The sequence below is a fragment of the Neltuma alba genome, unplaced genomic scaffold, assembly GCF_004799145.2.
Source record: "Neltuma alba isolate B1F8T4 unplaced genomic scaffold, ASM479914v2 tig00003988_pilon, whole genome shotgun sequence".
Lineage (NCBI taxonomy): Eukaryota > Viridiplantae > Streptophyta > Magnoliopsida > Fabales > Fabaceae > Neltuma > Neltuma alba.
The window spans coordinates 198,912-271,000 of record NW_021633509.1 but is presented as its reverse complement, the minus strand read 5'-3'; the positions used below and the strand labels follow the sequence as shown (position 1 = coordinate 271,000).

Here is a 72,089-nt window from a genome sequence, read left to right as displayed (position 1 = left end):
CCTAATAGAAAGATAGAATAAGGATAAGTAACATAGGTAGTATATGAAAGAGAAATCAGAAAATGCTAGTGTGTTTTGTACCATAGGAGATATGACGTCAATGAGTCTTTTAGGCCATAAAATGAAAAATCCTTTTGTCTGGCCTAGCTTGCCAACCTCAGCACTGGGGAATGGTACGTCTGTATCTACCTCCTCATCTCGAACAGCCATAACCATTACCTTGACTGAGTCCACTAGAATTTTTTGATGATGAATTTTAGGCCCTTGTGTGTATTTAATGGCATTGGCAATAGCATGCATATCTGGGTCATCTAAATAGAGAACACAAGGTTCTCCATCATTTGGTGTGGGACTAGGGTCAAACGGAGCTGACAGCACTTGTGGATTAAAGCTCCTTTTTGTGCTTCCATAGGTTGGAGAATTCTGAGTACAAATGAAAGAATGGAATTAAATGGAAAAAATGTTGGCAAAATTCAAAACAAATTAATTAAGTTGTGATTAATTTTATACCTGAGGTGTACGTTCTTGTTGTCGAAATTGCCCAATTTGCATGCTTGACACCAAAGATCGCATCTCCTCCCGAATCTCAAACATAAACTCATTTTTGAAGAATTGACGAACCTCATCATTTGTCATAATCTCTTGGCAAACTTGTTCTCAAACTTTGTCTATCAAGTCAGCACTTGGAACACTTCTTCTTGTAGAGCTGTATGAACTGGAACTAAAAAATTAAGTTAAACCAACTATCTTTAACAGCCTTCTCACTCAACCAGGATTATCTAACTTCCTAGTTACAGCTGCCAGGATGTCCATCTTTCCATATAGAGTAAAAGAACCTTGACTACGCTGCTCCTCAAGTGCATCCTATAACATAGAAGTAGTAAGTGATAAGTAATTATAATTTCAACAGAACACTATTTTAATTTAATAGTTTTAATTTAACTACTTACAATTTTTCCAGCAATGTCAATAATAGTTTGATTGATATATTCACCTTTCTTCATCCTTACGTACTTCCACGTTCTATGTCGAGAAGGAGGGGGCCTTGAACAACAATGTCGGGGTCTAACTTTGCAGCTTCTTATGTCCCTTTCAAATCAGCTTCCATGATCTCTTGTTGTGCCTTTCTGTAACCTCCACAAGACATGTAATACTGGTATAAATTTTTGGATTGTTTGTCTTTATTTTGAGCACTTAATTTCTACAATAAAAAAACAAAAATGAAGTTAGTTCAATGAAATGAAACTAGTTTATATGGACATATTCATTGAGTAGAAGTTTACCTGAAATTCAGGATCTAGTTGTGACGCTATAAATTTTCTCCAAGTGTCTCTGTCAAGAAATGAGTAAATATCACATGGTTTTTCATCCTTTTTTGCCCCTCTAATGTAAGTATGAGTGAGAATTGTCTTAAAATCTTTTCATCGCTCGCGTACTTGGTCTAACCAATACTTTTTCATCTTAGCAGTGGGAAGGATATCACAGGTTTGCTGCAAAGTTCATATATGATAAATGAAATTAGAATATTAATAGTAAGAACTATTATTCAAAAGTATAAAGGTCAAAAAGTTACATACCAATATATCTTGCCAAATTGCATCCTTTGTTTTTTGTGGTACTTCTTTCCAGCTAAAATACAGAATGTTCACTTTGGTTCGACCCAAAAGGCCTACGTAGCTTATGAACCTATCTGCCTCTGGACCAACTAGATTCACATCATCATTGAAGTCAACATGCTTCCTTTGAATTTACCCGTGACATACTGCTAGCTTTGGCATTCTTGTGGTGCCTCCACCTTTTTTTTTTATGGGTTCATTGTTCACTTGATCTTCACCAAAATCATCCATGTTTCTATCATCATCCTCCATGCCCTGTTAGTAAACCAGAGTGAAACAGGTGAGTAACTGTAATGAAAACAATATAAAAATAAATAAAGGTAAACACAAAATTCTATTATAGTGCATAACTTTTTCGTTAGGGTCTTACATTATGCATTTTCCCATATTCTTTCATAGTTATCATCTCTAACAGCATATTTTTAATCATCTACTAATTCTACTTCATTCATTGAAGGTAGATTTGCAGTGAAAGGTGGTGTCTCATCAATGTTCAAAGTCGAATAACCGTCCTTTTGTTTTTTTACCTTGAAGTACAATTGATAATTTGGTATTTGCAGGATCAGTGACATAAAATACTTGTTTTACTTGGCTTGCCAAAATAAATAGTTCATCTATATAACCAACCTTTTGAAAATCAATTAAGGTAAATCCAAATTTTTGATCTCTTTGAACACTATTATTGTTGACCTACTTACACTTAAAGATAGGAACCTTGAAGTTAGTGTAACTTACGTCCCATATCTCTTCAATAACACTATAATAGGCCATGGATGCCAATTTTGGATTTTTATCTTTGGCGCTAGAGAAATAGATCGCTTCAGCTACTACCATTATCCCATTGTTTTGCACTGTACTTTTCTCATCTTGAGCTTTTGTGTAGAAAGAATATCCATTTATATCATATCCACTCCAAGTGGAGACATCAAATCGAGGCCCCCAAGCTAACTATTTTATTGTGTCCAGAACATTTGTCTCCCTCGAAACCTATTACTTGAACTACACAATAAATGTCTTGTTATGCTTATTAGCTACATGTCTATCATTTTGCTTTGGATATTTGTCCTTTAAAATCTACTTATGGTTATCAAAGTATGGTTGAACTTCTTTCATATTATTTAAAATGAATAAGTGCGCTTGGAACAGTTCTTCACAGCCAATGCTCTTTACTTTGAGCCCTCGAGTTCCCTTACCTATCCCATCGTCATGTCGAGCTTGAGCCTCCACCCCAGATAGATATCCTTTGTAAAAGTCCATGGTCTCTTCAACTACATATCTTTCAACAATTGATGGCTTAGGTCTATAAGGATTCTTAGAATGACCTTTTAAGACTTTCATATATCTCTCAAATGGGTACATCTATCTTAGATATACGGGGCCACAGAGCTTACCTCTCTTACTAAATGCACTATCAAATGTATCATGATATCAAAAAATACTGGAGGAAAATACATTTCTAGTTGACACAGAATAACATACCCTTCGTTTTCCAATTCATCTAACTTTTTTGTGTCAATGACTTTGCTGCAGATAGCATTGAAAAAATATACAATCTAGTTATCGTTTTTCTCATATCATCTTTCATAATACCTCAAATAGCTACCGGTAATGGTTGCTGCATCAATACTTAGTAATCATAAGATTTCATTCCAACTAACTTTAAATCATCCATTGAGACAACTTTTCATATTAGAAGAATAACCCTGTGGCACCTTAATGTCATGCAGACATCGGCACAAGCTAGTTTTCTCTGGTTTCAACAATGTGTCTACCTCTGGCTCTAAATAAGCCCTCTTACCACCCTCTTTTAGTTGTGGATGTAACTCTTCTCTTATTCTCATTTCAGCCAAGTCTAGTCTCGCATCGATTCCATCCTTAGTTTTTCCAAGTATGTGCAAAAGAGTACTAATAAGGCCATCACGAACGTTTTTCTCCACATGCATCATATCAAGACTGTGTCTAACATCAAGATTATACCAATATGGAAGATCAAAGAATATAGACCTCTTTTTCCAAATGTTTTTCTCACCTACAATCCGCTTATTTTTACCAAACACGACATCAATTCTTTCTACCTTGCAATAAACTTCCTCTCCAGTTAACGGTTTTAGAGCCAATCCATGTTTTGGGGAACCATTCAAAATCTTTTTCAATCTATGGTATGGGTGGAACTAATCAAGAAACCTCCTATGACCAAGATAAACTATTTTCCTTCCATGCTTAAGTTGGTGGTAGTGTGTGTTCGCTACACATATAGGACACACTTTATATCCCTTTATACTGTATCCTGATAAGTTCTCATAGATAGGAAAGTCATTTATCATCATGAAGATAATTGCATGCAGCTTAAAGGACTCTTGCTCATGTGCATTGATAAATGCTGATTTTAATATATTGTTTGATATCTTTTTAGAGATATTTATCAATTAAAGTGGGATAAATTGCATTGATTGTAGATATTTTGAATCAAATATTGATTGCATGAAATTAGAGATTTAATAGAAGATCTTATCATATTTTTATCTCTTTTTAAATAATTGATTTTGGATTTTATGATAGCATCTCATTTTATCTTTTGCAGGCCTTAAAAATTAGGAAATAAAGATCATAGAAAGCTGAAAGGAAGGAAATAAAAAATGCAAAAAGAAGGAAATTGGAGACACAGCTTGGATGGCATCAGATTATGATATTATCTATATTTTTATGGATTCAAAAAGAGGACACAGAAATTATCCACACGCCTATCTTTGAGATTTGATTTGGATATATATTATATCTCCTCCTTCACGCAGGTATCACAGCCGTCCCCCCCTATTCCATTCCTATATATACCACCGTACACACCTCTTCATATCCATACCTTCACACGCCTCACACCACATTTAGACCCCACTCACACACCGTATTCATATACCCCCCGACCCCACCTTCAATTCCCATATCTTCCCTTCGGCCAAAAACACACCTCACCGATAGCAGCGCGTCATCCATCTCTTCCGCGTCATCCATCTCGTCCATTCCCATCATCATCACCTTCGGCCTCCATTATCTCTTGTTTCTTTCAGCAGAAATTTTCACACCCACTCTTTCACCGTAGCCTCATGGATTCTTACCCCTTCAAATATGTTGTGGATTCTACTAGAGTCATGAGAGGCTAATTTCCTTGTGCTTCTTGAAGATGGAGGAGTAGCTTGAGCTTGGAGCTTCAACTAGGGGAGTATTTAGTTTTCCAATTAATTTTCTCTTGGACTTCATTAGATTTTTCCTGTGTTAGGAATATTTCATTTGATTTGGAGACTGAGATTATATGTTATAATTTCTGTTAATTGGATTTTTGCAGTTTAATTTGAGTTGTATTACTTGGGATTTGAATTTATATATATTTTCTTTGCAATTATTAAAATTATTTTATCTGGCACGTTGTTAGATTTTATGATTGAGATGTATTGCAATTGAGTGTCTCCGTGAGCATTCTTTGAGAGGGAAACAAGTTTTATTAACTCAATTTAAATTGCACGTCAAGTGGTTTTTAAAAGTGGCTAATAACTTGATTACTATCTAGCGTTTAGGGTAGTTAAGTGTTGAGTTTACTTGACCCAAACCGTGTTTGGGGTTGTTTTTCTTAACTTGGTGCATTATTTTACTCCCATATCTTATTAAGCAAGGATAGCTACATTCCGTTTTCAAGAAGCATTCTCATTACTGATTTTCTAAAATTCAAATTTGCATTTTTCATTCTTTCTTTATTAAAAATACCCAAAAAAAAATAGTTTAGATTTATTTCTTATTTTCATAATTAGTTTTATTAATTGAAAAATCCTTTTTCCAAACCTCTTTTTAATTCTGTCACTTAGTTAACTTAGGAATTAATAAAAGGCTCCTCAAGAGACACGACCCGAGTTGTGCTTTATTGCATAATTTGGTTTTATTTTTGATTTAACCCAAGGCGACTAAAAAGGTTCAAATCAAGTGGCGCCGTTGCCGGGGAGCCAAGTAATTGGTTCCTTAGTAAACTAAGTGTCAGTTTTTTTTCTTTTCTTTATATTTTCTTTGAATTTTTTTTTCTAGTTTAGGTTGCATTTGCATATCATTCAAAAAAAAAATCAAAAAAAAAATTCTCATTTTATTTTAATTATTTCATTTTTTTGTCTTATTTGCATATCTTGCATTGCATTTTGCATTTTTGCATTAATCTTCATTCATTTTCGCACATTGCTGTTCTGAATTTCTTTGTGTATGACCAGAGATAAAGAAACCCTACTTGACGATCCTGAGTTTGACATACCTTTGAAACAACTTAAAAGGAAAAATAAGAAAAAGGGTCAAAAGAGTAATAGGGAACTTCTTTTAGAACAACACATTCCTAGTACAGCTAACCAAGTTTTAGACATGGCTGATCGTACTGAGAATAGGGGTGATGGTGAAAATAGTGGAAATGGAAATAGGGGCAATAGGGACAATAATGGTCATGGGGAAAATAATGGGCCTAGGAATAATGAAGATCAGAGGAGTCTTAGAGAAATAAACAACTCTACTGTGAATTTTGATCCTCATGGTTTTTACAATTTTAATGCCAATTTTGAAATTAAAGGAAATTTGATTAATGCTTTGCCTAAATTTTTTGGCCTTTCAGGAGATGACCCCTACGGACACATTGAGACCATGATGATGGTGTGTTCCACCATGAAGCCCCAAGGTGCTGATGTCGAGGAAGTTTTGAGGAGAACCTTTCATTTCACCATGGAAGGAAAAGCTAAAGAATGGTTAAGAACACTTCCTCAGCACTACACTACACTTACGTGGGAGCAACTCAAGACAGCATTTCTTGAAAAGTTCTTTCCTGCATCCCGGTCTTCTAAGCTTAAGAAAGCTATTTTTGGTGCACAACAAGATGAAGGAGAATCGTTTTATGAATATTGGACCAGGTTTCTCACCATGATGGCTCGTTGCCCTAATCATCAGATTTCCAAATCTAATTTGGTTCAGTATTTCTATGAGGGTCTTTTGCCACTTCATCAGAGAACTATTAATGCTGCTGCTAATGGTTCGATACTCGATCTCACTCCACAAGGTGCCTGGGACTTATTTGAGAAAACTGCTACAAATGATCAACAGTATGGCACTAGAGACAGACAATTTGTGAGGGAGGTAGCTTCATCTTCTTCTACTGATGAATTGAAATTATTTATGGAAAAAATTGATAGAAGACTAGAGAGGCTAGAAAATGACAGGGGCCCAAAACAATGTAATGCCATGGGCACTTCTCAAGCCTTGGTAGCCCCAAGTTGTGAATTCTGTGCTTCCCCTATGCATCTTAGCAGTGTTTGCCCATCCAGAATTGAGGAAGTTTCTGCAATGTATCAAGGCCGCACTAACAATCAGAAATGGGACCCATATTCCAACACATACAATGAGGGGTGGAGAGACAACCCTAGATTTAGTTGGAGGAATAATGAGGCTAGAGGACAGAATCAATTTTCACAAGGCAATGTTGGATCTGGTATTCCTTCTAACCAGTTTCAAGACACCTCAAGAATGGTTATTCCACTCCAGGATAATTCACTCTCTCAACCAAAGAGTGATGAGACCAGCCAACTTCTGAAGAGTATGTCTGCTCAGCTTAATAATATGGATAACCGATTAAGGGAAGATAAGGCCCTGAATGACAGCCAATTCTCCTCTATTGCTTCGATTCTCCAAAAGATGCAGGGTGATAAGGTGAATGATAGTGCTCAATTGACAAACCTTTGTAAAAGGTTTGAGGCATTGGAAATGAAGAATAACACTTTGACATCTCACCTGACTCAAGTTTCCAACACTGTGAGCGATTTGCAAGCCAAGAATGGGGGTGGACTACCCTCAAATACTGTGATCAACCCAAATCCCTTAATGCCATCAATCTGAGAAGTGGGAGGGTGGTCAAATTCTCTAATGAGGATGACGAAGAAGTTGATGAGGAAATTGAATGTGATAGCTCTCCGTTAACTCCTATGAAGCTGAAGCACTCCGAAAGCACTAAGAAGAAAGAACTGATCGACAAGAATGCTGAAATTACTCAAGATGGAGCAAGGTCTACTGATGGGCCAGGATCTCAAGTGGCAAGTCAACCACTTCTGGAAGAGATCAATGAAAAAGCTCCAACCACACATGAGAAAAGCGAATCAACTATGCAAGGAGCCTTAACGCCAAAAGGTAAAGAGGTAAAGATTTCTGACATTCCCTTTCCTAATGCTTACTTTAGAGGTAAGAAACTGCATGATGATCAAACCCAAAAGGAAATGATTGAATTCTTTAGTAAGCTAGAAGTAAATATGCCTTTTCTGAACATGATTAAAAGCATGCCTGCATATTGTAAGTTTCTAAAGGATTTGTGCACTCACAAGAGAAAGTTTAGGCCTAATGAAAGAGTTCAACTGAGCTCTAATGTGTCAGCTATCTTTAAGCCTCAACTTCCCATAAAGTGCCAAGATCCAGGTGCCTATACCATTCCCTGTACCATTGGACCAGTGAACATAGCCGCTGCACTGCTAGATTTAGGGGCCGCAATTAATGTAATGCCTAAATCTGTTTACATCGCCCTAGGAATCAAAGCAGTCAAACCCACCAGTGTTGTGTTACAGTTAGCTGATAGGTCCATTAGGCACCCTGATGGTATCTTAGAGGACATATTGGTTAAAGTGAAAGACCTCGTTTTCCCAGCTGATTTCTATGTCCTAGATGTGTCTAATGAGTTAGCTAGTGAATCCACTCTCATCCTAGGCAGGCCCTTCCTTAGAACAGCAAATACCATTATTGATATGAAAGAAGGTGCCATAACCATGGAGGTTGGGAATCATAAGATATGTTTTAACATGTATGAAGCCATGAAACACCCCTATGAGGATTACTCTTTGTTAGGTGTTAATGCTATTGATTTAGCCATTGAAGAGGCAAGGGATGATTTTGAATTGAATTTGCATGATGATAACTACTTGCCTATGCCTGTTGAACATGATTCTTCTGAGCTTGATGATGCCATGTCTGCTTATGATGAGTATTTTTCCTCTCTTCCTTCTATATACTCTCTTTTTGATACTTGTGATAGTGACATGATATATTCTGATTTTGAGATTAGCAGTACCCTCTCCACTTCACAGGTTTATACCTTTTCTCTCTGTGATACTGACTCTGCTTTTGCAAGTGACCTTAGTTTGGGAAAGGATTTGCTTCTTGAATGTGCAGATACTTTTATGGAATCTGAGATTGTAGCTGAAAGTGATAATGTTGGCTCAACAGAGAGGCCAATTCCATCTAGTCCCCCTACTCATGTCTTTGATCAGCAACCAAGGCAATCTTTACCTGAGGATAAAGGGCATTATGAGAACAATTCACTTGCACTTTCTAATCACTCTATTATTTCTCCTCATACTTTGAAATACTTGCAAGATCTTGTTTCTAGTTGTGATGCAGGTGTGAAGGATGAAAACCCCAAGTTTGTTGCTGCTATAGGTCAACCTGAAGTTGACTCAACACTTGGGAAGGCCAATGAGCAAAAGGTAGATTCAAAGAGCTGAATCTGAGCTACCTAGTTGAGGCTACAAAAGGGAGTTCTCTTTGTTCTCTTAAACTCCCTAAGTTAATCCCTTCTATTGTTCAACCCCCGACCCTTGAACTGAAGTCTCTACCTTCTAATCTTAAATATGCATTTCTTGAGCATGATGAACACTTGCCTGTGATTATTTCAAATGCTTTATCCGCTGATGAAGAGGCTAAGTTGCTTTGTGTGCTTAGGAAAAACAAGAGGCGATTGGGTGGACATTAGCTGATATTCCTGGGATCAGTCCAACTGTTTGTACCCATAGGATACTACTTACTGAGGACTCCAAACCTGTTAGACAGCCCCAGAGGCGTCTTAACCCATTGATCCTAGATGTTGTGAGAAAAGAAGTCACCAAACTTTTGAGTGCAGGGATCATATATCCTATTTCTGATAGTGAGTGGGTTAGTCCGGTTCAGGTAGTACCTAAGAAGAGTGGGTTGACTGTAGTTAAAAATGACAATGATGAGTTAATCCCCACTAGGGTTCAGAATTCGTGGCGGGTATGCATTGATTATAGGAGGCTTAATGAAGCCACTAGGAAGGACCATTTCCCATTGCCTTTTATTGATCAGATGTTAGAGAGATTAGCGGGAAAGAGTCATTACTGCTTCTTAGATGGGTTCTCTGGATACTTTCAAATCCCTATAGCTCCTGAGGATCAAGAGAAGACCACTTTCACCTGCCCGTTTGGTACTTTTGCTTATAGGAGGATGCCTTTTGGTCTTTGTAATGCTCCTGGTACTTTTCAAGCGCTGCATGATGTCTATATTTTATGATTTTCTTGAGCATTGCATGGATGTTTTTATGGATGATTTTACAGTCTATGGTGAGTCATTTGATGCTTGCTTATCTAGTCTTGATCAGATCTTAGCTCGATGCATTGAGAAGAAGCTGTTTTGAACTATGAGAAATGTCATTTCATGGTAACTCAAGGCATCGTGCTAGGACATGTGATTTCTAAGAATGGTATTCAGGTTGACAAGGCAAAAGTTGAGGTTATTTCTTCCTTGCCCTACCCTTCTTCACTTAAGGACTTAAGATCCTTTTTGGGGCATGTTGGTTTTTATCGCAGATTCATAAAAGATTTTAGCAAAATATCTTTGCCTTTGTCAAAGCTTCTTCAAAAAGATGTTGACTTTGTTTTTGATGATAACTGTAAGCATGCATTTGATGAACTGAGACATAGACTGATTACCCCTCCTATTCTGACTGCCCCTAACTGGGAACTTGCCTTTGAACTGTCTTGTGATGCTTCTAATGGTGCTGTTGGAGCAATGCTTGGCCAAAGAGATGGTAAGGTCTCTAAGGTCATTGCTTATGCATCAAAAACTTTGGATGCTGCTTAGTGTAATTATACAACCACTGAGAAAGAGTTGTTTGCCATTGTGTTTGCTTTGGATAAATTTAGGCCATATTTGATCAACTCTAAGGTTGTAGTGTTCACAGATCATGCAGCTGTTCGGTATTTGTTTAAAAAGCCACAGTCTAAGCCTCGACTGCTCCGTTGGGCTCTACTTATGCAAGAATTCAATATTGAGATCAAGGATCGAGCTGGAGCAGAGAATCATGTTGCAGATCATCTCAGTCGACTTCCTAGTGATACAAGGGGAGTAGATGATTCTAATTTAGTTTGTGATGATTTTCCTGATGTTGCTCTATGTGCTGTGGGTTTGAAAGAACCCTGGTTTGCTGACTTGGTTAATTATTTGGTATTAGGATTGATTCCTGATTATTTGTCTCCATTTCAGGTGAAGAAGCTCAAGAGAGAAGCCCAGTACTATGTATGGGATGAACCACACCTGTGGAGAATTTGCAATGACCAGATCATTAGAAAATGTGTACCAGAGACAGAATTCCAATCCATCCTTTCTGCCTGCCATTCATTGAGTTGTGGGGGACACTTTAGTGCTAAAAAGACCTCTAGGAAAGTATTAGATGCTGGATTTTACTGGCCAACTTTGTTTAAGGATGCTTACTTGTATTGTAAGGCATGTGATAAATGCCAGAGGTTTGGGGGGCTAAGTAAAAGGCATGAAATGCCGCAGCACCATATGTTATTCTGTGAGGTATTTGATGTTTGGGGAATTGATTTTATGGGTCCCTTTCCACCGTCTGCAGGTTTTAATTACATCTTGTTAGCAGTAGATTACTTATCTAGGTGGGTAGAGGCCATCCCTACTAGGAAAGATGACGGCCAAACGGTCTCCAAGTTTCTTAAGTCTATCTTTTGTAGATTTGGGGTACCAAGGGCTATAATAAGTGACAGAGGTACCCATTTTTGCAACCGGATTATCAACGGTTTGCTTGCAAAGTTTGGGGTTACCCACAAAACATCCACTGCTTATCATCCACAGACAAATGGGCAAGCAGAAGTTTCTAACAGAGAAATCAAGCAGATCTTAGAAAAGATAGTGAAGCCTTCGAGAAAGGATTGGAGCTTGAGGTTGGAAGAAGCACTCTGGGCATATAGAACTGCCTTCAAAACACCGATAGGAATGTCCCCATACCGGCTTGTTTATGGGAAAGCATGTCATATTCCGGTTGAACTGGAGCATAAGACCTACTGGGCAGTGAAGATGTGCAATATGGACCTAGAGGAATCTGGTCTGGAAAGGAAGTTGCAGTTACAGGAACTAGAAGAGATGCGGTTGGACGCTTATGAGAGTTCCCGCATATATAAAGAGAAAACCAAGCAGATTCATGACCAAAAGATACTGCGAAAGCACTTTCAAGCTGGTGACCAAGTACTACTTTTCAAGGCCCGATTTGCACTCAAACCAGGAAAGTTTAAAACCCGTTGGGATGGGCCATACAAAGTCACCAAAGTGCATGACTTCGGGACGGTAGAGCTACTTGATGAGGCTAGTGGATCAGAATTCAAAGTCAATGGACACCTTCTCAAGCTCTACCACGATAGTACAAAACCTCCATGAGGCCAGGTTGTCCCTTTCCTCTCTCTATCTCTCATATCATGCATATGTCTACCTGTGAAATGTTTTGAACATGAATGTTTGAGATAAGTGTGGGGGGAGGGCCATTCCAGTAGTAGTAGTTAGGATTAGTTTTTTTTCTTTTCCCTTCTTGTTAGTTAATAAATGCTCCAATCTCTCTACTTTACCCACTCAACACTTAGTCTTTACATGGGAGTCTGGTAAGGATAGTGTGTTTTGAAATACATTGAGGACAATGTATTGACTAAGTGTGGGGGAGGACCTCCATTTTCTACATTTGTGAGCCTTTCTATTTCACATTGAAATTCTTTGATTGATTGAGCCCTACTAATTCTGCCATTAGTATTGGTGATTCTGTTGCTCACTATGCCTCGTACTTTGACTATTGCTACTCTGTTTTGAAAAAAAAAACAGAGAGACTTTCACTAGTTTAATTTTGAGTTATGCTTGTTCATGATTGAATATAATGCTTTGATTTATGATACTCCTACAGCTAAAAATTTGAGTAGTTTGATTAATGCTTTGTGATTAGTTTAGTGTCTAATTAGCCAATGTGAGTGAACATGAGAGAATAAACCTTGTTGGAAGATTTTTGGGCCTAATTTCCTTTCTTTGTGTGTGATTATCAACTTAATTTTTTATTCTGCAGAACTTGTTTCAACTCTTAGTCTAATTACACAGTGATTATATGATAAAAGTGATTGAGGCATTCATATTTATAACCCTATTATCCCAAACACAAACCTCTATCATTTTTATCCATTGCATACCCCTTTTGAGCCTTCACTTTCTTTTTATTCTCGTTTTCGACAAGCGACAATGCATGTACATCTCAATTGCATTCTCAAAGCATCTTAACATACTCATGACTTGTCATATCATAGAATGTTGCTACTATCTTTCATAATGTGTTTGAATGCCAATTTCAAAAAAATAGAGAAAGAAAAAAAAGAGAGGAGTGAAAAAAAAAAGGTTGAATATGAAAAAAAAACAAAAAAATAGAAAAAGAATAGAAAAGTAAAAAGAAAAAAAAAGAAGTATGGGAAATAAGGCATTCCTTTGGATTCTGTGAAGTAGCAAAAGTAGCTTTGTGAGACATGATTTTATGAAATATCTAGTGGTATTTAAGATGCTTATCATTCATATGTGCATGCATAGTTCTTGTCATTTTTCTCATTCATTCCATGTGGCCTAATTCCATCATTACAACCCTTTAAAGTCCTCATGATTTATTGTATAATTGTGGTAGTAATTGAGACAGTAGAGTTGTTACAAGCCTATGATAGAGTGTGAATTAAGTAGATCTGAGTGAAAATTACCCCAATGAGGTGACATGAGTGAAACACTATTATCCTTGAGAGCTTTCTCTCATTTATTCACTTTCAAGGTTGATTACATACTTGACTAATCCTTTGCATTAGTTTAACTATGAACTTTGCTAGTTTGTTGGATGTCATTGATTGGGCTATTATACTCTTTCCATGAATTTGTATAACTCTTTAATTGCTCTTGGTGTTAGTCTTGATTTTTCATGTGATTGATCATTTTGCTCAGGAGTGCAAAAGTTCAAGTGTGGGGGAGTTGATAAATGCTGATTTTAATATATTGTTTGATATCTTTTTAGAGATATTTATCAATTAAAGTGGGATAAATTGCATTGATTGTAGATATTTTGAATCAAATATTGATTGCATGAAATTAGAGATTTAATAGAAGATCTTATCATATTTTTATCTCTTTTTAAATAATTGATTTTGGATTTTATGATAGCATCTCATTTTATCTTTTGCAGGCCTTAAAAATAGGAAATAAAGATCATAGAAAGCTGAAAGGAAGGAAATAAAAAATGCAAAAAGAAGGAAATTGGAGACACAGCTTGGATGGCATCAGATTATGATATTATCTATATTTTTATGGATTCAAAAAGAGGACACAGAAATTATCCACACGCCTATCTTTGAGATTTGATTTGGATATATATTATATCTCCTCCTTCACGCAGGTATCACAGCCGTCCCCCCCTATTCCATTCCTATATATACCACCGTACACACCTCTTCATATCCATACCTTCACACGCCTCACACCACATTTAGACCCCACTCACACACCGTATTCATATACCCCCCGACCCCACCTTCAATTCCCATATCTTCCCTTCGGCCAAAAACACACCTCACCGATAGCAGCGCGTCATCCATCTCTTCCGCGTCATCCATCTCGTCCATTCCCATCATCATCACCTTCGGCCTCCATTATCTCTTGTTTCTTTCAGCAGAAATTTTCTACACCCACTCTTTCACCGTAGCCTTCATGGATTCTTACCCCTTCAAATATGTTGTGGATGCTACTAGAGTCATGAGAGGCTAATTTCCTTGTGCTTCTTGAAGATGGAGGAGTAGCTTGAGTTTGGAGCTTTAACTAGGGGAGTATTTAGTTTTCCAATTAATTTTCTCTTGGACTTCATTAGATTTTTCCTGTGTTAGGAATATTTCATTTGATTTGGAGACTGAGATTATATGTTATAATTTCTGTTAATTGGATTTTTGCAGTTTAATTTGAGTTGTATTACTTGGGATTTGAATTTATATATATTTTCTTTGCAATTATTAAAATTATTTTATCTGGCACGTTGTTAGATTTTATGATTGAGATGTATTGCAATTGAGTGTCTCCGTGAGCATTCTTTGAGAGGGAAACAAGTTTTATTAACTCAATTTAAATTGCACGTCAAGTGGTTTTTAAAAGTGGCTAAATAACTTGATTACTATCTAGCGTTTAGGGTAGTTAAGTATTGAGTTTACTTGACCCAAACCGTGTTTGGGGTTGTTTTTCTTAACTTGGTGCATTATTTTACTCCCATATCTTATTAAGCAAGGATAGCTATGTTCCGTTTTCAAGAAGCATTCTCATTACTGATTTTCTAAAATTCAAATTTGCATTTTTCATTCTTTCTTTATTAAAAATACCCAAAAAAAAATAGTTTAGATTTAATTCTTATTTTCATAATTAGTTTTATTAATTGAAAAATCATTTTCCAAACCTCTCCTTTTAATTCTGTCACTTAGTTAACTTAGGAATTAATAAAAGGCTCCTCAAGAGACACGACCCGAGTTGTGCTTTATTGCATAATTTGGTTTTATTTTTTATTTAACCCAAGGCGACTAAAAAGGTTCAAATCATGCATTAAACACCTCCACGCCTTTCTCCTACAATTTCTTCAAGTATTTAATCAAAGGTGCCAAGTAGACGTCAATATTGTTCCCCGGTTGTTTTGGTCTCAAAATCATCATAGATAACATCATATACTTGCCTTCATGCATAACCAGGGAGGTAAGTAGTAAATCACAAGCAAAACTAGCCATGCATTGTGTTTGCTATTAAGAGTACCATAAGGATTAATTCTATCTGTACAAAGCCCAAGACGAAGGTTTCTTGGCTCACTACCAAATTTTGGATATATTTCATCTATTTTCTTCCATTGAGGAGAATCAGCAGGGTGCCTAAAATATTTTTCATCTGATATTTTCTCATCAACATGCCATGTCAACTTTTTTGCCTCTCTTGCATTAGCAAACAAACCTTTGGATCGTGGTATTATCGGAAGGTACCATAGTACCTTTAAAGGTTGCCCTTTACTTGTCTCATTAGCATCAGATCACTATCTTCATTCTTCTTCACTTCATATCTTGAAAATCTGTATTTTGGACACTCACTAAGATCAGCATACTCTTCCCTGCATAATATGCAATCATCAAGACAGGCGTGTATCTTTTCATAGCCCATTCCCATCTGAGACAAGATTTTCTTTGCCTCATAGACACTATTTGAAAGAACATTATAAGCTGGAAGCATATCACCCAACAATTGAAGTAACTCCATAAAATGTTTATCTGTCCATCCATTAGTTGCCTTCAAATTGAATAATTTCAATAAAACTGTCAACTGTGTATACATGAAACACCCAGGGTATAAAGCTATTTCTGCATCACTTTGTAAACTGTCATTTATATGCGATCGTGCAGAAAACCCAGTCCAACATCATGAATCATATCACACATTCTATCATTAAAGCCACCCACAACTTCCTCTTCTTCAACCAATGGTACTGTTTCTCTTTTGCCATGCCATATCCATCTTGTATATCGAAGATTTATCCCCTCACAAGATAAGTAATCCCTTATACCATCAATAGTCAATCGTCTCCCATTTAAACAATTAACATAAGGGCAAAAATACTTTCCACTTTTGTCATAAGCATTCTTTTTAGTAAATTCAATAAATTCTTATATCCCATTCTCATACTCCTTAGATGTTCTCAAAGCACTCATCAACGACAATCCATTCTGTTAATAAAGTAATCCTAAAAAATTTAATTTAATTCAAGACCAAAATCAATAATACTTTAATTTCATTCAACTCAATTCCAAGAAAATTAAAGCAACTCAAATAATTACAACAATTAAATCTCGCAAACTAAGCAATTCAAAAAATTTACAAGTAAACATAAATCAAAACCTTTTACAAGAAATAAAATATTATCCAATATTAAACATTTTATAAACAACAAAAAAAATTTTATTAATTACATTTTATAAAATATTTTGACATAAACATTTATTTTATGTATTAATAATATTAATAATGTTAACATGATGATAATTTATCTACAGATGAACAATTTGATGCTTATAAAATTTTGTATGCCACCATAAGCAAGTTTTATTCATTTTCACAAATAAAATTTATCATCCAAAAATTTTTTTTGCAATAAATAAAAGATGTATTTTTCTCTTTAAACTCACCAATTTATTTAATATAATCATTGTTAATTGTTTCTAGTGCAAATTCATATAATTCATACAGCCTTCTTCATAATTAATAGATATAATGAAAACAAAAAAACTAAATAATATAAAATCAAAAACTCAATTCCATTCCATTCCATTGGTTATACATGTGCATTTCATCAAAAATCTCAATTACAATACAATCACAAGTCTCTCAATTCCAATAGGTTCATCAAACAGCAACATATATATGATCAATTAATCCTTAAAAAGATATCTAACTTACCTATGAAGTGAAAAATGAAAAATAAGGGAGAGCTACAGACTACCCACAATAAGCTGGAAACACAAAAGTAAACAAAATGTGAGTTAAAAAAAAAGAATGAGAGGAAAAAAATATGAAACGAGAAGAGGAAACAACCTTCAATTGGAAAAGAGGGAGCTGAGCTACCGTGTTAAGGGAGGGGGGACACAGGGGTGTTGGGATTGGGGATGGGGGTAGCTATTAAGGGGGGACACAAGGGGCCGGGGGTGGGGTTACTTACGGGTGGTAGTAGGGGGGACACCGTAGGGGTGGGGTTATGGGGATTTAGGGGGGGACACGGTGGGGTTAGCGGGGTAGAGGGGACACAGGGGGACTAGGGGTGGGGTTACAAGGGGTAGTGGAGGTAGTATGGTGGGGGGGACCAGGGGCGTTGGGGGGAGGGGACGTGCCGACAAGGTAAGGGAGATGAAAATAGGGGCTCGCTAATTTTGGGGTGGGGGCCAAGTTGGGGGAGGGTTTAGAAAAGTTGGGAGTTGAAGTTTGGAGAGGATTCAGAGAAGGAAGGAGGTGGCGAAGGGGAGAAGAGTTTTAGGGAGGATGAAGGCGGGTTAAGTGGGGGAAAAAAAGGTAAGGGGGCCTAGAATAGAGCCCATATTGTCTGGTGCTGTGGACCACCAGACGAATATGGGAGGCCCATATTCGTTTGGTCCAAAGCACTAGATGAATATGGAGGCCCAAACACGTCTGTTTTGGCTGAACAGACGAGTATGAGCCTCTATATTCCTCTGTTTTCAATTTCAGATGAAAAGAGGAGACAAAAATAGACCTTTTTGTCTTAATGTTAATGTGGATGCATCATTCTTGGTTTAAGCTAATTCTCATGTTATGTAATATGAAAGTCTACATTCTAAACAAATTGTCTCTGAAATCCATTCTCAAATGAATCAATCAAATTAAATATATATATATGTCATGATCAGTAAAATTACAAAACCCAACATGTAAAACTATCATTCATGCAAGTTTAATTAAATCTAAATAACCTAAAACTACCTAAAACAATACCATTTTCCATCATTTCTTATTCCCTTTCCCTATTCTTCTACATTCTTACCATTTAATGTTTCAACACATTGAAATAATCAAAACCTATATTAAAATTAAAATAATTATAACCCATATTCAAACAATCAAAACCCACATTGAACTTTAAACAATCAAAATCAAAACCCACTTTCAACCTCGAGCAAACAGAACCCACTTAAACCAAAACAACCACACATATACTTCAAGCAGCAAGAAACAATGCCATTCAATAGGGAAGGAGAAGGAGAAGAAGAAATCATGACCAACCTTCAGCAATAAAAGCAAAAACAAACATGAACAATAGAGATTGGAGCCAACTGCGATGCAATGTTACGAAGAGTGAAGGAGAGGAAGCCGCGGGTTGCAAAACGTGATGAAGATGTGCAGGAGAAATCACAAAATCAATAGGAAAGTTTCAAAAATCAGGTAGGAAAGGAAGATTAAAGTGATGGGAGGCTTAGGAAGAGCGTGCGAAAGAGGAAGGGCACCTAAAATTTGAAACTAAGTTCAACCAAAATGTATTTGATTAGGGATTTTAAAACACAATACTTGACGGTTATTAACTAACACCATCAAGTGTTTTAAAAATATACTTGATGGTTTTAGTGAACAAAAATCAAATATTCCTATACGAAACAATACTTGATGGTTTTTCAATAAAACCATCAAGTATTTGAGACAAAAACTTGATGGTTGTTGGCAATAACCGTCAAGTATTGTTTCACTATTTAGCGCCTCCTGTAATATCCTGAATTTCAAGGTGTTAAAGGAATTAGAAAGAATGATAAAGATATAATTATTAAAATTATTTAATGCCTAAGAAAAATTGAGAAAAAGTTATGGAATATTAATTTTGAGAGTTTAGGATATTATGAAAGGGTTAATTTCCTCAAAAATTGGCTTAAACAATTTGAAGGATAATTTTGAGAGTTAAAAGGACCTGTTTTCTGGGAAAATTCAAGAAAAATAGCTAGGAGATTATTTTTAACCCTAAATTTTTGTGGAAATTATTTTAAGTGTCACAAAAACTATTGGATAAGGAAAATCCAATCCATATAAAATGCTATGGATTAATTTTTGGATTCACTCTTTAATTTCAAGAAATTAAGTGGAGGAGGGAATAAGAAATAAGGAATAATTAAAGGCAAAACGGTCCATTGCCTCATGTGCATAGCCCACACATGTTGTTCCATCCTTATAACAAATCCAGTTTCGGTACTCATCACAATGATAAGCATCCTAAACTCATCAAATATAATTTGGACCCTTCATATCTTATTTAGATGGTCCAAACTTGATTCCTTTTTTGTTTTTATTTGTTCAAAATAATTATTTTAACATATATATAGAATATAAAATAAAGGTAATATCTTAACTATCATTTTTTCAAAAAAAATAGTTTTTTATTTGAAAATAATTAATTAAAAGTTTTAAATTTGGACTGGTCAAATCAAATATAGACAGTCCAGATCTAATGAGTTTAGAGTGCTCATCAAGGTGATGAGTACTGAAACTGGTTCATTCTTATAACCGTTAGACTTCATTTCCCTTCCCCATTTCATTACCGTCCGAGTCTTAAAATAGAGAGAGACCAAAGGAAACGAGAGCTCGACGGAGGAGTACTGGGGGTGGTGATCGGAGGTACTTAGGTCACATGCAAACCTGTTAATCTTGCAAGGTAGCCTCCTGATCATTCTCCTACACTTTTCCATTTTCTATGTGGTTTGGCTATAACGGAGGAGAAAGAGAGTTGGGGTGGTGAGAGGAAGTGAAGGAAAAAGAGGAGGACTGGTGGGTTCATGTTATATGGCAAGATTAAAGTACATGATGCTGGTTTTTGAGTTTGCATGTCACTATTGTCTCTGTTTCATGAATCCCCAAATAGAGCATGTCATTTCTGGGTTGAGAGGCATTGAGTTTGAGGTATTAGGAGAGAGGAAACATGTAATATATGAATATGAAGTTGCATGTTGATTCTTACTATGTTTCAAGTATACCAAAATAGAGGCTATTATTTTCTTGAAGCTACTGTTTTAGTTTTATGATAATTAAGGGAAACGGAATGCTTAAATGCTAGAATAATTAAGTTGTACATGTATATACGTATATACCCATACGGATGTGTTTGGAATGAGGTTTTGGAAAGTGTATATATATAAGAAAATATATATGAATTCGATTGTTATGGGTGTGGACTAGTGGGTGTTGGGAGTAGGAAACTTTGAGTCTGAAACTGTTGTTCAGGAGGAGTTTAAGCTGTGGAGTCTAATGGAAAGATGATTAAAATATAATTATTTTGTGTGTGTATATAGATCCATATATGCTTGTTATATGTATATTGTTGTTGTCAAGAGAGGCTGAATTGGTTTATGAAATATTAAAATAATAAGGTTGGTTGTATGTATTTGAGTTTCTGGTTTATGACTTTCGAAGCAAGAATTTATATCTATGAAAGAATGAGTTTTGGCTTCTAAACATGGGAGCTAAAGTTTTGGAATTAAGGAAATGGGAAAATAAAGGAATATAATCAGTAAATAATAAAATAATGGATTGTTAAGTTGGAATTTGAAACTATGGGTTATGAAGTGAAGGCTTGAGCATGAGGTTTTGAACGGAGGATAAGGTTGATTGAGATTAAATGATTGAACTTAGGAATTAATTTGGTGGCTGTTTTGAGAAACAAAGAATTTAAGCTGAGAGCTTATAGAATTATTTTGAAAAAATGAAATAAAATAAATTATTACGATTATATATAATACTTCTAACCAAGTTAACCTGTTATTAAGTAAAGTGATGGTATGGGTTATGCTAAGGGAGAAAACTGTAAAACCCTTAACCCTAAAAACATTATAACCCGTCATAAAACTACTACTATGGTAGAAAAGGAAAGCTGTTAAAATAAGCTACCATAGTAGAAGGAAAATTTCATATTTTTAGAAATTGACTTTCAAACTCGGGTCAACCCGTAAGACGTTGCATGCAACTGAAATAATCCATTCATATCCACTGGGCCTCCGAGCCTCCGGCCCGGGTAACACATACATCAAAATCAGCCCATCTAAATAGTTTTTAACCATATAATCCAGAGTTCATCAAACACTAGCAATGGCCTCCGGCCAACCAAAATAAGGAGATACATTCTCTCCAATTTACAACAAGGCCGGGTAATCAAATATATCAAAAAGCAGTCCTAAATGTGGCAATATATACTAGTCATACATATACAAATGCTAGAGGCCTAAAGCTAACCAAGCTCAAGCCTCTGCGTCTCTTCCCGATGGCCCACGCCCGGAACCTTCACCTGAAAATATTGTAAACCACGGGGTGAGACAAAATCCCAGTAACCAACCTTTCCAATACTAGGTACTACTAAATAGGTGCTCGTGAGGTGTCAAGTGGGGCAGTTCACAATTAATATAATAACAAGATAGCCACAACAAATCATGCGAGTGAAATAATGCAAATCCCATTAACCCAATCCCTCACTTTGGGGGATTTTCAAGAGCCGGAGCCGGCCTATCCCTCACTATGGGGGACATAAGGAGCCATAAAAGGCCTATCCCTCACTCTGGGGGACGTAGGGAGCCAGAAGGCCTATCCCTCATTATGGGGGACGTACTAAGCCAACCATCATGCATTAATGGAGGCCTTACCACGTGGTAGTAACAGACAAACTCTCACCAAATTCCCAATCAATGCATCATGCTCAAATCATAATCAAAGAGTAATATTCATTTCATAATTAACCTCATTCAGTGGCATATCTTTCACAATTCCAGAATTCATTCATCATTAGTCAAAACCCCCACAAGACGGTTTTCTTTTTTATACACAACATACGGTTCGAACATAATTACTACTTAGAGCACAAAGCATAAATCTACTCACAATACCACAGAAGCAAGTACTAAGGATTGGAAAGTGGTTACCTCTCGCCTGAGCAAGGAACAACAAACCAACGATGTGGCCCCGTGCACCACCAAGACTCACAACCGGTCTACACAAGCACACAAACACACAGCCAACATATATTAGCTTTCAAACTAATAATGTGGCCAAAATAACACTTGGGGACACAAAATTCCTATCTCCCATCAACTCTACCCAACTCAAAGGGTATAACTATCAAAACAACACTCCAAAGTCCTCAAAGTCTATTAAAACATCAAGTCTCCTTCCAAGCATCAATTAGAGTTCAAACCTCAAGGACCCACTATAGGAATTCAACCTTCAACATCCCATTTGAGCAATTAAGGTTCCAACAACAAATCTAAACTGATTAAACATCCAATTTAACCCTCCTTAACACAACCCAATTCACAAAACTCAAAATCAACCTTTACATTATCATCCTCAATCACAAATCATCCAATTCCATAAACCCTAGCTCGAAAAATTCAAGATTCTTTAAATCCAAGGAAACTACACTGATTAAATACTTAAACTAACCCAATGCAATCAATTAAACTCAAAACAATCGGTCAAAAACCTCAATTCCATCACAACTTAGAAAAACCTAGAGTTTCACTAAAAATCCTTAGAAATTTCAAGAAATTCCAAGAAAGAAAGAATATTAGAGGTTAAAATCACTTACTTGAGGTAATGGATCCTTAGAAATGTCTTTCCCAAGCCTCAAAACCAAAACCCTAGCAGAGCTCCTCTCTCCTCCTTCAGATTTTCTAATTTCCGCACGATGAATTCCTCCCGCGAATATATAGATTCGCGACCTTTCGCCGCGGCGAACTAATCCCGAGAGGGATTACTCGCCTGAAAAACCGACTTCGCCGCGGCGAACCCCAATCTTCGCCGCGGCGAAAGCTTCCCGAGAGGAAACTCTCGCTCGCCCAGAAAACATTCGCCGCGGCATACCCCTACCTTCGCCGTGGCGAAACCTTCCCGAAAGGGAAGCCTCGCTCACCTGAACAACTTCGCCGCGGCGAAACATTCCCAAAAGGATACTCTCCTCTGGAATTCCCGGTGCGCCTACCCTGAGAGGGGTACGTTCACCTATGCCTCCAACCAACCTCAAATCCAACCCAAACACCAAGATCAAGATTAAATCACTAATCTATCCTCAAAATCAACCAAAGAAGCTATTAAAACCCGATAAAACTCAGGATGTTACAAAAAACCTTTTAAAGAGAATAGATTGAGTAAGAAATATTACCTAGGATATAACCAACTATTAAATAAAAAGAACAGAGTTCGTTAATGGGTTAAGAGAAGTTATATTTTCATAATAAAAGTTTCATGGACTAAAAATTGACCCATTTATTTGTGAAACTATATTATAGGGTTTGATATTTGCCTGAGTCAACCAAGAAAGCGAGTAAAGAAGAAATATGGACAAGGTAAATCAAAAGAAGAGACTCCAGGTAGTGACTCTTTCCCTCTCATATACTTACGCAATAGTTCTGCATGTCTGTTTATGCCATAATGCCTATATTATTTAATGAATAGATAGTAGATATGTTTTGTGACGAACGATTTTAAGCTCGTAGAGCTGTACTCATATATGAATATGTGAAAGTTGCTTTACATTGAGCTCGTAAAGCTGTACTTAGATATGAGTATGTGGAAGTTGCTTTGTATTGAGCTCGTAGAGTTGTACTCATGTATGAGTATGTAGAATATGCTTTGCGTTGAGTTCATAAAGTTGTACTCAGGTATAAGTATGTGGAATTTGCTTTGCATTGAGCTCATAGAGCTGTATTCAATTATGAGTATGTGATATTGATTTAATTGTCATGGCCATGTGCATTGTAAAGCATAAGATGCATGAGCATCGTTGATTATGTCTGTTTGCAAAGCATAAGATGCATGATCACCGTTGATTATATATGTGTGCAAAGCTTATGATGTTGCTTGGTTGCAAATGCTATGAATATGGTTTGTTTTGCATGTATTTATAAGCTTTCTATAATTGTGTGATGGATTGCTGTCACTACTGAGATTCCTAGAATCTCACGCTTCTTTCATGACATACAGTGAAGCTCAAAGGACAAAAGTGTGGTAGGAAGTTGAAAAAGTTGGAAGCATACGTGAATGAGATAGTGGTCATCTATATAGCCTTTCACTGTTTATATTTAGAGTTTTTGTTAAGCCATGTATGGCCATATGTATTTTGTGTATATCTATATTTCTATGTGATTATGTAAGGTAATTATGAGATGTAATTACCTCTGTAAAAAGGAAAGTATTAGCTCTCGTAACTATCAGTTAAGTGCCATTTGCTCTGATGGTTGTATGTTAGTAGATAGATATTTCATTAATGCTGTAAGGTTTGATAATATTGGTTTAGCCAAAGGTAGCTTTATTGATGTCAAAATCAAGGATTAAATGGATGTCTGAATCACTGAACAAGACATTTTGCAAGTTATTTCAAAAGTTTAAATTTTTTAAGAAAATCCTATCCCTTATATAGGTAGAACCCTGTGTTTAGGAGAAACTTTAATAAAGAGTTTAGTAAAAATATTTTTTTTCCCGGATCAAACCTAACTTAGTGGTTCGAAGTAAATTTAAGAGCCCCTGGTGTAATTAAAGTAGGTGTTATATCTCCCCAATGGTTTTTTAAATAACCATCAAGTATTTGACATCAAATATGTATAAATCTATAATAGTGAATCAACTTAGTTAACTAATTTTTTTAAATTTTTTCAAATTAATTATTTAGTTCTTACTTTAAAAACTATCTGATTTATATGTGTATCTGGTGGAAACAAAACAATACTATAGGATTTCATAAGTATATCAATTCAGGGAACATTACCATCAGTAAAGTTGAATTTGTTTGGAATGGTAATTGGAACCTTTAAAGGCAAATTTTCAGTCATGATTCATAATATATATGAGATAAGTATACAAAATGAGTTTTGTCTTAATTTACGTGAATATGTTTGTGATAAGTAGCTTCAAACAAGCAAAAAGAAGATGACCAGCAAAGAAGATAAAGACAAAGGAGAATCATAATGAGGTCCAAAAGAAAAAAAATAATTACCAATAAATCCTAATAACAAAGGAACAGTTAGAAAAAAGGTAGATAATTAATTTGTGAATATTAGAAAAAAGAGTTAAACCAATTATTTATGATAAATAGATATTGTGTTTTCTAAAATACCCTTATTAATCATATGTATTAGAATTATTTTGCCATAAAATTTTTAACATGTATAATCATCATAAAGACTAATTTAAAAAAATGGACGAACAAAAAAACAAAATAGATTAGAGTCTTATATTTAAGATCAAATTAAGTCTCCAACTACATTTTCTATAAAATACTCTTGTTAATAATATGTATTGGAATCATCTTATCATCAAATTTTTAACATGTGTAATCATTATAAGGACTGTATTGGGAAAAAATAGATAAATAAAAGAGACAAAGTGAATTGAAGTCGTATATTTAAAACTAAATTAAATCTCTAATTACCTCTTATATGAAATACCAGAAGTAGTAATATTTAGCACAACGACAGGTGTTTTGATTATTTTTAACAAAACTAAAATTTTGTCTTATATATATAATGAATTATAAATTTAATCCAAAAGGGTTTAAATTGAGATTCATCACTTATGCTTTACTAATTTTTTTTAACTTAGTTGAATTTTAAATTAACCATTTAATATCTATGTTTCATTTTTTTAAAGAAAAGGCAAAATGGTATGTTGGAATCACCAAAGTTTACACAGTAATAAAACAAGAAGAAAAAAGACTATCCTCCAAACAAACTAAAAAATACATTAAAATGAATTAATTTAGCTGAAAGAACATAAAAATCGTGAAGAAGAGTTATAACCTCCTGCCAAGTAATTGTTGAAGATTGTTGATGATAAGCTACCTTCATGATGAAAGAGACTTTCTCAACCCAGATAAGATTTAAAACAGAATCATCTTTCAGTTTACTCATATCAGAATTACGAATCCAAAGTACAGCAGTTCGGCAGCCAGATAAGAATGGTAGGCCAAGTGCAGCAGTATTCTTCCATAAAAATTCTGTTAAAGCAAATCCTTGCCAACAAATAACACCTTGAGAAGAGTTTCATTTCTCAAAACAAAATCTTGGTTTGTCCGGCATCTTAATAAATAAAAAATCCAATGGAGCTTGACGGAGATGGAGGGATAAAAATTCTCCTTGCACACCACACACCACAATGGCGGCAACCACGTCAGCATGTGGGGAACATACCGATCGAGATCCTTCGCCGGGCAAACACAAACAGTGAGCATAGTAGGCGGTGGCGGCCGAGCACAATTTGTTAACTGTTAAGGTGTGGGGTTTTGTTTCTTGGCTGGTTGATTGAAAATTTGCGTAATGTATGAGGGTATTTTGGTCACTTTAAGTTCCCAAGAATCTGGAGAGGAAGACAAATTCCATAGTTTGCGAGAACATGGCCCCTCCTAAGATTATTCCTCCGCACCAAATCAGGGAATCTTATAATTTCCATCCCACCTCTTCCTTCGTTCCCCAAGTTCCTCTTCTTTTTTTCATTTCTAAGCATATATAATATATTCTCTTATTAGAAGTAATTCTTTGAATCATTATAGAATACTAAATGCGAATACCTATTTTGGTAAAGAATTAAATATTGATTTGCGAGTGAACTCTTTTAGTTAGACCCCCTCTGCGTTGCTCCTCAAATCTCTTCTTTAAATTATAGTTGAATTGAAAAATTTTCAACTTGTGCTTGTTTTTCTGGATAAATTTTTTTTTAAAAAGATCAATGATACGTTAAAAACAAAAGATACAAAACGTCAAAAACATACACAAACATAAAACCCAAACACAAAGGAGAAGAATACTTCATACATTAAGGCCCAATGCCATAGTAGAGATTATAGAATAGCCCAAACAATAAATACCCATGGAAGACAGCAACGGTAATAAACCTATAACCCTGAAAGGAACATAAATACAACAATACCAAACAGGGGTCAGATAATGCCCACTTCATGCCTGAATAGACCCTTCTCATCTTCACGTCCCCGTGATGCCCAAACTAACATCAATTTCGTAGGACCCAACCTGCCCTGACGCCAAACCTTCATAAGGTAGCGAGCGACACCTGCCAAAAACTGGTTTGATACAGATGAAATAATAGAAACTAGTTCTAGATGTGAGATCTTTATACATACTAGTATATAGATCTTACATTTAGAACCGGAAGAGTATGATATCTAGCAATACGAAACCCGAAGATGAAAAAACCAATTAGTCATGCCTTTAAACATAGGTCCCTTTAGTCCACCATTATTATTGGACTAGAAGAAATCACCGGCAACTACAAACACATTTGGGGTGTGTTTGTGATGCTATTTGGGAGCCCAAACGTGCATTCTAAATGAAAAAGTTGGAGCTGTAAAATTTAGTTGTGTTTGGTCTCACATTTTGGCAACATGACTTTTTGGCTTGAAATGAACTTCTAAAATAAGTTGCTCCAAGTTGCTTTTTTGGTTGTTAGTTTGGTAAATAATACTGTTAGGATTATTAATTGCATTTTAAATTTTTTTTACCTACCCTGACCTCTCTTGCATGCATATTTTCTCTCACTTATAGGTGAAAAAATCGAAAGAAAAGAACAAAGGCCCTAATATATTTGTCCATTATCTTAGTTTAGAAATACTACATTTGTATGATTTTTAATTTATATATATACATATATTTATCCATCAAAGATATTTAATTAAGTATTTTACTATTTTTCAATCTCTTCCTAATAATAAATTAAATTTCTTCATTTTTAATAATTTTATTTTTAATACTTCTTTTAAAATGGTCGCATTATATATATAATGTTACATATGCATTACTTAATAAAATTCATATCATTTTCAGTCATTTTGCATCTAAACTTATTTTTTTATTAATTACCCAAACAAGTTTCACCTTCTTAAACTGATTTTTTTTACAAAAGTAAATCCAAACACAAATCACATTACACTATTAAATAATTAATTGATTATTGATAATAATAGACACTTGAGAATTCACATGTTTTCAACAATGAAACTTACTATCTCTTAGAAAAAGTTTTGGAAGCCTAGGAGAGGTTGATGAGAAAGGCCAACAATTCACAATTCCTATGATGTAACCAGTTTAACTGACCATCATTACAGTAAAGTAATAATCAAATAGAAATTTCATAAAATAATTATATGTATAATATATATAGTGGGTAGTCATATTATAATAAGTAAATTCATAATAGATATATTTGTCCATGTTTCATAGTTCTCATGATCTAATTTTGGGTTCTAACTCAAAGGAGTTCAAACCCGATCTAACCCAACTTAATCATAAAAACAATTTTCTAATCCTAACCAACCTATCAACAAGTTTGATATGGTCCCCGACCAAGTAGACTGGCCAACTTGATCCGATTCTATAATTATTGTCTCTGAGACTCCATGCAATATTATAGTAATTCCAGTAATTAATATAAAAACTAATTACATATATATGCTTATTTAATTATAGAATATTATGTATTTATATCGGCTTCATATTTAAAATCAAATTCAATTTCTAACTAATTTTTATATTTAAGATTGGAGGTAATATATTTTTGTCAATCTGTATTGTATAAATTATCAAAGAACTTGTCCACATAGTAGTGTAAAAACTTAAAAAATAAAATAAAATAAAATTTATAAAGCAATACTACCTCTTGTCTTGATATAATATCATTTTGTAGTACAAATTATATTATAAAATAAATTTTATATTTATGACATGAGATACTAGTTAATATTAACAATAAACTAAACATGAAATAAAAGTAGGCTTGGCACATTAAAAACAAGTTTAAGACATAAATTAATGAAACCGCACTAGGCAATGGATTCACCAAATTCGTTTGGTATTTAATTTGGTTCTAAATATACGATCTCATTAATTTTATCTCTCATATTTATTTATTTTTTTCAAAATAGTCATTATAACCGTTGCACATGTTAAAAGTTATATCAAATAATAGTTTTAATTAATACACATAATTAATAAAGGTGTTAAAAAAATAACATCTATTTATTATAAATAACTAACTTTAATAAACTTTCTTAATCTAGTTTTGAACAGTGAATCGCACATCTTGTTCCATCAAAGGAGGACGGGCCAATATGCTAGAACTGGAAGTGACCCCAAGAATCTCTCTTGAGTATTGACAACTAATAATTTTTTATGGATCAGAATGAGACTGACATCTCTATTACTAATAATTTTTATTATGACAACAATGCCGGTTGGTTAAAATATGAGGAAATCTAGCAAGAAAGAGAGCTCGATGTGATGGGGAAAGTCCCTAGGAGCCAAAATTTGTGATAACGAGATAAACAGAATCTGGATATTTTTACTTTTTGTTGATTTAAAAGTCCTAAATTGACCGTTAAGTCTAACAAAAAAAAAGTTAATTTTTTATATCATGATGAATCAAGATTTAAAATTTTATCAAGAGAGGTGCTTATATTTAATACCTAATAATATTTTTAATAGGATTGCCTCTGATAGATATCTATAGGTAGCCAAAAAAAGTCCCAAATTTAGCAGATTCTTTCCTGCTTTTCATGAATGAAAAAAGAAAAAAAAAACTTCTCACATATTTATTCTGTACAACACAAAATTATTTAAAACAAGCTAATCCAAACACAACAAGATTAATATAGGTGTATATAGAGTGAGAATCATGCAATCGGTTAATGGTAATGTTTTTCTGACAACTAAAAAATTATGAATATAAAATTAAGAAACAATATCCAAAATTTTATTAAGCTTTCCAATCACACAGTCATGTTTTTATTTTTTTTCTCATGTGTGTTAACAATTAAATGATAATATTTTAAAATATGACATATGGTTACTTGTGATGGGAGAACTTAACATAATAGATATAAATAACTTAATATAACTATCCATTTCCAAATTATACGTCAAAATTTTTATATATTGATATAGTGAAAGTTGAACTCGCATCTTGATAATACATGGATTGAATTCTTTTGTAATTAGATTTTTTTTTTCCCCAGCAATTTAGAGGATATTTGGATTTTTGGTCCAAAACGCGATTTTGGCTCCTACATTTTCATGGTCTTTTCTTTTATTATCGGAATTCAAACATGTAGACTTTTCCCATTTGTGTCGTTTGCGTGGTTCCAAGATGTGCTTTTTTGTGAGTTTGACCGTGGGCACTTTAGAAACCAATGAAAACAAACTGATTAAGCCCAATGTTCCTTTAATCCTAGAGCAAAAACATCTCTTAATTTTATTCATAAGTTATTTTATTAAATTTTTAGTATGAATTATAGTTATTTTTTTTAAAGATGTATATATATTAAACGATGGTAAAATTAAAAAAAATTATTATATTTTAATAGAAAATTATTGTAATATAAGGTTTTGTATGAAATATACTAAAATTGCTTTATAAAAATAAAATAGAATCAATGGAGTGTATTAGAGTTTTTAAAATTAAACCGAACATTCATTTAGTTTAAAATTCATTATTGGTTTGATTGTGTGCGTTGACCATTGATTGAATTGAATTTTCGCGGTGTTTTAGGCCATGTAAAAAATTCAGTTTATAAATTTAATAGTTGAATTATCTAGCCTGCTTTATTTTTCAGGAAAATTGGTAAAAAGTCTCTCATTAAAATAAAGCAGGCTAGATAATTCAACTATTAAATTTATAAACTGAATTTTTTACATGGCCTAATTAAAAACAAGCAAAAGTATAAGGACTTGATAAAAAGCAAAAAAATTATAGGGACCTGATTCAAAATTGGTTGAAACTATAAGGACTTGCAGATTAATTAACCCAAAAATTTATTAGTAAAAATGATTTAAATCATCAGAGCACTGGTAACATGTGTATATAAAATTTACAAGGTCCTGAAACCCTCTGTGTATACAATTTTCTCCATCAATAAAATTTATTACGTCATTCTCAGTAATAAAAGTTGGTAACTTCAGAATCATAAATTAAAAAAAAAAAAAGGGTTGTGAGAGCTGCTTCTAATTAATTAGGCTAATCATTCTCAAATCTAATTTGGTAGATAAGATCTCGGATAAACATTGAAAAATAAAATCTAAGACCAAAAAAGAGCAAATCAAAATGTATGACGTGGATCATAATAAATTTGTCTGTGATTTCCACGAGTTTTCAACATTATCCAAGAAATTGCTTGGATGAGAAATATTTTGAGGTCGAAATTGAGCCAACAATATTATCCCTTTGTCGTTGTCATCGCCCCCAGACGCATGTTTTCGGCTATGCAAATGAGTAAAATCCATTTATGTTTACGTCACCTCCGCTCTTTATGATATAAAGCCCAATTAAATAATTTAAAAAAATTTAAAAAAATACTAAATTATTTTAAAATATTTATATTTATTTTTTAAAAAACTAATTTATATCACTTATAAATTGATATATAATAATATAATTTATATTTACTTTTTTCTTTAAACTAATTTACCTTACTTATAAATTTACATGTAATATAATGATATAAATAAGGATTTTAGAGGGATCATGTAACTTATGCTATAATTAAATGATTTAATAATTTTTTAATCTATCCAAATTGGTGAATTGGGTCTTATGTTAAATATCATAGGTAATATTAATTGTACCTTTTATTACTTAATATAAAAACTAATTGAAATCTAATTTGATTTTAAAAATATGATTCCAATTCAATTTGTCTCTAATATTTATCAACATTTAAGAAAAAATAACATTTATTTATGAGAGAAATGGAATGAAGTCCCAAGTAAGGAACACAAATACATAATTATTAAAAAGTCTTAATGACAAGTGAGTAGTTATTATTTACTATTTTGAAATTTGCCATTACAGGTTGTTCTGTTATTATTGAGACTGTTTAATAATTATATTCATTACTAGGAATTTTGTTAGTAATTGTATTCCTTACTTGGAATGTCATGGCGATTCTCTTTTTATTTATTATAAATAATTAATTTAACTAATTTTTCTAATATCTATAGATAAGTTATCTAATTTTGATATTAAAGATAAAAAATAGTACTTAACTAATTTAAATAGGTTAAGAAAATTAGTTAAATTGGTTATTTGGAAACTTTTTTTCCACTCATATTACAATGATTAATATATCATCATAAAATACAAGAGTACAAGAAGGCAAATTGGACGCACTCACACAGTCACACAAGCACATGCACATTGCCACACTCGTTACAATTAATTACGACATACTTCTTTTAGCTGTTAATATAAAATCTAATTTATAGTTTAATTTGAATTATAAACCAAAATTTTATATTGAGAACTAAAAATAGTGTTATATTTACTTCCTAAGATGTTTTGATGTACATGAATTCTTTATAAATATTTAAATATAAAAAATGCACTTGGCTCAACTTATACTAATTTTGGTCCTTAATATAAAAGATACAACAGACAACTAATTTGAGGAGACTAAAAAAATTATTTAAATTGGTTAATTATAATAAATATACATTGATTTTTCTAAATTATTCTCTTTAACTATATGTATTAGAACTATATTTTGATGAGAATCTTTTACAATTAATAAGAATGTTTTAGAGAAAATATTATCAATTTGATAGATAATGGATTGGGACGTTATGTTTAAAACAAAATTTAATTTTTCACCAGTTTTTATATTTACAATAAAATGTAGTATTTTCCAATTATTTGTTGTTGAAACCACGTCGAGCTAGTTTGACTAGCTGGATCAGGAACCGGCCACGGCCATATGTTTGGCTAGAAATACCTGAAAATTGGCCAAAAATCACTGGAGAATCAGTCAAAACCGATCAAGACTGGGGCAGCTCGATTTTTCTTTTTTCTTTGAAAAAAAAATTAATGACCCAAAAATATTTTATTTTATATTTTTATTTATCTTTTGATAGGTTTCTAAATATATACTACCTCCAGTCCTAATTATAAAACCTTATTTATAATCTATAAACAAGATTTTATAATTAGAATGGGAGGTAGTATTTAATTATTGATGATTTATTGCTCGGTAGTCTAGCTAATTATGAAATTATGAAAGCTTATGCTAGTTTATTTTTACCATTAATATAGCATATTTGATAGTTGATACTTTTAGTGATTTGTAATATAATAAATACTCTTTCTCGTTCTTATAAGTTTAAATGACTAAATTGTGTATAATAAAAATCAGTTAAAATTAGTTAAAAATAATAATTTTTTGCCAATAATTAAAAGCCATAAATAAGTTAAAAATATACTTTTATTTCTATATAAACCTTATAATAAATAAGATAAAAAAACAAAAATACATAGAAAAATGTGATGAAAGAGAGTGTGACGAAAAGAGAAAATAAATAATTAAAGATGAAATTTAAAAAAAACTATTAAATGCTAACACAAACTCATATTAAAATTTACACCAATATTAAACGAGAATTAAATGAGAGTAACATTTAAAAATAATTATTCAATGCCCTACAAATGACTTATATTTAAAACAAAAATTTTTCCTCACAAGTCACTTGTAACCTGAGCAAGTGGCAATATCATCTTGACAATCATAGTCACATCATATATTAAAATATATTGAAAATAAATAATGAAATATAATAATAGTGAGAACATTGATTAAAATAAAATTCCTATACTTCAATTAATGAGTAGTATCTCCATTTTTTATTATAAGATCTAATTTTTTTAAATGGGTTTATCATTTTTATAATATTTTTTTTTAGTTTGTCTAAGCATTTAATGTAATATTACTTTTTTTTTTACCTTTAATTTATTGTATTTAATACATTCTCTTTTTTCATTTATCGCATTATTACTCTTTTACATTTATTTATTTATATATAGAGGTATATTTGGAAAAAAAACTCCTTTTGCTACATATTAATTGCTTTTAACGAATTTTAGTTGTTTTTTTAAACCGTATAATTTAGTTAAAATGATCTTATAATAAAAGACGGAGTAGTATAAATCTCCAATTACTCAATAGATTACGTAATCTCTTTTGTTGGCCAAAAAAGATTACGTATTCTCTTTTGAAATCCAAAAGTCATCGTTCCCTCTAAATAAAACCCGTCATTTGGACCAAACATTATTCAACAAGGAAACCCAAGGATTCATGCCTTGTAATCATTTCACATGACTATATGAGTGCTTGTTCAGATTGCCTTTTATTTCAATTGATTTTTGTAAATTACAGTTGGAATAAAAATTAATTAGTATGATATAATTTATATTTAGATAGATTTTTATTTAAAAAAAACACTTTAACAAATGCTCGTTTGAATTATATATTGAAAAGCCAGCTAGCTTGGACAAGGTTCATGATTCGAACCTAGCATTGACCGTGTACTTTTGTTTAATTGTAGGATATCAAAAAGAAAAGTTACAAATAAGAGTTGATCAAGTTAGTAAGGAGTTAGCTCATAATCACAAGGTCATGAGTTTAAATTCCATTACTAATATGAGGACCTTGTTGTTAATAGCCTGTAAGTAATTTTGTAAACATTATTTGAGTTTGGAGGCATGTACCGATCTTGCTAAGCCTCTAAAATCTAACTTATCTAAATTTTAGTATACTAAACAAAATGAAAAAAAAAGGTTAGTTTCAATCTTACTTTAATTTTTAAGTAAAAAGTCCGTTGTCTGTCTTCCAAAATCATGTCAACCATGCATTTATTCTATATGCAAGCCTAGAAGTCCCTTTGGAGCTTCCCATATAAGCTTAGAAACCCATGGTAGGAATGTGTTATGAAATAAATTAGCTTAAAAAGCAACAAAGGGAGGAAAAAAGGGGCACAACTTTCCATATATAAGTTACTAGCATTGTAAAAATTTGTTAATTTTTTTCTAATTTTATTCTTATTGAATACTACCTCCGGTCTTAATTATAAGAGCCAGTTGACTAATTTGAAGAGATTAAGGAAGTAAGTTGAGTTAGTTATTTGTCCTAAATATATGTTGTCTTTCCTAAAATATCATTGCTAATTAAGTGTATTAACTAGAACTATTATTGTTAGAATGACTACTTTGAAAAAAAAAAGTATAAATATGAGAGAGAAAGTGGATTGGAGTCTTATATTTAAGACCAAAATAAAAATCAAACAGGGTCTTATATTAAGAATCAGAAGTAATATAATAAAGAAAATAAGCGACACAAGATGTACAACATATTTTTTTCAACACCCTTTTCTAATAGAGGCAAATGTGAAAAATATTAACAATTCAATGTATTTTTTGACATGTGAGAACGAGATATAAGTGATCAAACATAAAGGACTACATATAATATTTTTTACATTGATAACAAAAGTCTAAATGCTTTTTTTGGTGAAATACAAAAGTCTAAATGAGAATCCATAGCAGTAAATGTCCAATGAATATACAAAGCATTTATTGCTTAGGATTTCCTCAAATTATGAATGGGGCGAGAACTTCAATGAGATGGGTTATCAAGAAAAAAAGTGAGAAGAAGAATCTGGAAAAGGAAAGCAAACTTTTGTTGGGAAAAAAAAAAAAAACTTTGCAGACAATTGTTGAAAATGAGAAAGGAAGAAGAATCTATGAAAAATACTCTGCTCACTCGGATCATAATTTAAAAAGCTTGTTGTTTAATTCACATATGTTTAAAAAAAGTAGCGTGTAAATAATTTGTGGTAGTTTTTTCTGAAATTTCCTTGTTATTTAATTCACATATTTTTAAAAATGTAATGTGTAAATAATTTGTGGTAGTTTTTTCCCCTGAAATTTTCACCAATATTTAAATCAAACTATTGGCTTGAATGATAAATTTAAAAATGTGCATTAAATAGACTAGAAAATATAAAATAATTAGTTGGTTACTTACACTAAGAGGGGGTACCGAGAGCCATACCACGTCCACATTGCACAATAAATTCTTCCCTTTGAATTTGGATCTAGGGAATTATTGAATTATTGCACACAAGGTTTTATCCTTATTCCTCTGATCTTATTTATAAGACATTTTCAGTATGTTTCACACAAAACAAGAAAAATTTTAAATTTTATTAACTCTCATTTAAAATTTAATGACTTTTCACTTTTATCCCTATTTAATATATATTATATTTCATATAAACAAAGTCAACACAATAATAAATAAGAAGTAAAATTATACATCTAAATAGAACCAAAAAATACTTTCTCACTCTTTCCTGTAAATAGGATCAGAAGAGTATATTAATAATAATACACAGGCAGATTGATTTGAAATGTGCTTTTATTACAAGACAAAAACTTGCTTTTTTGTGTCTATCTAAGGGGGGGACTATAGATTAGAATACCCAGAAATTATAATGCAACAGAAAAAAAAAACTTGCAAGGTTAAGAAATTGGTATGTGACAAATTAATTAAACATTCCTAGTACCTAATTTTGGTTTCGTTTAATTTGGCTTATTAGGTCATATAGCTGTCTTTTAATATTAAAAAAATATTATTCTTTTTCTCTTTCTCTCTCTTAATTAAGTAAATGTAAACACCAAACAATGCTTCAATAAAAAAGAAGAAAAATAATACCAAGGAATAATTTAGAACATCAATGTGTTGACTATAAAAACATCGAATGAATGTAATTATGATATATAGATTAATATTCCATATACATAGATATTCTTTTGTGCTATTAATATTTTAAATGCATGACCATATGAATGAAAATAATTAATTCAAATTCTCTTTAGTAGCTGCGTAAGAGAAAGACATAAAGAGCAGTTGACATTTCACGTGGCAACTAGGTCTTACAATGCCAGTGTGGTCTCCCTTGCTAATAAATAATGCAATGGTTGTAGAAGTGTGGGGGAATGACACTTTGGGACCCATATTTATTTTCAGACTAAAAATTTCCAAAAAGAACCTTTGGTTCTTATTAATAATAATAATAATAATAATAATAATAATAATAATAATAATAATAATAATAATAATAATAATAATTAATACTTACATACATACTTAGAATTGATGAATAATCCATAATATATTTCATCTTCAACTCTATGCCATGCAAAAATAAAAGTACAATTTTTCAAGTAACAAATTGTCTAGTATTAAGCGGTGTCAATGAATTTTAATTTATTTTGGGTTTAATTGTAATTTAATAAACTTTCCTAATAGAAGTTTTAATATTCATAAAGCTCAAAATTAAGTTGTTACTTAACATATTGATTTCTTGTACATTGAGTGTAGTTGGTAACATGGACACAATTAATTCATTTTAAGCATTTTGAAGTGCAAGACAAATTAGCATAATTTTTTGAAGTGTCAAATCATCTAGTATTTGTCGGTTAAAAAAAACATATAGTATTTTGCTCTAATGAATTTGAATTCAATTCGGGATGAATTTTAACTAGGGAAAGTTTTCTCAACCTCTTTTTTATATTGACAAAATTTAAATATAAAATTTTGCTTAAAAATGTGGATTTTCTTTAATCCATTATTGGTAATATGAGCAACCTATAGTTTGATATTTTGGTTTGGGGAAATTTTCTATGCTTTGTCGATATCATGATCTCAAGTATTTTTATTTCATGTGTTGGCTTACATGTCATCCTGCCATTTATGTAGGCAATCTCACATAATAAGATAACACTTTGTTGTTATTATTATTATTATTTTTTTACCAGCATTGTTGTTATTATTATCAGTCTACTTGTCACTCTTCATCTTTTTTATTATTTTCCACCATCTTCCATATGAGTTATAGTTTTTGAAATAGGGCTGGTCCTTTTATTATTTGCACTTTGTACTTATTTAAAAAATTTAATTCACTTTTTCACTTTTAACCCAAATAACAACATGCCTTTCTCATATATTTTTTTTATCCATTTTCTATTTGACAGTAATTACATCATACTCCTCCGGTCCTTAATATAGGACCCAATTATTGAGTTGGTTTTTATTCTAAATATAAGACCCATTTATCATATTTATCAATTTTCTCTAAATTACCCTTATAGATACTCCCTCAACTATAATCAAATAGAAGAAGGAGAGAAGGTATTAAAAAAGATGATTATGGTGTTTTAGGAAAAATATGTCACTTTTCTTATAATTAACTAACTTACCTAACTTTCTTAATCTAAGCAAATTAGTTAAATGGGTCTTACATTAAGGATCGGAGGAGTATATATTTTTTATAATTATTATATTAGGTTTTCCAATCACACATAATTATGTGTCCTATTTTTAAAATATTAGTATTTAATTAAAAATTCATATAAAATAAAAAAAAACAACACATGATTATGCATGATTACAGAACTTAACATAATGAATGGATACAAGAAACTTGGTTTAAATTTTTTTTTTTGGAAGAATCTAAAAAAAAATACCTTTAAAACTTCCATATCCCAAATCTGATTTAGAATTTCCCCCTTTCCTCGTTTTCCTCCGGTTTACTTTAACCTCGACTGATACTGAGGTTTCAAGGCTTGATCCCGTATGAGAAATTAAGAATTGTTTCTTGTTTCAGAGGCAAGTGTCATAGTCGTAGCTCGAAACCGTCGTCTAGTTTCACACGCCCACATCTTCCCCCTACCTCTTCCTCTCATAAATTCCTCTCATTCTTCTCAATTTCCTCACTTTTCACCCTAATTTGAGGCCTCGCTTGAATCTCTCTTCTTTTACCACCTTCATCTTCTTCTCTCTGGTGATCTTGATGGGTTTCTTGATTTGTCTGGTTCATTAGCCAAATCCCATTACGCAGAATCCACCTCCTGTGAAACCCAGTTGATTCATGGTGTTCCATTCAGTACCCAAATCTGAAATAGTTCCTCCTCCTCCTCCTCCAACATCCATCTGCGAATCGCCGTCCATGGCTTCAACCTTCTCCCCTGCTAAGTCTCACCAGCCTCTTCACAATTTTCCTCTCTCCAACTTGAAGTGGTCGATGAATCAATCCAATACACAGCGCCTTCGCAGGCCTCTTGATCCCTCTCATCTATCGCCTTCGCGTCATTCTGATCAGGATCACAATCGTTCTGCCCGAAAGAATGACAACAGGCTCATCAAGTTGTCCTAACCGTCCTCCAAACTCCTCTGGATCGGGCAATTCTGGTCGCGATGATTTGAAAACTGTATCTGCTAGCGAGATTCGAGCTCTGAATTTGGTTGAAAGTTCAGATAAGAAGCTGAAACTGAAAAAGGAGGAGAAAGTGAAGGCATCGGACTTGCATCAAACTGGACTTATCCGAGCACCAGCGAGGAGCAAGGCTGATACTGACGCCGAAGATGATGCCGAATGGGCAGATGACGATGAAGAACCTGTAGCGAAGACATGGAATCTGAGGCCGAGACGGCCAGTGACTAAACCTCAGAGTGCCAGTGGAGCGCCGCCGCAGGAGAATAAACCCTCGCCGCTTGCGCACACTCAGCCGGAATCGACTGTCACTGAGCACAAAGTTGCAAAGAAAAAGCGCAAACTTTCAGTATCTCTTTCAAAGGTGGAAATTGAGGACGATTTCCTGATCTTGACTGGGTCAAAGCCCCCCAGGCGGCCGAAGAAGAGAGCGAAGGGAGTGCAGAAACTGCTTGATGTATGTCTCTTTGATCACATAATTATCCATTTCGTGCTATTGTGGTAATTTGATGCTAGCGTTGCTATTCTTTTGCAGGGACTTTTTCCGGGTCTGTGGTTAACGTCGGTGACTCCTGATATGTATCGAGTTCCTGATGCTCCTCTTAAGGTAATCCTTTCAGAGTCTTGTTTCAATATCTTTTGGTTTATTGTGTGTTGGAATTTATTTTTGGCTTATTAGACACGGCGCACAATTCTTCAAGATCCATACGAATAATCATATTGCCGGGCCCTGTGTTAGTTTGTGTTCGATGGCTGTGTGTTCATGCTTTGCTTGATCACGCTTCAAGATAACCTAAACCCTCTTCCAATTGTAAGAGGATGAGGGGCCTAAAAATATAGTGAATACACTAGATTATAGTCTACTTTCAATATCTTATTTGTTATTTAGAACAAATGAATGTTTGTGGTGTATTCAAGTTCTTATGCCAATCAAACTACAACATCATATGATACTGAGAATTCTTCATGCTTCTTGCAGGGTTAAACTTTTCTAGTGCTGGTTCTGACCTTCTGGGATATAGGATGTTCTTTTGGTTTCTGACTTCTTCTGACTTTGGAACATTTTGTTTTTTGGCCGTCAGCAGAAGGTATAAAATACCATATACCAACAGATCATAAGAAGATGGATAACAAATGTATCTGTTTTTGGGCCTCATCTGTTGACTGAGGCATCCAATAAATGTTAGAAGAGCTATAACAGTAAAGGGTTATGTGTAGTCAGAGATGTACATATGAGTTATTTTGTTTTCAGTTTCTTTCTAGAGAAGAATTGTGGCAATATCGGTTATATTTATATTTTCTTTTCCCCCAACTCATAATCATTGTTCTACAGCTTACTTTTAAATCGCAAGCATATGGCAATTGGTTTCCAGTGTCATCGGAGTGAGGGAGAGTTCATGTATGAAACGTTAATGGTGATATAGTGATGCATTCATCACTTCAAACTAAATATTACTACATTTCAGATTGCTTTCTCCATTTCAACATGATTGTTTGCTAACATTATCATGAGAAACTAGTAAAGTTTGGACCTTAAGGGCTTACCATATCATCCTTTTCCAACTTTCATAAGCACAGCTGGTGGGGGATCTGGGGCTGGGGGGGCGGGGATACGTGAACAAGAATGAGAGAAATATAACCCTAAATGGTTGACATATTTGAGCAAGAAAAATTGTCTTCTCTTTATTTTTATTTGAAAGGAGGGTGGGGTGGGGTGGGGTGGGGAAGTACCTCTAAATTAGTGTTCATCTTCTAAGCAATTTGTCCTGAATTTGTGTGATGAAAATACATGAATTAAATGTGAGGCAAGGAGGATTTTTGTCCTTGAATTGAAAAGAAAATATGTACTGATCATGGAACAAGCAGAGAGAGAGAGAGAGAGAGAGAGAGTGAAGGGGGTTCAACAATCACCCCATGATGATCTGGCTGTCCAATAATGGGATCCTTCCCCCAACTACATTCCGTGTTGCTTTGAAATGAGGTTATTTTCCCCTGCTTTTACTCCTATGTTGATGCTACGATCTGTTTTATACCTCATCATTTAACGATGGGTTGATTGTGTCTTTTGATGGCATGCCAATGAGATACTGGGGGAAAAAATGTTGTGCATTGATGGCAAACTTCCCCTCTTTGGCTTGCTTTCTTTTACTTCTTTCCTTTTTATTTGATATCTGTTTATCTTTGTTGACATGTAAGGTGTACATAATTTATGTAAATAAAACAGAATTCCTTCCACTATTCCAATTGTAATGTTGCTTGAATTGAAAAATATGATCGGTGGTTTTTTATCCTGCTACTGATATATGCTATTAATTAAGCCAACTTCTTTAAAGGAATTTGTTGAAGTTTTACTCTTATTGATTCTAAGATCTGCGCTTGTAACAGCTTAAATACTCTTGATTGTGAAAGGGAAGATAGATAGGAGAACCTTTTCAAATTTCAAAATTTATGGAAGCTACAAATGCATAGATTTTATTGGAGATCATGTTTGTGTGATACTAAAATGGAATGCATGCAAGTGGGTGATATTCTTTCTCCTTTCCTCATTGTATCAATATTTTATTCTGATTTTGAGTTGCTCACTTATATACACACTGGAGTTCTGGAACCTTCTTAGGTATTTCGGCACCCTGTTTCACGCACCATGTTGCTTTTACTGGACACTACTATTAAATAAGCGGGTTTGATATATACTAATTCATCAGCATCTAATCATCTGGCTATTCCTTGTAAACGGAATATGGATTTGCCCTCATCTCATCATTAGATATATTGCTTTAACTTTTCAAAATACTTTTATGTTAGTTGCCTTTTTCTTAGTTTATCCCGCTACAGTGATTATATTTCAGCTTGAGATTTTAGGCTGCTAAATAAGTTGGACCAGCTCATCTTCGTAAACTGGTTACATGCCCTTGTTAAATTGTAACCAACTTTTCTTTTTGAGTCTCAGCTGATACAGTTAACAATTTTAGATTTCTTGTCGCAGTTGTTTTCAGTGCTGTCACTATAAGCAGCTCTCTGAGATTGTCAAAATTTTGATTTATTTAATTTGTCATCCAATCTTGCCACTAGCAAACTAGCCATTAAATTGCTGTCAAAAGCTTTATAGTTATGTGTAGCGTGCATTGTAACTGTCTGGGATTCCTCTGATTTGAACCCTGCTGTGGCCTGACCTCTTTTCATTCTGCTCAAATTAACTACTTTCTTTGAATCCAAGATTAATCCAATGGCTTATCCTTTTTTATCATGGAAATCAGAGTGCTGATAGATTTGACAAGTACTCCCCCCCCCCCCCCGGGTCATTCTCTCTCTGCATATATCACGGTATATATTTATTTGCGATTTTGTCTACTTCCATTTTGGTTTTGGTTTTTCCTTCATGAAGGTTTTTATTAAGGACAGGACGTCAGTTAAGTTCCACAGGAAGGACTTTGCTTCAGGTTCTCCCTGTACAAGTATATGTTAAGTAAAAGTCTTCTGAAGACTTGTGTGTGTGGTGCTGAGCTGTCAAATATATCTTGTCTTGTTTTTATTGGATAGCTTCATAACAAAGGCCTAAAAAATGTACTTATATTTTGTCATTTTATTAAATAAAATCCTGAAAGTGTTACTGTTTTTGAAATTTGTAATTTGAAGCCCTAAATGGTGAGCTATGCGCATCTTAAAAAAATTAGCTGGAAGCTACATTATATGATATATGATACTCAAGTTTAATTCATTTTGATATCATCTAAAATGTGCTTTAGAAGTTTTGCTGTCTATTATTTTGCACCTAATGGGCTTGGATTGGATAATCTGGACCTGTTTCCTGATACCAAGTGAGATGCAGCAAAACGAAAATTCTCATATTGATGCACTGAACTTCCACCTGCTGAGCTCAGTTGATTACGACATGGTACAATCAAATGATTTTTAGCTTGCTTCCGGTGAAGAGCTGGCATAGTATATCTAGTTTGTATCCACTTTAAACAGGTTGATTATGTGTCACGGTTTCAATGAAAAACAATTTTTATCTTGCAGTCATAAATAACAACTGCGTCAGATTGACTCTGCAGTTTTTGATGCACCTGGTAATGTATTTTGTAGCATGTAATTGCAGGTCAAACGAGGTAACATCCCAATCACAATTTCAGTTTAAGAGATTTCCATTTTGGTACCTATTTATCATTGACTTAGTTCTTAAGGAAACATAATACTCAACAATAATGATGTTTCTATATTCTTAATTCTGAAGGTCGGTGGCCTCTGCCAGTGAGTTATTGTCTGTCCTAACTGTTTGATGATGGCCTGAATATTTATTTATATAAATATAAGTTAACTGCTCAAATGAAGCACTATCTCATTCCCGATTTCAGTTTTAAAATACTCCCATTTTGGCAGCTAAAATTTATCATTGACTGTAGTCCTCAAGGAAACTTGATGCTCAACAATGATAATGTTTCTATATTCTTATTCTATAGATCAGTGGCCTCTGCCCCTGAGTTATTGTATGTCCCTAGTTGCTTGATGATAGCCTAAATACTTATTTATATGAAGAAGTAATTAAGAAGTATTAATACTTCTGTAATCAGCTACATTTTTCACTTGCTTTTGTTCCTGGCATGAAAGAGTTGCGAAATGGAAGACTGTTACTGTCATGAGAGTTCAGTTGATGTTGACTATGATGCTGCTTCTGGGTTCACAAAATCTGTCACAGCAATATGCAATTAACGAGGTGGATCTGAAAATAATGCCCCAGGAATAATACTGGAAGTGGAAGCATTGACTGGATCAAAAGGAATTGAACTGTCCATTTTATTCTGTTCATTTGTTTAGGCTTTTAAAAACCCTTTCTTTTGGACTTGAGGGTGCTTCATTGGGGGTTTTGTCTCCTTAGGCCAGGCAAATATAATGACATCTGTACCATAATCCAAATATTCGAGTATTTCTCTTTCATACTTTCTTTTATTACTAGCATTGTATTTCTCTCTTTTATCTACTCTTTGTAAATAAAGACGTGTGTTGGGAAAAAATTCATCTTTTACGTATTTATTACTTTTAATTAATTTTAACTGTTTTTTTTAACTATATAATTTGGTTATCAAGCTCTTCTAAAAAGAACTGAAAAGAGTATTATGTATTTGTTTGGTTTAGGTGATCCAAAATGGATCTCATGCCCATTGTTATTTATAACTGCATAGATTTGATGGACCGAATTAATTAGATGCAGAACATAAGCTTGATATTAATTAATCTTGTAACTATGGATAAAATAATTAGTCACTTGATATAAAAACAAAAAAAAAAAAAGGGTTTAACTTAGGTTAAGGGTTTAGGTTTTGATTTTAGTTTTTATATTTTTTTTGCACCATTTTTTGTCTCTCTATTTTGTTTATGCTGTTCAAAATTTGGTCTAATTTGATGAATGAGTTTAATAATGTTAATTATTAATGAGGCATTAACACTGTTAAGAGGATTAACGTGGACTGCTGACCAAATTGTGGCGGATTAAATTTAATGATCATATGATGCTCACACCGGGTCCAGCTTTGAAGTGAGGGGCCCACTCAATCAATGGGTGTCAATAAAATCAAACCTACATTTTGTATGGTTCATAAAAATTCAACAAATGGTTGGCAAAAAGAAAATAATAAAAATAAAAATTTAACAAATAAAAGAAAAGAAAACTCCGATTTACAAGTTTATATTGCGTCAGCCCGGTGGAGACCGATCGTCATAAATAGCGTAAAATATTTAAAAAAAATAAGGGGGAAAAAATCTTTTTCAGTTTCTAATCGTTCAAGTTAGTTGGATCAATTGCTGATGTGAGGATGATTGTGAATATTCCTTTTATTTTTCTGATGCATCATCATGATTACCAGGGAATAGAAAAAGCTTATGATGCAACTTTACTTCAGAAGTTTCCACTCAGAAGTGCTCGACACCTAAAAATTTTTTACATACAAATTTATTCCAAAAATTTAAAAGTAGAGCTATTTTGCCTCTTTATCATTAAAAATGTTGATGATTAATGTTACTCCTCCGGTCCTTAATGTAAGACCCATTTAATTAATTGATTAAATTAAAGAAATTAGGTAAGTTAGTTAATTATAAGAAAAGTGACACATTTTTCCTAAAACACCATCTTTTTTAATACCTCCTCTCCCTCTTCTATTTGATTATGGTTGAGGGAGTATCTGTAGGGGTAATTTAGAGAAAATTGATAAATATGATAAATGGATCTTATATTTAGGACCAAAAACCAACTCAAAAATTGGGTCCTATATTAAGGACCGGAGGAGTACTATTTAACAGTCAGGGTTAATTTTTTAACAAGAAGAAGTAAAATTATTGTGGTTTAAAATTTTTGGGATAAATTTGCATCCAAAAAAACTTTTGAGTGCCCAGCACTTTTGAGTATAAACTTTCAGAATAAATTTGCACAATAATCTAGTTAAAAAAAGAGAAAAAAAATCATCTTTTTCATGTTAAAGAAATTGCATCTATTAAAAAAAAACAAAAGAAAGTAGTAGTGCTTTTTTTAAAAAAAAAAGCAGAACAAATAATAATAGTATGAGGTAGTAACAAATTCTTGGTTGAGATGGTAAACGGTCTTACTTTCGTAAGAAGTAAAATATAAATATGAGAAAAGTATACTTATTAGGAGGGTTTTAATCTTAACGCTCTCAATCTAACAAAGATTAGCCTCAAGTTTAAAATGATTTAAAGATACTCTCATTTATTCCAGAAATAAAATAATAGTATAAGGTCATATGTAAGAAGTAAAATATAAATATGAATTTTGAAAAGTATACTTATTGGGAGGGTTTTAATCTTAACGCTCCCAATCTAAGATTAGCCCCAAATTTAAAATGATTTAAGGATACTCTCATTTATCCCAAAAATAAAATAATAGTATGAGGTGATATGTGAGATCCAACTCACAATCTCTTATTTTGAAGAGATTCATGCCAGATAGGTTATATGATCATCGGCACTAATAATTAAAGAACTAGATCGGAGTACGCGGTTGGAGCAATTGAACCATTGATCGAATTCAATAACGACTTAATTTGGACTGAAAAAATTGAGCTGGATAGAACTAGAATTCAAAATCAAACAGAGAATCAAAACGGTTTTTAAAAAATTGGACAGTTTTATGGGCATAACGAAAAATGCTGAAAAATTTAATAAAAGCCTGAAAAAATAAAAATAAAAGATTAACCCTATCAAAAAGCCCAATATATTTCTAATCAACTTGGAGTCATATGGCGTGATTTTATTGAAAATTATATACACTATGATGCTATTATGCTGATAACTAAATTCATTATGAATTTATCTCTTATATATATATATATATATGTATATACGTATTTTTTATTAAATTTTTATTTAATTATTATGTCATCGATTGAATCACTGATCCAACCGATTGGACCTAAAATTTCAAACGTTTAGTCTCTGCGGTTTGATGTTGGGTTGACTTTTAAAACATTGATTGACACGCAGTTTATGGATGCTAATGTAAAAAAGAAAGAGGCTTTTAAATGAGGAGTCTAGTAATATTGCAATATTTGACTTTGGCAAAACCTTTAAATCTTTTCAATAAGGAGTTTTCCAGATCTCTCCTCTTGATGACAAAAAAAGAAAAAAACAATATTCAGGAAATCAGATAAGTTTGTTTATACAGGATTGAGTTTTTCTCCATTTTCTATTTTTTAATTAAATTGAATAATTATTAAAACCTGCAAATTGTACATGCCTTTAACTAGTTTCTAGTCATGTAGTTCTTGTGAATAGGTATTACTACTATATAGCAACTCTGGATATTAATAGAAGAGTTAGATAACTAACTTAAAAAAATTAATAAAATTAGTTAGATCGGTTATTTATCAAAACAAATGTGTGTTAGACTCTCTAAATTTTTCTATTTATAATCATGTGCATTGGAATACCCCTTGGTAGGATTTCTCCTATAATCAATAGGGATATTTTGAGAAAAATAAGAGACAAAATAAACTAAGATTTTATATTTAGAGTTTAATCCAACTAACTTTTATTTTAAGCACTGAAGTTACTATATCCTTAGGATACTTTTGACTTTGGTTACAGCCTGGAAAACACAGAACCTAATGCCACCAAACTTCAAACAACTTTAATACTCCGGTCAAAAACAACTTTAATATGGAAAGACTAATTCACAATAATTATGGCAGTCATTAGTTTTAGACCTACTTGTATTGTCCTGTCCTCCTATGAAAATACAGCCATATATCCATCCATCTCTCCAATAATTTATAAATAAATTATGAATTGTATGATACTCTCTCTGATATTTTAATACAAAAACAAAAAAGAACTCTTTTGTATCGACGGCCTTTCACATTGAAATACAGCTATTGCACCAAAGTGTTATAATATATAACAAAACCTGTGTTGGAATTCCAAAGCCATATAATTGGTATCATTGTTAATTAATTCCCTTCCTATATACACATATATAATAGTAATTCAGAAACATCTTTTAATTATGAAGATGATAGTGGGAAGGCTCCATTACGGTTGCCAAAGTTAACCTGCGTGAGATGTACTTCTTGAGGAAGAAGACGATACTTAATTCCAAGGCTCTCAAAGATCTTCTTCATCTCCAGCAAAAGCTCCGATCGCCGGGCAGTACGCTCGCCGAAGTTTTGATGATTAATGGTGTGTTGGACGCAGAGTGCCATCTTCAACTTGTCCATGTTCTCTATCTCTTTCACTATTACTACGTGTTTTGGATTCCAGTACTTTGGTTTGCTCTCAATGTACCTGCATTCACATAAATTTTATCCTCTTTAATTTGAGAGTGTGTGTTAGGAACACAAGTTTAAAAATATAAAACAATCCCAAATGACTTGCCTATTGAACCGAGTCAAAGAGTGTTACTAGTATAAGTACAAAGAGAGAACCCATATAAAAAGAATGGCCCTATTAGGTGGGAGGCGTGTTTGGAACACACACAAGTTTAAAGAGATAATCCAATTCCAAATGAGTAGCTTAGTAAATTAGAAAAGGTTTTACGACGACAATGTCAAGGGATAGCTCATCTAAAAAGACTAGCCTTATTAGATGGGAGGCTCCTAGGTATGGGACTCAACAATGCATTAGCATGCTCCCTACTCAGAAGCAAATTAAATATGACCAGCAGATCCATTGCACTATTGTCGATTATTAAGATCTTTTGTGGGTAGCCTTTTTCATGAACACCAGCATCTTAATAAAAGAACTAATGTTACGTACACGAGTTCAAAGGGCCATCTCAAAAGACTAGCTTATTACATCAAAAAACTACTTGAACTTATGAAGCCTCACTTCTCTTGTGAGGCTATCCAACATGAAACTCATAACAAATAGCCCTTTACAAAGGGAGAACTCATATGAAAACAATGGCCCTATTGGGTAGGAGGCATGTTACATACAAGTTTAAAGAGATAACCCGAATTTCAAATAACTAGCTTAGTCAGTTAGAAAAAGTTTTACAAGCACAATGTCAAGGGATAACCCATCTAAAAAGATTAGCCCTATTAGATGGGAGGCTCCTAGGTGTGGGACTCAACAATGCATTAGTAAGGCTCTCAGAGGTGAAACTCATAACAGTGCGTCCTACTTAGAAGCAAATGTTACCAGCAGATCCATTGCACGATTGTTGGTTATTAAGGCCTTTTGTGGGTAACCCTTTTCATGAACACCAGCCTCTCAATAAAAGAACTAATGTTACATACACGAGTTTAGATAGGAAAAACCATCTCAAAAGACTAGCTTGTTACATCAAAAAACTACTTGAACTTATGAAGCCTCACTTCTCTTGTGAGGCTATCCAATATGAAACTCATAACAAAGAGCCCTTTAAAAGCCACATTTCACTGGTGATCCTCGTGATATGGAACTCAAAATAGTGTATAGAACTTTAAATCCAAGTGCCTAAGCTGAAGCTAAAAAAAAAAAATTAAAGAATATATCCAATTAATTTCATATACTTACGCTTGAAAGGCCTTCTTGAGGGCAGTGATATTGTCCATAGAGGTAGAGGCATCAATAGTGAATTCCACAGCGTCAGCCATATCTGGGCTTCTTCTGAAATTGCTTATTGGTTTCGTCAGAAGAACTGAATTCGGATAATATATTTTCTCGCCGTCATATCTTAAGAACACTGTCGTCAATATATTCATCTCTTCTACAATCATCTGCACAACCACACAAAAACTCAACATTATGTCTTCATAATTTAAAAAAAAAACAAAATGACATTTTCAATTATATAGGAAAAGCAAATTAAAAGAAGGTCAAGTATACTATCTCCGCTCATTAATATATGACTCAGTTGATTAATTTGAAGATCAAGAAAGATGTTTATCATTTTTTCCAAACTAGTTTGCATGGCTTATAAATAATATATAATTTAGTAATATATATAAGTATTTCAGATAGATCATATATTATAACATCGAAATTTATTATGATTTAATAATTTATTTAGTTTTTTTAATCTCTCCAAATTATTTAATGGTCAACTAGAGGTAGTAGTAAATTAAGTAGGTATGTATACCTGAATGTTATCAATGACACAACGGTCTCCGACGTCGAAAGGGTGCATGATGAAGACGAAGATGATGGATTCAAAGACAGTTTTGCACATATTTTGGAACACAAAACCTACGAGCAACAGTTGAGAAGTGACGACAAAGATGACTTTGGTTGTGGCCAAACCCATCACCAACAGAGACATCACAGTTATGATCACTATTACAATCGCACTCGCCAATTTGTGTAGTTGTCGAACTGCTGTTTTCGTATCGTTTAATGAATGTGCCAATGCTTTTCTCTCAACGTACGCATATACCTGCAATATATATGGATGATGTTTCAAGAAATTATCCTCTATATCCGATCCTAGATGCAGGAACTAATTAAGGAGTTTGTTGTAATTTCAAATGTAACAAAACCTCAAATTCTTCCTATTTATTGCACATATTAATGATATTTCCGTCGATTGAGTAGTTTCAATATAAATGATTATGAGGTATTTTAAGAAAATCAATATTTTTTTTTATAAAAATAACTAACTTAACTGATTTTTTGAATATTTACAGATTAATTATTTAGCTCATATTTAGAATTAGAAAGGATACTATACTTACAGATCTTAGCTTCCCATATGATTATTGGATATATTTAAATTGCCAAATTAATCCTCGAGTTAAATATATATAAGTAACATATATAAACTATATGCGTCTGCAATTAATGGGGGAACCAACATCTATGATATGCATGTGCAATAATTAAGTTTGAGTTTTTTTTGAATGAAAAAAATATATGTATGCATATACGTATGTATGGGAGAGTTCCTCCTGTTTAATTTCAAATATAATAAAGTTCAAACAGGGATTAATTAGTGAATATAATATTACCACAGGAATGCTTTAGTTAATAAATTAAAGAAGCTAATTATTGATTATAAGGCATACCACCCAATTTCGAAATGAGGACTTGGTAATTTTTCCAGTTTCAAGTGCTCCTCCAAATAAAGGAAATATCATGTACACTTCGTCTCTCTTCAAGAATCTCAGTAAATCTTCTTCCTCTATGTGCCTGAAAAACTTAATTAGTACAATCCAAACGAATTGATCATACATACATATATACGAACATGCATACATACATCCTCTGATACTTCATTATAAGATTAAAGGTAGAAATGAGTATTGAGAAATACAATTCTAGGTAAGCGACATCATTTCTGACTATGAACATTCTCATTTGTCAAGATTTCATAGAGTTACATGGTCATTTTTTATATTGTATTTATATATAAGACAATTGAAAGTTGCACAATTGATGAAGTCATGAATAACGGGATTTATACCTTTAGTATACATCCACGCAAAACATGGGCTTGATTTTTAGTTAGAAATAAAATCTGATTAAGTCTATATAGTGCTTATTTTGGTGCCTCCAAAACTCAGAATTTGGCTGATCAAGAACTTAATAGCTAGGGTCAATGGAAGGGAGGGGATCGGAGAGGAAAAATCTTAATGAGCTCATCAATTTAAAAAATTGGGAAAGTAGAGTTTTGAAATTTTAATAGAGAGAAGTTATAAGATCATAAAGATTAATAAAAATTAATTAAAACCTTTTAGTCTCGCTTCTTTAATTTTTTAAATCGAGTTCATTAAAATTTTCTATCCTGCCGTTCCCCTGGTACCTAATATACCTAATATAGGGTTAAAAGATCAGCCCAGCCCAGAGAAAAAAAAATGAGTCAGTTATTTGACTTTGATCTTTGAATGAAGCCTAAAATCACCGTACTATTCATGAATAGTGTAGCTTCCTAAATTGCTTTGATTAGCATGCATTTGGACTATAAACTAGAAAAGAATCCAAAATTAATTTATTTTATTAACATTTTCATGATTTGAGGGCAACTTCTCTGAATGCAAAAAAAAAAAAAAAAAGCGTTCTCTAATCTTAATAACTGGCTTCCCACGCCCAAACTCCTGGAGACGTTGAAATTAAAGTTTTGAAGTCAAACTTCTTAATTTTCCTTTTTTAAAAAAAAATCTAACCCTATATATGGAGGCAAATTTTTGTTACATATATTTCGATAGTATTTTATAACAGCAAAGAGTTATGAATCTGTTCATGACAGGTGGGAAATAAATAATAATGTTATTTTACACCGATTTTTTTTTCAACTGATACGAAAATGTTTTCTATATTTAGTAACTAATGTATAAAAGTTTCACTTTTCTATAATGGTTGTTTTCATCTCAGTTGCAGAGTTGGTGTAAAAATTTTATTTTATCCAATGTAAAAAAATTTTACTGGAGTAAAATAAGCATCTCTAATTCAATCATTGAAGAGAACTCGATCAATTGATTTTCTAATTTTACAACTAAGCTTATGTTATTCATAACTGAACTATTGAAATTTATAATTAAACTTTTAAGATTGACAACTGACCTACGTACTGTTGTTATAGTAAGAGTATTTTCATCCATTTATTATTTTGAGTTGGTACAATTTTTATTATTAAAATTTGATCTTATTTTAATTTTGGTTCTTGAAATATGAAACCATTATTTTTTTTCGTCCTTAAAATTTATTCTGTCTATAAACATTAGTTCTTGTGAGCTACGTAGATTTGAAATTTCAAAAAAAAAACATTGGTTTCAAAATTTAGAAACTAAAATCAAGAGAGGTTGAATTTTAAGAACTAAAGATTATGTTAACACATTGTTTTTTTCCTTAACTAAAACCTCTAGGATTCATTTGGTATAGAAGAAATGGAAGAAAATGAAGATAAAATTTTTTTTAATGAGCTCGATTTAAAAAAAATTAAAGAAGTGGATTAAAAATTTTTAATTAATTTTGATTACTTTTTGATATTACCTTTTCTTTTCATTAAAATTTTAAAACCCACTTTCTTTAATATTTTAAATAGAGCTCATTAAATTTTTTTTTCTTTTTTTTATTTCTCTTTTACCAAACACCAACCTTAATCTTTCCCAAATAAACTCCGACCAATTGACACTTTGGAAGGACACAATTCCCACCTAAAATGGGCCTCAGGCCTCACTAAAATATTAAAAATAGCCAGTGGGTGTCAATTATTATTATTATTATTTTCTTTTAGAAACAAAAGTGAGGAAGAGATAAGTGCCATGCCTACTTTGGGAGACGTAAACTACAGATGACACTATGACAGCAAAAAAGTTGAATTAAAGTAGACAACAAGAGACGGGAAGAAAGTGGGAAACGCCCATAATGTCATCCCAAATATTATGAAAGAGACTTCCATAGTGTCATAACAACCATCACTCATGTGAATTTAATATTTTACTTATTCATACCTATGTGCTGTTGAATAAGATTTAATGAGCACTATTATTTTAGTTAAGGGTAATTCTTAACTTTTTTTTAGCTAAGGTTGAAACTTTCAACTTTATTTAAAGAAAATCAAGTATATGTTCATTGAATTAACCCAATTACTATTAATAAATACATATTATATATTTTAATAATTTTGTTTATTACCTACCTCATGACCAGAATACTCCTCTGGTGTCTAGTATAAAAGCTAGTTGAAAGGTTAGATTTAATTCTAAATATAATATCTTAATTAACTTTATCTTTATATTATATTTTTCATTTTCTCTTCAAACTAATTTATCTAACTTATAAAATATATATAATAGTACCTCTATAATACAAATTGCATTATATAGTGAATCTGGTATCAAGAATAAGAGGTAGTATAATGTTGTATGAACATTTTAGGGATATTATGTCATGTTTCTTGCAATTGATTAATTTATTTAATTTTTTTATATACCCAACTTAGTTAAAAAAATTAAAAGAAAGTCCTTATTAAAAATTTTATTGGTGAAGATAACCTAAATTAAAGCACTGATGTATGTATATTAAACTACCCATGTACAAAATTTACAAAATATCAATACTTTCTATGTATAAAAATTATCAGACACCTTCTGGCTAATAAAATTTTCAATGAGAAGCTTTTGATTTTTAGGTTTTCTCAATTAGTTAAGTAGTTCAGCAACCTTTTTGATAGGATTTATAATGTAGGTTGAATACTAATATCGAAAATAATGATGATAATTATAAAAATAATAATAAAACAGTTGGAGCAAATTAATGGCAGAAGAAAGAAACATACTTGGCTCCATCCTTTGCAACATTCTTGAATATCCTCTGAGCACAAGTCCGAGCCTCCCACTCGCTATTAATCTCCGACTCGGCGTCGGCGAAATCGTCCACCGTCCTCGAAATCGTCGACAGTCCCGACGACATCACGTAGCTCACCAACCTCTTCACGCTCCACGCCGTCGCTCTCCCATCCATGCTCAGCCTCTTCAGCTTCTCTATGTCGATCCTTCTCGACCCATCCCCTTTCCTGGACCTCGACTTCAACGGCTGAGACTTCTCGTACCTCAGCCTCGCCGGCATCGACTTCGACGCCTGCAAGTGCCGGCGCGGCAGGTCTCTGTCCTCCTCGTCCAACGGCGGCCCTGAAAGTGCGTCCAACACGTAGTGATGGAAAACACTCTCTTTCATTCTGTCAAAGAACGCCGCGACGTGGAACGACGACGCTAGAACCTTAACGAGAACTATTTTTAATAACCATATGGTTGCTCCGACGAGGATGGCGATGAGAGCCCTGAAGAACTTCTTGAGGACTTTGTTTTTCTTATGAGCGTCGTGAAACATAATCATCCATGCGATCAAAACTAGGGCTAGCCAAACGCAGTTCTGAAAACTCTTTCGAAGACCGTATACGAAGTAGAGTACTTTCTCCCTCAACATGAAGTTACGTTCGATGAGGAAGACGAGGATACGAACTACCCATCCGGAGACGAGACGGCCACAGAAGATTACCATCACTAACAAGCACCATTTCCAGATTTCTAAGCCCCACTGAATCTTGTGTTTGAGAGATTTAATAGTGAGAGAACATACCAGGCAAGTCATGATGATGAGGAACAAAGTCCATTCCAGTAAAGCCCTCTTGTTGATCTTCCGCTTCCTCTTCTTTCTGCACTTCCCGGTTGCTTCGTCGGCGTCGTCCCAGTCGTACTCGTCTCCGTTTTCGAACCAGTAGTCGTCGTCGTCTTCGGTGGAGGATAAGTAGGTGGTAGGGTTTTCTGGTAAGGGCGGCTGGTGATCATCTGATTCAGGGATGGGATTGTACGACGCTGGTTTTGGGGTTGAGATGGGGTAGTTGGTCTCCTCAAAACGCGACTTTGGTTTGGAAAAATTAAGGCGTTTTAGTGTTCTGTTTCTGGGATAATAGGGTTGATGAGAGAGAGTAGTATTATTGGTAGTGGGGGGTTCTTGATGAGGAGAATGATCTTGTTTAGGGTTTTGGTGTTGATCCATGTTGATGACGACGTGGTCACTGTTAGTTTTGGGGGTTTCGAGTTTGTGGAACTCCATGAATGGAGTCTTTGAGCTCAAGAGAGAAAGTGATAGATAGTTCTGTGTGTGAGATATGTGAAATGAAATGATAAGGCTTCTTTGCCTGTTAAGGAAATGAGGAAAGCAATAATCATGGAGGGCCTTCCATGCTAAGTGACAAAACAAGATTATACAACCACTGCTTGTAATTATAAGATTTCGTTTGTAAACTATATAAATGAGGTTTTATAATTAGGAGCGGAGGTAATATGAGTTTTGTTTACGACATACTCCTATGATGCTGCTATTCATACCGTAGAAAGATAGAGAGAGAAACTTTTGAAAGTATAATTTTATTTTTTATTTATTATTGTGTTGACTTTTTTTTATACAATATAATGTATATTAAATATGGATATAGTTAGACGTTATTGAATTTTAATGTAAAGTTAAGAAAATTTAATGTTTTTTTTTTTTGCTTGTACGAAATTTGTTAGAAATAACTTATATATAAAACTAGCTAGAGGAGCAATTAGAGGTTTTTATTTTTCATTTGTTTTTATAATTATCTTCGGTAAATTTGAATAATTAGAGCAAGACTTCAAAATCGAAACGATGTGATAACGATGGCGTTTCTATTTCGATGAGGCTTTTTCTCTGTACCTTTTAATGTATCTTTGACAAAACTTGAGTATTGTATTACTTTAAGGCCAAGGTTCATAACATAAATGACATGTAATGATGGTGTTTCATTAAAATAATGGCAGGTTTATTTGGGGAGAAACTTTGCCGCTCTTTGTGGGGTAGGCCGGCCGCATCTAATTAATTTGCCCTCATTAAAAATTTTATTTTGTATTAAATATAAGAGTTAATTAAACTAGTTATTTATAATAAATGTGTATTAGCTTTTTTATAATACCCCAATTTTAATTGTTACATTAGATAGTGCTCCCTTAATAATGAAAAAATTTCTTAATATGTATAATTAATAGAGATATTTTAAAGGAAAGTATTATAAATTTGAGAAACAAAATTAATTGAATTCTTATATTTCCAATTAATATAGACCTTTTATTAATTCTGAGATTTAGAACCGGATAACTACTAAAAGTTGAAGTGGGGTAGAACCAAGGCATTATTGGATGGTCTAATTAAACAATGTGGTATATTTTCTTGCAAAGAAAAGTATGAACAAAGTTGAATTTTTTTTTAAAAAAATTCAAACAAATTTAATGAGTTAACTATCATTTTATGTTTCCATGAATTAGGTAGAAGTCATTTATATGTGGGCAAGAGGAAGTACATAATACAGAATTAAAAAATAACTATAAATTGTTAAAAATATTAATAATTAAAAAAATAGAATTTTAAAATATTAAAATATTAACTATCCAAATTTGACTATTTAACATTTAGGATGGGTTTGAACATAGAAAATATAAATGCTTTCTTTTATAAAAAATGAGAAATTTTATTTCTAAAAATACTTTCTCATTCCAATCCCTTTTCCATTTAATTACTAAATTGTGCTAATGTTTTTCTATAGGATGCTTTTATTAAAAAAGAAAGAAAACTTAAATCTTACCCATTCTTTCATTAAAGTGATTTTTAAACCTTATCCATTACCTAATGTTAGAATTTGTTTTTATGTAGAGTGTTCGCCTGTTTTTATGCTAAGAAATTAGAAACAAAATCATAAGCTTGCTTTCGGAGGAGACTCATCTCTCATTGTACGTAAACAACATATGCTGAATTTTATTCAAAAAAACATAAGTTGAAAAAAATTAAAGAAAAAGCACCTGATTTTTTTCCAAAGAAGAGAAATCACATATCCCTATATTATAACATTATAAATTTTTCTTTCAATTTATTAAATTTTTATCAAAATAAAACTCAATGAAATTTTAAGCTGGCAAACACAAATTACAGGTAATGCCCGTTTGGATTCTTTTTCAATTATATAGATAATAAAAATATTTGTTTATTTTCAATAAAGCTTTTGATATTCTTGTTATTCAATTTAAAATTTATGTATTGTCCTAGAAAGGAAAAGCTAATTCAGTGCTCAAACTTTTGTACTTTCAATACTTTTTTCTGATTGAATTTAATTATATACTTAGTTTGAATTTTTCTTAATTAAATAATGCCATCAATGTAATTTATTTATGTTTACTTGGACATCCACCACTCAAAAAATATGTTTAATGCCGACATTGTCAAAACAGAAACATTTAAAAGCATTTTTTTATGGTCAATGGCGAAACAGCATTTTATTAATTTCAAGAATTAATAATCAACAAAATTTGGATGGAGAAGCAATTTCGAAAATTCATTCGGTCAAACAAAACCATATAATAATGATTTTTTATGCTTTTAAACTAAATGTCCATTTGATAAAGGAGAATAGAAAGATCCAAGAGAATATGTTAATCTTTTTTGTCATTAATAAAAAAATGTTATCAGAAGTATAAAAAGTAAAAACCCATCATCTTTAGGGTTTAAGTGCTGTCCAGATTTATTGCCATTAATTAATTATTTAGAATAATCTAGTACTCAGTGTTAGTGGCTTAGTGCTCACAATAAAATAATTTAAAAATAAAATGCGCTTGGTACTTATCGATGCCACTACTACTATGGTTTAATTAGTACTAATAATTATGGTAACTTTTCATTTAAAAAAAAAAAAAAACAAAAAGGAGTATTGGCATAAACAAAGCATGCAATGACTTGCTAGCACGCGGAGCCATAAAATTTCTGTGAAAAATATGAACTATCATGACATTGATGAAAGCTAAAAAGCACGTGTTGATTGTTGCTCATATTTAGTATCTAATAATATTTTAAATATAATTGTCTCTGATAAAAGAATACTTGTATTTATAAAAAAACATGCCTTAAAAGCTCAAATATATTCCAAACACTATCCCAACTATATATATTATTTTGTTAGATATAGGTATTGTTCTACTGAAAACAAACATACTCAAGATATGAGACATTAAATGAGAACACTTTTTTTAATAGAAATTTAAATCTTAATTCACTACGTTACGAGAGAACCAAACCTTTCTATTAGATTCAACTCCTATCAGCGAACTATCTTTTATTTAAAGCATCAACACAAAGACTGGTGTGAAGGAACACCAGGCTTGTCTGTGTAGTTTTTTGGGCAGATTCATCACAGTTTTCTCCCCCGCTAAAAACGAGATAAAAAACCAGAAATGAATAAGTGGTAAAAGGACGTAACTTAGGAGTAGTAGAGAATCAATGGCCAGGCTTTTCTGTGTGTTTTTGGGGCGGTGTAACGTGTTTTGGACTTCTTTTCGGCGTAGTTTGGATGGACTCAATAATAGACTCTAGAAAAGAGGCTAGAATCTGTTTTAAATTCACTGTGCTTCTCACTACTGGTGATTTGACTTATTATGTTTATTGAGCGTAAGAAGAAAAATTTAGATAACTTCTTATGAATGTCCACTAAGTGTAAGACCAACACGAATTGAATCTAGTAAAAAAAAATAATTTCTCATAATATGACAAATTAATATTTAATTTTTTATTAAGAGAGCTGCTTATATTTAGTATATGACAGTATGTTGAACATGATTGTTTACAATAAAAGGATATCAGTACTTACGGAAAAAAAACTAAACATAGTAAGTAAATTACTCTAGGTTGTTCAATTATTCAATAATCATAGTCATTTTTTAATAAATGATCACTATAACTCAGACTCAATAGAACTTGATCAATCTTTTTCTATCTTCGATCAATCGAATAATGTTTGAGACCCAAGATTTTATTTTATTATCAATCTGGTTGTTTATTTATTGTCGAATTTTTGAGTGAGTACGTTACTTTCAAGTTTTTAAGCAAGCAATGACAAGTTCATGCTATAAAAATATGCATATAACAAAATGGCCCCATGAAATGACCTCCAGGCCAGGGGATGAGGTCTCCAGAGATTTAACTGATGGCACATAGGCTGCTCCGGTAATTGGTGGCAGTGGGAGCAGTTGTATAAATTGAATATTTCTTTTTATTTTTACGAAGTGCATCCTATTTCAATCGTTGTCAGATGCTTAATATGAGTTTTTTTTTTTTTTTTTTTAAGAGGACCTTTTCACGACACCTAACCCCATTGATATTAATTGAATATTTCAACGGTATTTATATGCGTGCTCCCATCTTTTTTTAATTGTGCTAATTTGCTACATCTAACTGTATCAATTGAAAATTTCAATAGTTACTCTTTTGATTTTATTTATAAGATATTTCTAACATTTTTCCACACAAACTAATAAAAACTTTAAACTATATAATTCTCTATTAAAATATAGTAAATTTTCAATTTTATCTCTACTTAATATATACACTTTTAAAAAAGATAATTATTTACACTATAATAAATAAAAGATAATATATTATGTTTATTGTAAAAATTTAATAAAGTAACCTATAGATAGGATAAAAATGTTTTTTCTCTGCATTATAAATAAGACTAGAAAAGTATATGTCATTCTTCCTTTTTTAATTGTGCTAATTCATTCCCCTCAATATTAATAAATGATTTCGATTCTAGAGGCAGTGTGTACTAAAAAAAATATGGTTGGGAAAAATCTCCGTTACGGTGTTTGGTAATACTCTGAGAAATTAGTCTCTTATTATTTAGGTGGAAGGATACTTTATAACGAAAAAAAAAACAAATGATCACAATTCACAAGGGATTTAATTGAATGGCCTATGACATGGGTTGACAAAAGAATTGCCATGATCAAATAAGATTTTTATACGGATGCCAATTTAAAAGGCAGAATTGTTATAAAATCCTAATTGATAAACATAATTACTAAAAGTTTTAATAACAAACATAGCAGACTGTAATAATAAATTTTAAAATAATAAATGATAACTATTTTCTGATAATTAGGACTTACTAATAATTATCTGTTTTCCAGAACATCATTATCATTCTCCCTAATTTAATTGCCTCGGGACGGAATTACGAAATTACGAACTGCTAATTGAAGCATTGAACTATTGAAGTCACGCTCGCCGGCAGAAATTCCTATGACGGGGTTCTAATCGTTACGCACTCGGCCACAATGATTACCAAGCCAAGATCTTCACCGCGAAACTCTCCTCTTGCTTTTCTAATTCTCCTCCTTACATTATCCATTTTCTTTTGTTCATCTCAAGTACTCGCCAAGTCTCGTCGTGCAATCACTGTGTGTCTACATTCTTTCCCTAATTTCCCTCTCAATCTTGGTCGAATTGACACTTAATTGGTTGAAGCTGAGTTTTCATGCCGTTGTTTTGCAGGACGCTGAAACTAGGCAGAAGAAGCTTCAGTGCTACGCTGATATTGACAGGTGCTCCTCCTTTCCTGTTAGTTGATTATTATTTGTGTTTTAGTTGAAAGAATTTGGTACCCATTAAATGCAATTTTTGATACAAGTTGCTGTGTAATTTGTTGGGAGTAGTGGTCTGTGGGGTTGGCAATGCAAATCTTCGATGACATCAAGGGAGAATTGTGCTTTACGATGCCTTTCTCCGGCTTGCTATGAGCTGATCTATGAGAGTGATCCGGTGAGGCATGCTTTGTGAAATTCTTTATGCTAGAATCGAATTTCTAATGTTTTCTTCTTCGTACAACTGAGTAATACTCATTAGACTGGATTTTTCTTGTAGCTTGAAGAAGGAGAGAAGGATTTAACTCGGAGCCAAGAGTTCAAATACTGCATGCACAAGTAAGTTGGACAAATTAGGTGCAATTTGATGCTCAGAATTTTGACCTGTGAAGCGAAAGAGTACCCTGATTATTTTAATTTTTATTAAGAGTTCATACATTACCGCTAGAGTTTATACAAGTGTTCAAGTCGTGTAATGCATGGACTTCAATCGAGATTTTGTTATAGTTCTATATATATTTACTCTTTTGTCTAGTTCTGTTTTCATCATTATAAAGCTATTTTGACTTTCAAGGAAAGATGTATTGAATCACGTTGACATAGCCATTTCTGCTCTTGTTGTACTAAACATTTGTTAGTATAAAGTGTTAGTACAATCATTATTGGAGTTTGGGGTATAATGTGGATGAAACCTGCTTGATGTTATTGTTCCTTGTACGCATGCACCTAACTATTAGCTGCTTAGCTCCCACGGAAAGGACCTTGGCTATTGAGAAAAAGTGAGATACCTTGCGAGAGATTCTTGTGTTCTCCACTCCCGTATTCTTAGCAAGGAAAGTATGAATTTGGTTTGTTTAGTTTTTTCGTTATTTCTTTCTTGTTAGTGTTTTCACTCTATACTCTTTGGACGAGTCTAGCTTTGTGTTTGTGTTTCGGTGAATATTTCACACTCATATGTCTTATTGATGAAGAATCATTGCAATATATAGGCAGCCGGTTATCCCATATAGAGGAGAATAAGCCGGTGATTACAATTAACATTAATGAGCTAGAGTCAGGGAAGATAATCGGGAAGATAAGAAAGGAAAAGAACTGTTGACATATGCCTATAATCAAGACTAATAGGTAGGAGAGAATCGAGGGCTTTATTTCTAACACTTTGGCGTATAAATACTCAAGAAATAGGATGGTCTTATATAGTTCTTTGGATTTAAAAGTTTCCTTAACATCTTCCCTTTGTTGAGCAATCAAGGAGAGATCCTGTTTCGGAATTTAATTCAAGTATCGTAAGGCAGTAGGATGCTTTGGAAGAAATGCTTCTTGGGCTACCTACTTGCTCATAAGAAAATTCCAGTTCACAGAAACCATAACTCAAGTTGCATGTGAATTGATTGACAGACCAGACAAATGTTATTGGAAAGGATGAGAGATTTTATGGCTTTAACGTTTGAATTCCTTTATCTCAGACGTTGGTTGGTTTGAGGATCCCTTGTTGGTTTCGGATGAATGGAGGCCTACAATGAATTTGAACAATTTAATCATTCTAGCGATATGGTGATGGCCTATCAGTACAACTTTGGGGCTTCCATCATGGTGCCAATTACTTTAAACTGCAGCACTTCTGGTGAATGTGAATATGTGATTGGAGATATAAAGGAAGTGGACTGGTTATCATATTCTAACTAACAAAACAAAAGCATCTGTGGAGAGAATGAGAACCAGGAATCATCCTTTGGTTATCAGATTTTATAAAATACAACGACTTAGTTGATAGAGTTAGTTGGTGGCATGGTGGCTGGACTTAGGATCGGGAGTGAATGCAGACACCTGGAAGCCGAGGAATGCATCACTGAGTAAGAATTTGATCATGCAGTAAGAACACATGAACATTGGAAACCATCATGCAAATAGATATTGTCAAGGTAGGAATAATTGATGTTTTCCTGAAATGTGACATAGTGAATCATAATTGAATATGGGGTGTGACAGCATTAGTGGCAGTGCGTAGCTAAGTTTGGACATTATATACATTGAGTTTTGTATGGAACTACTTCTATCTTGAAAATTTTCAGATGGAGGGGTATAATAGTGTGAGTGTGTGTAGCCAGGTTCGTTTAACTGTTTTTCTTTTCTTTTCTTTTTTGTCCTCTTTGATTTGTGAGCTAGGCTTCTGCTGGTTTCTTTTTTCCTTTTGCACTTGACCAGAGCATGTTTGGTTTCCTCCCAAAAGTCAGTTTGACTTCCTTTTGAGATGGAATGCATAACTTTGTTGAACTTTCAGATGACTAGGCACTAGATTTCAGTCACTTACTGATGTGGTCACAGCAATGCTAGGTGGTTTGTTGTCTAATTTCAAGTTGATGAATCATTCTTATTCAAAGGAGCTTTATTTATTTATTTATTTATTACTTGCCTATGTTTCTGTTATAAGTTGGGGAAGGCTGTCAGCAGGTTATATTTATTTATTGCTTGTCAGTATGAAAGGACTATGCATGGTTTTAGGCAGTTGACGGAGATATAATAAAAGATAATTTTAGTCCTCCAAATATAACCTTGCCATCGGTGGGCTGTTTCAGGGGTCTTTTATATCACTTCATTTCATGAAAGTTTAATTTCGTTTTCAACATCATGGAATAATTTTTTCCTCAAAAGACTCTGTGGGATCCTTCTACAACTTCTGAAAGTTGAACTTGGACCAAAGTCAAACTTGAGTGCTATAATGATGCAAAAATCTTTGCGAGAGTTAGTTAATACTGAGGACAGCTTCAGAGCATCAAAATTTGGTTTCACCAAAATATAATTCATCTATTTAGTGGTCCATTCAACGAGACCTCCTGATCAGAACATATCTAAGGACTGGTTGTTGACAGAGCATGATGGTGTAGTGTGATTCATGTAGCCGACCCCACTTAGTGGGATAAGGCTTGTTGTTATATTTAGTGGTCCATTCATTGTTGATTATTGCCTCTAGTTGAAAAATTCTGTTTAAATATCACTTACCCTGTGATGTAAAGTATTCACGTCGGTTGAATTGGATGTGGAATCACAATGATCCTTCCATCAAAGCAAGAAATAATAAATTGAGTGGAATATTTTTTCCTCAAAAGACCGTGTGGGATCCTTTTACAACTTCTGAAAGTTGAACGTGGAACAAAGTCAAACTTGAGTGCTATAACGATGCAAAAATCTTTGCAAGAGTTAATTAATAGAGGACATCTTCAGAGCATCAAAATTTGGTTTCACCAAAATATAATTCTTTTATTTGGTGGTCCATTCATTGTTGATTACTGCCTCTAGTTGAAAATTTCTGTTTAGATATCACTTACCCTGTGATGTAAAGTATTCACTTTGGTTGAATTGGATGTGGAGTCACAGTGACCCTTCCATCAAAGCAAGAAATATTAAATTGTTTATTCTCTCAGTTAGGACAAGTACTTAATTCATTTTCTTTGGCCAAGGCAAGAAGTATCTTTTTCATTTTTGACCCAGTTGATCTTTTGTTTTGGGTAGAGTTCTTTTGACTTTCATTTGACAATACGACAAGCAACCTTTCACAAGAATCTTGTGAATTCTAATTCTCACTTGTATCAGCAATTTGACTTATCTATTGCCCTTCTTGGAGCAGATATGGATCGTCCACATTGCCATTTTTCTATTTTTTTAGATAGATTATATGTCTGATGGAAGTTAATAGACTGTTTTTATTCTTTTATTTATTTTAAAATAAAATATAAATAAAATTTTTTATATCTGGACTCCAATTTGGCTTCTCTGAACAGATCTACACCTGTTGGAGTAGTAAAGAGGCTAAATTGTGTGAAATATGTATGCATTATATAGGTGATCCTAAATGTATTATGAATTATAGTTCTAACAGGCTTCTTTACCCTCAACTCTCCATATTGCCTGCTTATGTGCTGAACTCTTATCATGACTTGACAACAAAGTTCTAGGGTTGCTTCCTTCAAAATGTTGCATTGGGGGATGGTCATCTTTATGAGCCTAAACTTTTCTTTTGGAAGCTGTTGTTTGTTTCTTGTTTACATACGGTGTATAAAATAGAGTTATATGGCTCAATTATTTTTATTTTGTTTCCTTGCAGAATGTCCTTGGGTGAGAGCCTTGAGGGTGTCAGGGGTGCTTTTGGTCAGTGATTTGGGCAAAAATTATGTATTAAGGAAGAAGAGACGCGCATGCATGCAGAAAGTGCTTTTTTCGTTTCTCTACTCTACATCAGGTTATAGTCTTGTCCTGTAAATTTGTTACATTTTACTTGGCACTTTATCTTTCATATGTCATAAAAATCTTCTTCCCCTAATTTCATTAGTTGGATTAGATAAATATATTTAGTTGGATCTGACTTGGATTATCTTTAGTCATCTCTTGCCAAACTAGAGCTATTGTTGTATGTCATTGATGCATTCTTTACATACACTTTCTTCAATGTCATTATAACCAAATTGGAGCTGAAAAGCAGGAGAGGGGTGCAGGACTATATTATACTGCATCATTTGTGAATCAAATGCAACAAATGTTTTCTCCCTATTATTCATAAGAATTGTCACCTATTTGTGGCTCTTGGGAATTAATGGCTTCATTAGGATAAATCTGTATAATTCTGCCGAGGGTAATCGCACTAATATTATAATATGATGAGCACAAGGACTTACCTGTGAGAATTTGCAGGGATATTCTTTTACACTCATTTTCAAGTTGAAGCTTTAGTATTAATCATGCAATAATATTATAATATAATAAGCAAAAGGGTTTGCACTAGATTGAATACATTTTGTTTTTGTTTTTCTTGATACTAAAAATTGAAATTGTCAATTAAAATGTGAGTGGAGGAATGTTTTGAAAGATGAAATTCCTGAATTGTTCTTCCTAGTTTTTTTTTAAAAAAATAGTGATCAAACTTACTTTTGCTTCCCCTACGCTAGAAGTACACTATTGAATAGGCCACAGCAAGCCAAGAATTCTGTATCAATAAGCAAAGATGGCAAACTTTCCCATACTTTTCTCTTGTGAGCAAACAATGTTGTTGTTAACTTAACATGGAGGATAAGGTGATGTAGTTTGGTTAGCAGATCATGAACCAATAATGCAAGAGGTTGACTCATTAAGCGTGGGAGATCGTTATTTAATGGTGTTAAGGGAAAAATTACGAATAAAGTCCTTTGTATAAATAAGTCCAGGTATATTTTCCCAATCAATAGAAACTTAAAAAAGCATGTATTTGCCTGCGCTTGTAATTCATTAAATTTTTTTTGGGGTTATTACATTTGTTCTGAAAATTCACTCAAGAGTGCTAGACATGTGGGAATCTTTTTTAGTGCAAATTTTTTTGGAGATTTAAAATTATACCAATATAATGTTGTCCCATGCCATTAAAAAATTAACATTAAAACATTTTTGATAGAGTAGGGGGTAACATTATTATGATTTTAAATTTTCAGGATAAATTTATACGAAAAAAAGTTTTCATATACCCATTACTCATAAGCGAAAACTTTTAGAGCAATTTTGCACCTTAACTCCATATTTTGTACCGCAACTTTGACATGCATACTCAATGGCCATTTAAAATAATTTTCGGACAGCAATATGGATAATATAAAACGGTTCTTATTATCAAATATATGTATAAATAAGTAAATATATTTATATAACGGTTCTGGGAGTAAGACCATCTTAATATAAACCATTTAAACTGTTTAACTGAGAGTAAGATCATCTTAATTAATATAGGTCAAACATAGAGTGAGTTCATTTTTTTTATTTTCCAGAATTATTAAACTTAGAGAAAAGGTAATGCCTTTACAGCCTCCCCCCCCCCCCAGTGCTTGTAAATAAAGTTAGATGCTAATAACCCTCTTGGGGGGGGGTTAAAAGAGATAATTGTATTTCTGTGATGTTCTACTTTGTATTTAAGATTTTTTTATGCTGGCAAAAAAATTTAAGAATTTTTTTAAAATAAAATTTCGTTTAGAACTCAGAATTTATATGATAATAGTTTTTTACAGTTGTGTGAGAGTTGAAGTTGATTGACATCTTTTAAATTACATAATGTTTATTTATAATGTGTAGGATTGTTGAATTCCACAATATAATACTGCTTCTGGTTCTTAATATAAGACCTTATTTGATTTTTATTTTAGTCCTAAATATGAGACCCCAATTCACTTTGTCTCTTATATTTATATTTTTTTTTCAAGGTAATTCTTCTAACAATGATAGTTCAATGTTGGCAAAAAAAAAAAAAAATGATAGTTCAAGCAAATACACTTGATTAGCAAGGATATTTTAAGAAAGATAACACATATTTATTATAAATAACTAACTTAACTTATTTTTTTAATCTTTAAATTAGTCAACTAATTCTTATAATTAGGACAAGAGGTAATACTTTTATATTATTCGCTTGTTATTATTCAAGGACATAGTGTGCTTTTTTTTTGACCAGCGACATAGTGTGTATTGAGATGGATATTAAAAATAAAATTGATAAAGATAATTAATAGAAAATAATTATATATAGTATAAATAAATAATTTCAGTTCATAGTTATTGTAAACAATAAACCTACTAAAATTTGAAATTTATTTAAAGTAATTGTTAAATAGGGACAAATTACTCACACACAAGCCTCCCCATAGCAGAGAGAAGCCACCCTCGTCACAGGTTACCCCCTCTGCAGTAGAACTTGCGACTTCCCTCTTTTGAGGGGGTGTAGGGTTCCACCAGGCCAAGAGGCTTTTGGCATTTCATGACTTTTCAAATAATCATCAAATAAGTCTTTTTTATTTGAAAAATTTTATAACCGTAACTTAAATATAGAATAAGAATTTCAATAATGACTCCATAAATTATTTAGTAAAAATAACTGTCATTTTTATTTTCTTAATAATGATTGTTCTTTTTTTTTTTCTTTTGCCAGCAATGATGATATGTTCATTGAACTTAAAAAAGTGCATTGATCCTTTTACTCATTAGATGAATCCCTTGAACAATACGTGCATGAACCATTCTAATTCATTAGATGAACCAATAAAACAAGCATTTACAATATTATTCTATTTAATAATCAGAATATATACATGAACCACTTTTGAGTGGCTGAGCCAGTAAACATGCATTCACCTTTTATTTTATTATTTTTCGGTAACATGTGTTTGCCTTTTTTTTTTTTTTTGACCGGAAACATGTGTTTGCCTTTTAGACTATTAATGCATTATATAAGTACATGAACCGCATGCTTGATGCGATGCATTCACATTTTACCAGAAAATACAATTCGGGTGTCCTCGACTTTGCATCCTTCAAATTTATTTCCATTCCGTTACATTTTATGATATTCTAATTTATGGTTTAAATTTATTTATAATATTCTTTTTAATATTAATTAACTCTAATAATAAAGCAATTAAAAATTTAAGCATTTTCATAACGACGACAACAAGGACAATAACAATACATTTGAAGGTTGGGGAAAAAAATAACAATATATCGAAGCATTAATTATTTCCAAATTATTCGATTTTTTCATCTGTCCGTCATATGTATTAGTATTTAATTTTTCACATGAAAAATACTAACAGTTTCTTTCAATTAAGAATGAATGTGTGTGTGTGCGCGCGCGTGTGTTAAACACTTATTCAATTGTTCAATCCGATTGTCATTTATAAAGAAATTCATTTTGAATAATATCATTTTTAGTAGAGCAATATTAATTTATTCCTTTATATGTATTAATTGCACTTTTTACACCAAAGGTTTAAACGGCCTAACACGTATGGTAACAAATAAAGATTATAACTTAACAAAACAAGAAACCAATTGTTTCGATGAGACCATTATAAATAGAGGGGACTCACAAAAAGAGAGACCCACCAGTAACTCTTCTAGTATTAGTGGTCATTTTCAACCCTTAGTTAGGTTAGCCATGGAAGTGGGTTCCTTGTTGGCTGTCATACCAATTTTTTGTGGTCTTATGATACTGAGATGGCTTCTCAGAAATGTGAATTGGTGGCTTTATGAGCGTCCTTTAGGTGAGAAGCAATACTCTCTACCTTTAGGAGACTTGGGATTGCCCTTCATTGGCAATATGTGGTCTTTTCTCCTTGCCTTCAAGTCTGGTTATCCTGAGTCCTTCATGGCCTCCATTTACTCCAAGTCAGTATATATAAACTTTCTCTCTCTCTACCCTTTTTAAAAAATTAGGATTTGTTTGTTTTTAATGGAATATTTTGATAATGCAGATACGGAACAAATGGAATATACAAGGTGTTGCTGTTTGGGAAGCCAAGTGTGATAGTGACAACACCAGAAGCAAGCAAGAGAGTTTTAATGGATGATGATAAATTTGAGCCTGGTTGGCCAGCCTCCACAGTGGACCTCATGGGAAAGAAATCATTCATTTCAATTCCTTATGAAGAACACAAGCGTCTAAGGCGTTTGACTTCTGCTTCCATCAATGGCATGGATGCCTTGTCTTTTTACTTGACAAAAATTGAAGACATTGCTATATCTTCATTGGAGAAATGGAGCAAGACGGGAGAGATTGAGTTTCTCACTGAGTTACGAAGATTCACATTTCGTATCATCATGCATATTTTCTTAGGCTCAGAGGGAGACAATGTTATGCATAACCTGGAAAAAGAGTACACAACCCTAAATCTTGGTGTTAGAGCTATGAAAATCAATCTTCCTGGATTTGCATATCACGAAGCCCTCAAGGTAAGTCTACAAATTTCCACTCTATAAATTTCCTTCCATAATATTTGCTTCAAGTTATGTATGATTCTGTTTTATCTTCCAGGCTAGGAAAAAACTAGTGGCCGTATTTCAAAGTGTTGTTGATCAACGAAGAAAAGAAAGGAAGGAAAATGTTTATTATAGAAAATCCAGAGACATGATCGATGGTCTAATGGATGCGAAAGATGAAAATGGAAAGAAATTAGATGATGAACAAATCATTGACATTATGTTAATGTATTTGAATGCTGGTCATGAATCTTCAGGTCATACTACAATGTGGGCCACAGTTTACCTACTGCAACATCCAGAAATTTTTCAGAAGGCTAAGGTACTATGAATTTGCCATAGTTTAAGATAGAGTTGCAGTTGACTCCTAATTTATTCTACAAATTTCTTGTTTTACTAATATAGTTGATTATTTGAGCAGGATGAACAGGAAGAAATCATCAAAAGAAGGCCTCCAACACAAACTGGGTTGACACTCAAGGAAATTCGCCAAATGGAATACCTTTCTAAGGTATTGACCATTTACACAGATACACCAACATAAACGCATATGATATACTACCTCCGGTCCTTAATATAAGACCCCGTTTGACTTTTAGTTTGGTCCTAATTATAAGACCCCAATCCATTTTGTCTCTTATATTTATGCATTTTTTTTCAAGATAGTCCTTCTAATAATAATAATTCTAGCCAATACACTTAATTAGTAACGATATTTTAGGAATGACAATACTTATTTATTACAAATAATTAACTTAACTTACTTCCTTAATTTTCTCAAATTAGTCAACTAGGTCTTATAATTAGGATCGGAGGTAGTACTATGTTTTGTAAATCTTAGATTCATCACATCATCATTTGCTATATTATCTTCTAATATATTGTACTTTCTCTTTCTTGCATTGCTTCTATAGGTGATTGATGAAACCATGCGTTTGGTTACATTCTCATCTATGGTATTTCGAGTGGCAAAATCAGATGTGAATATCAATGGTTAGTGATTCCAATCGTAACAAATTCTAGTACCTTCTTTGAAACAAAAAGTAAACTTTTTTCTTATGGTACTTTAATTAATTATTGTTTTTGAATCATATAGGCTATCTTGTTCCCAAAGGATGGAAAGCTCTTGTTTGGTTCAGGGCAATTCATTTTGATCAAAAGATATATCCAAATCCGTTGGAATTCAATCCTTCTAGATGGGATGTGAGTTAAATGTCTAATTGTTAACATTAACATATGTATTTCCTATAATAACCAACCATTTACTTTTATGCTTCTGTATTTATAGAATTTTATACCGAAAGCTACGGAGTTTATGCCATTTGGAGCTGGAAGTAGATTGTGTCCAGGAAATGAACTTGCAAAGCTAGAAATCACGGTTTTTCTTCATCACTTTCTTCTCAATTACCGGTATGAATGCACTACTATATATGTGAAGAGTATAATTAATTAATGAAGCAATTAATTGTATAAGTAATTAATTAATGTTTTGATTTGGTATGGCAGGCTTGAACGTTTGAATCCTAAGAGTCCTGTGATGTACCTTCCGCATACAAGACCTGCTGATAACTGCAAGGCTAAGATTCATAAGATACCCAAAGTGTGATTAACACTGGAGGGATTCTAAATGAAGACAGCATCCGCATGCATTTTTTATTCCGTCCTTTTTTTTTTTTTTTCGTTCGAGTTAGTAATTTCTCTTTATGAGTAAGTTGGGTGGAAAACCCCATTTTGGGACTTCATGCATATATAGTGGCCTGGGCGCTGCAAATCATAACGTATAATAATATTCTGGAATCTATGTTCTTGAGAATAACATGAGATACGGAATCGGTATCCGTGTTTCCCATAATTCCATATGTTCGTTTTAGATGTTATATTGAGGGGGGGGGGACAAAAAACTTTGGTTAAGTTCTTTATATCTATTTTATCAATTTCTTCAATCACATGTGGTCATGTGTTCTTTTTTGTGAATTTATAATTAAACATTAATATTTTAAAAAGTAAGACACATGGTCATTTGTTATTGGAGGATTTAATATAATAGATATAAGGAATTTGATATTAGTATTGTCCCATATCAAAGATGTAAATAACGTCTATGCCTTGTTAGAATAAGAAGATATCTAAAACATGAAAATGAGAAATGAGGAGGTGAGAATGCACGAGAAAATTTTTTAATTCGTACTCTGAAAACCAAGGCAAAAATTTAAGAAAGAAGTAGGAAGAGGGGAAAACGATAGGAAGGGCCCTACAAGGATAATGACGTATAGGCCAAATTTCTTAATGGGAAAAAGACACAAAAATAACATATAAACTTGAAAATCCCCAAATCATCACTTGAATAAGGTAAATTCCATTTTCATCACTTCAGACCAAATTGGGATTTCAAGTTAAATAGAATGACCAAACTGCTCTTATCAAATACAAAACATGGGCACCACATTCACTTGCATTAGATGGAGTCTAGTGGGAAGGAAAAAACAGAGAGTGTGTGTAAAGCTAGATCGAAGGTGAGGAGAAGGTGCTGGTTTGAAAGTGGACGTATTCTTTTTGAAATCATATAACTCTTTTCATCCTCCTAGCAT

General features: G+C 32.9%; 4 protein-coding genes across 4 annotated transcripts; 3 read left to right on the top strand and 1 right to left on the bottom strand.

The window, feature by feature from the left end:
* The first annotated feature begins 38,780 nt into the window (after positions 1-38,780).
* On the top strand, positions 38,781-40,841 carry LOC114743239 (uncharacterized). The gene is made up of 3 exons (XM_028931433.1): positions 38,781-39,848; positions 39,927-39,998; positions 40,371-40,841. The coding sequence occupies exons 1-3, from the start codon at positions 39,306-39,308 to the stop codon at positions 40,374-40,376; spliced, it is 621 nt and encodes a 206-aa protein (XP_028787266.1). The 5' UTR covers positions 38,781-39,305; the 3' UTR covers positions 40,377-40,841.
* Positions 40,842-47,708: 6,867 nt separating this feature from the next.
* On the bottom strand, positions 47,709-55,421 carry LOC114743240 (mechanosensitive ion channel protein 10-like). Its single transcript, XM_028931434.1, has 5 exons — positions 54,093-55,421; positions 50,881-51,004; positions 49,959-50,252; positions 49,394-49,596; positions 47,709-48,181 (listed from the first exon to the last, which is right to left on the bottom strand). The coding sequence occupies exons 1-5, from the start codon at positions 55,367-55,369 to the stop codon at positions 47,902-47,904; spliced, it is 2,178 nt and encodes a 725-aa protein (XP_028787267.1). The 5' UTR covers positions 55,370-55,421; the 3' UTR covers positions 47,709-47,901.
* A 4,941-nt stretch (positions 55,422-60,362) lies between these two features.
* On the top strand, positions 60,363-65,256 carry LOC114743262 (uncharacterized). Its single transcript, XM_028931465.1, has 5 exons — positions 60,363-60,555; positions 60,650-60,699; positions 60,811-60,916; positions 61,019-61,077; positions 64,841-65,256. Exons 1-5 carry the CDS (start codon positions 60,433-60,435, stop codon positions 64,890-64,892), a joined length of 390 nt encoding a protein of 129 aa, XP_028787298.1. The 5' UTR covers positions 60,363-60,432; the 3' UTR covers positions 64,893-65,256.
* Positions 65,257-68,651: 3,395 nt separating this feature from the next.
* Positions 68,652-71,306, top strand: LOC114743308 (ent-kaurenoic acid oxidase 1-like). Its single transcript, XM_028931508.1, has 8 exons — positions 68,652-68,910; positions 68,997-69,474; positions 69,557-69,823; positions 69,923-70,012; positions 70,416-70,494; positions 70,598-70,704; positions 70,790-70,911; positions 71,008-71,306. Exons 1-8 carry the CDS (start codon positions 68,681-68,683, stop codon positions 71,105-71,107), a joined length of 1,473 nt encoding a protein of 490 aa, XP_028787341.1. The 5' UTR covers positions 68,652-68,680; the 3' UTR covers positions 71,108-71,306.
* The last annotated feature ends 783 nt before the right edge of the window (positions 71,307-72,089 follow it).

What these genes read in the sequence shown, in the direction of transcription:
- LOC114743239 (XM_028931433.1), top strand. Translation starts at nt 39,306, where the DNA reads ATGACAACAGGCTCATCAAGTTGTCCTAACCGTCCTCCAAACTCCTCT. An exon ending in GAGTGCAGAAACTGCTTGAT is followed by an intron (nt 39,849 to 39,926) that starts GTATGTCTCTTT and finishes ATTCTTTTGCAG; the next exon opens with GGACTTTTTCCGGGTCTGTG.
- LOC114743240 (XM_028931434.1), bottom strand. Translation starts at nt 55,369, where the DNA reads ATGGAGTTCCACAAACTCGAAACCCCCAAAACTAACAGTGACCACGTC. An exon ending in GTTGCAAAGGATGGAGCCAA is followed by an intron (nt 51,005 to 54,092) that starts GTATGTTTCTTT and finishes TAAGTTTTTCAG; the next exon opens with GCACATAGAGGAAGAAGATT. An exon ending in CCTCATTTCGAAATTGGGTG is followed by an intron (nt 50,253 to 50,880) that starts GTATGCCTTATA and finishes TATATATTGCAG; the next exon opens with GTATATGCGTACGTTGAGAG.
- LOC114743262 (XM_028931465.1), top strand. Translation starts at nt 60,433, where the DNA reads ATGATTACCAAGCCAAGATCTTCACCGCGAAACTCTCCTCTTGCTTTT. An exon ending in TGATCTATGAGAGTGATCCG is followed by an intron (nt 60,917 to 61,018) that starts GTGAGGCATGCT and finishes TTTTTCTTGTAG; the next exon opens with CTTGAAGAAGGAGAGAAGGA. An exon ending in TTCAAATACTGCATGCACAA is followed by an intron (nt 61,078 to 64,840) that starts GTAAGTTGGACA and finishes GTTTCCTTGCAG; the next exon opens with AATGTCCTTGGGTGAGAGCC.
- LOC114743308 (XM_028931508.1), top strand. Translation starts at nt 68,681, where the DNA reads ATGGAAGTGGGTTCCTTGTTGGCTGTCATACCAATTTTTTGTGGTCTT. An exon ending in AAATTTTTCAGAAGGCTAAG is followed by an intron (nt 69,824 to 69,922) that starts GTACTATGAATT and finishes TTATTTGAGCAG; the next exon opens with GATGAACAGGAAGAAATCAT. An exon ending in CACTTTCTTCTCAATTACCG is followed by an intron (nt 70,912 to 71,007) that starts GTATGAATGCAC and finishes TTGGTATGGCAG; the next exon opens with GCTTGAACGTTTGAATCCTA.